This window comes from Engystomops pustulosus, chromosome 7, assembly GCF_040894005.1.
Source record: "Engystomops pustulosus chromosome 7, aEngPut4.maternal, whole genome shotgun sequence".
Classification (NCBI taxonomy): domain Eukaryota; kingdom Metazoa; phylum Chordata; class Amphibia; order Anura; family Leptodactylidae; genus Engystomops; species Engystomops pustulosus.
The window spans coordinates 16,974,217-17,035,164 of record NC_092417.1 but is presented as its reverse complement, the minus strand read 5'-3'; the positions used below and the strand labels follow the sequence as shown (position 1 = coordinate 17,035,164).

The following is a 60,948-nucleotide window of genomic DNA, read 5'->3' as shown; positions in this document are numbered from 1 at the left end:
GTCTCTCAGGTGTGAACAAGGGGTAACGCTCATACCGAACCCCGTCTCTATACACTGTAATGGGGTTGTTCATGCCTCATCGGTGAATCCTTGGCCACACAGGGGACTTCCGACCCCAATTCCCCTAATCATTGGGGGGTCCATCAGTCACTGCATTTCATACTTCTTCATAGGTCATTAAAAACACTGACTTTATATTATCTTTAAACTAAAGGGGTTGTAGACTTCATGTTTTGTATAATATGTGAGGGGGGAGACTATTAGATCACTTATGGTCAGGGATGTCCGGCTGATAAAGGGTAAAGGTCATGAGGCTTCACTTTATAGATAAAGAAAATAATAAGTAGATGTATATTGGTAAATTACCTAAAATCCTCCCCCCTCCCCCCCCAAAACATGAAGCACAGTGGCCCAACCCCTTCAAATGCCCCTCCCACATGACTGTTTAGCACTCTAATGTAATATTATAGTTGTATATGTCCCCTATGATTTATTAATCTTAGTAACAAATGACAAAGACACACTGTAGAGCCGGTTTTATTCAGTATCTTGTTGGTTACAGTCTTTAATACTATCGAGGCCTCCTCCTCTTTACAGTACATTCTCCTTCACTTACTTTGGATATTGCCTAAAGTTATCGTAACCGCATGGTACGGGCAACAAATAACAAAGTTATCACCAGTTACATAAGTGCAGAAAGCAGAAAGTTTGACAAAAATTTGTTATTCATACATTACAAATATTATATACCGTATTTTTCGGACTATAAGGAGCACCGGATTATAAGGCACACCATCAATAAATGCCTAAAACATCTAGCATCATCTACAAGGCGCACCTGATGATATGGCGCATAAGATTATAAGGCGCAGCGCAATAAATAACCAGCAGGTGGCAGACCTGTGCACAGTTCAAGGCAGTACATATTGGGGCAGATTTACTTACCCGGTCCATTCGCGATCCAGAGGCGCGTTCTCTGCGGTGGATTCGGGTCCGGCCGGGATTCACTAAGGCAGTTCCTCCGACGTCCACCAGGATGGGGCTGCTGCGCTGAATTTCCCTGAGGCCCGCCGTTATGCACTCAAGTTCACCGGCCTATTCCTAGTGAAGGCAAGTGCAAGTCTCGCGACACTTTTTTTTGTTTTTTTAAATGCAGCGTTTTTTCCGAATCCGTCGGGTTTTCGTTCGGCCACGCCCCCCGATTTCTGCCGCGTGCATGCCAGCGCCGATGCGCCACAATCCGATCGCGTGCGCCAAAATCCCGGGGCAATTCAGGGAAAATCAACGCAAATCGGAAATATTCGGGTAACACGTCGGGAAAACGCGAATCGGGCCCTTAGTAAATGACCCCCCATTGTCTGTACAGTGTGGTTCATATATATTAGGCGCACCGGGCTATAAGACTCACTTTTGATTTCTGAGATATGTATATATATACTGTATTACATTACAATAGTACAAATAGTATAAAGCAGAGTTAAAAAGTATCTCTTCATTCCTAGCAGTATAAATCATGATGTGGCTAGTGTTATATAGTCTGAATATAAGCCACAAGGGTCACAGGCATAGAAAGTGCTCAGTATACATTGCACATCTGAAGACATCAACTGAAACGTTGGAAACAAGTATTAAATGACACAAATACAATACATCTTTTTTCTAATAAATACCGTATTTTTCGGACCATAAGACGCTTCTTACTATAGGACGCACCCCAGATTTAGGCTTCCAAAAAAAGGAAAAATATATTTTACACCAATTAAAATATCCCTGTTGGTCGCACTAAAGTACAGCGCACACAGACATACATTTACACACTCAGCTCTGCATCATCCATCCACACACAGCTCACCCACACACAGCTCACCCACACACACACACACACAGCTCACCCACACACAGCTCACCCACACACACACACACACAGCTCACCCACACACAGCTCACCCACACACAGCTCACCCACACACAGCTCACCCACACACACACACACACAGCTCACCCACAGCTCACCCACACACACACACACACACACAGCTCACCCACACACACACAGCTCACCCACACACACACACACACAGCTCACCCACACACACACACACACACCTCACCCACACACACACACACCTCACCCACACACACACACACCTCACCCACACACACACACACCTCACCCACACACACACACACCTCACCTACACACACACACACACACCTCACCTACACACACACACAGCTCACCTACACACACACACAGCTCACCTACACACACACACAGCTCACCTACACACACACACAGCTCACCTACACACACACACAGCTCACCTACACACACACACAGCTCACCTACACACACACACAGCTCACCTACACACACACACAGCTCACCTACACACACACACAGCTCACCTACACACACACACAGCTCACCTACACACACACACAGCTCACCTACACACACACACAGCTCACCTACACACACACACAGCTCACCTACACACACACACAGCTCACCTACACACACACACACACACACACACACACACACACAGCTCACCCACACACACACAGCTCACCCACACACACACAGCTCACCCACACACACACACAGCTCACCCACACACACACACAGCTCACCCACACACACACACAGCTCACCCACACACACACACAGCTCACCCACACACACACACACACACAGCTCACCCACACACACACAGCTCACCCACACACACACAGCTCACCCACACACACACACAGCTCACCCACACACACACAGCTCACCCACACACACACACAGCTCACCCACACACACACACAGCTCACCCACAAAGCTCACCCACACACACACACAGCTCACCCACACACACACACAGCTCACCTACACATACACACACACACACAGCTCACCTACACACACACTCACCTACACACACACACACACACACACAGCTCACCTACACACACACACACACACACACAGCTCACCTACACACACACACACAGCTCACCTACCTACACACACACACAGCTCACCTACACACACACACAGCTCACCCACACACACAGCTCACCCACACACACACACAGCTCACCCACAAAGCTCACCCACACACACACACAGCTCACCCACACACACACACAGCTCACCTACACATACACACACACACACACAGCTCACCTACACACACACTCACCTACACACACACACACACACACAGCTCACCTACACACACACACACACACACACAGCTCACCTACACACACACACACACACACACAGCTCACCTACACACACACACACACACACACACACAGCTCACCTACCTACACACACACACAGCTCACCTACACACACACACAGCTCACCTACACACACACACAGCTCACCTACACACACACACACACACACACACACACACACACAGCTCACCTACACACACACACACACACACACACACACACACACACACACAGCTCACCTACACACACACACACACACACACACACAGCTCACCCACACACACAGCTCACCCACACACACAGCTCACCTACACACACACACACACACACACAGCTCACCCACACACACACAGCTCACCCACACACACACAGCTCACCCACACACACACAGCTCACCCACACACACACACAGCTCACCCACACACACACAGCTCACCCACACACACACACAGCTCACCCACACACACACACAGCTCACCCACAAAGCTCACCCACACACACACACAGCTCACCCACACACACACACAGCTCACCCACACACACACACAGCTCACCTACACATACACACACACACACACAGCTCACCTACACATACACACACACACACACAGCTCACCTACACACACACTCACCTACACACACACACACACACACACACAGCTCACCTACACACACACACACACACAGCTCACCTACACACACACACACAGCTCACCTACCTACACACACACACAGCTCACCTACCTACACACACACACAGCTCACCTACACACACACACAGCTCACCTACACACACACACAGCTCACCTACACACACACACACACACACACACACACACACACACAGCTCACCTACACACACACACACACACACACACACACACACACACACACACACACACACACACAGCTCACCTACACACACACACACACACACACACACACACACACACACACACACACACACAGCTCACCTACACACACACACACACAGCTCACCTACACACACACACACACAGCTCACCTACACACACACACACACAGCTCACCTACACACACACACACACACAGCTCACCTACACACACACACACACAGCTCACCTACACACAGCTCACCTACACACACACACACACAGCTCACCTACACACACACACACACAGCTCACCTACACACACACACACACACAGCTCACCTACACACACACACACACAGCTCACCTACACACACACACACAGCTCACCTACACACACACACACAGCTCACCTACACACACACACAGCTCACCTACACACACACACAGCTCACCTACACACACACACAGCTCACCTACACACACACACACAGCTCACCTACACACACACAGCTCACCTACACACACACACACATCACCTATACACACACACCTCACCTATACACACACACAGCTCACCTATACACACACACAGAACCACACACTTACACACAGCTCACCTATACACACACACACAGCTCACCTATACACACACACCTCACCTACACACACACAGCTCACCTACACACACACAGCTCACCTACACACACACACACACACATCACCTATACACACACACCTCACCTATACACACACACAGCTCACCTATACACACACACAGAACCACACACTTACACACAGCTCACCTATACACACACACACAGCTCACCTATACACACACACAGAACCACACACTTACACACAGCTCACCTATACACACACACACAGAACCACACACTTACACACAGCTCACCTATACACACACACACACAGCTCACCTATACACACACACACACAGCTCACCTATACACACACACACACACACACACAGCTCACCTATACACACACACACACACACACACACACACACACACAGCTCACCTATACACACACAAAGCTCACCTATACACACACACACAGAACCACACACTTACACACACACACACACAGCTCACCTATACACACACATACTTCCCCCATTCCTCTTCTTCTCACCCTGTCCCAGCGCAGCATGATAGTATGAGACCTGCGGTGATGTAAGAAGCATGTGATCAGTCACATGATTCTGACATCCACCGCAGGATCGGGGAGAGGTGAGAGCAGTAATCAGAGCATCACCCGATCTCCCCCTTACAGCGGTCAGGAGGGTCTGGCAGTGCTGGATCCTCCTGACTATAAGACGCAGCCACTTTTTAGCAAGATTTTTTCTTGCTAAAAAGTGCGTCTTATAGTCCAGAAAATACGGTATATAAAAAGGCATAAAAATCTACTTTGCACATTGATCAGATTGTGATCCCCATTGGGGACAGGGACTGATATGGGAAGCTCTGTGCAGCGCTGTGTAATCTGTGGGCGCTATATAAATAAATATTTATTAATAAATTAACTTCATAGTAATTACCATGTGACCGGTCCTGTCAGGGTCCTTCCCTTTTTTAAAAGACAAAAAAAAAACACACCCTCATTTGGTACAAATTTGTTGAGCTTTTGGTTATTAGTTTGGGTGATGGCCCTGATCAGCTGACACGGGGATGTCCCATATCGCGTCATTATGCTTGATGTTACGGGGGCTGCCGTACAAGGAAGCTAAGAGGCAATGTTTTCCTTGTTCCATCCTAGAACCTATGTGCACATTTCCCAGACTTCCCCCGGTGGCGGTAAGTCTCTCCACACACCTACAGAGGCGCTGCAGTCTTTTACTTTCTGATCTCAACTGCTATAACTGGTGCCGATGGAAGGCAGTGCAGGGTGTAGCTGTACATCTGGGTGTTGCAAGTGCTGGTGCAAAATTAAGAAAAGGTTAAGGTCACTTATGTGAAAGAGAGAAGGCAACAAACACAAGCCGCGTTGTGGGGAGCGCGCGCTGATAAAACAAGCAGAGTATCGTTTTTGAATATTTGCAGATAAAACAATATGAATATAAGCATTATGACAATGAATGAAAGACGACCATAATCCTAAGGCTATCGTAGCATGGCGGGCACACGTCGGCCCCCGGGGAGAGGAGGAGGGGGTGCTCACCCCTGCCCCTCTCCATAGCGATACATAGAGCACGGCACGTGTGCTGCACCGTACCGTATGTATATACATCCCCCATAAGTGTGAATGTAGTCCTATTGGAGATCTTCATGACTCCGGAACAGGTAGGGACACCTTCTCCTCATCCGATTGATTTGCACAATCATTTTTTCCATTGGCTTCTTTAGTTTCACCATCTTTTGCCGATTTGTATTTCTTGTACTGTAAAAAGAATAGAGAAAATAAATGAGTGTCTGATACGGTTAGAGGGAACCTGTCAGCAGCTATGAGGCAGGGGGGGGATAGGCATGTGTAAGTGGGGGAACTCACCGCCACAATTGCTGCGATCATAATGGGAATTATGAGTAGGCCAAGCCATCCAAAGCGTTGATGACTTCTGTACGGCAGCACTGGATCACCGGGCATCTCTGTAAAAGGGAATAATAATCATCTTTATTTCTATATCGCCATCAGATTCCGTAGCGTTACATATCACAGGGGACAGATACAAGTATAATATTACATTACACAGTACAAACAGTCATATGTAATACAGGCAGTGCCCGGGTTATGTACAAGATCGGGTCCGTAGGTTTGTTCTTAAGTTGAATTTGTACGCAAGTCGGAACTGTATATTTTATAATTGTAGCTCCAGACAAAAAAATTTTTTGTCCCAGTGACAATTGGATTTTCAACATTTTTTGCTGTAATGGGAATAAGGATTATCAATAAAGCTTCATAACAGACACTTTACAGCTGATCATTGCAGCCTGAGAGCTTCACCAGAGGTCACCCGGGGGGCAAAGGGGTTCGTCTGTAAGTCGGGTGTCATAAAGTAGGGGACTGCCTGAAATCGGAGTGAGCGCCCTGATCACAAAGGGAAAGAGAAGAAGTTCTGGAACATCTCATTGTATGGAAACAACAAGCAGCAACATGGTCGGGTGTAAGAGGGATACAGGACAGAGAGAGGACTAGAACACCTCTTTATCCCTCTGATTCCCTATCTGGCACTACTATTGTACCGGATTCCGGGAAGACGCAGCATACCCTACCCACGACTACTGGAGATCAGACAGAACAACAAGAATCTGCTCTAGACGCATAAGACACAAGGTGTCTTCAGGTGAGCAGATACCCTTAATACTTCACCTCACTTTCAAGTGACCTATTGCACTAGGGGCGCCGCCTGTGTCTCTTTCTATTTTTTAGAACACATTGGGGCAGATTTACTTACCCGATCCATTCGCGATCCAGCGGCGCGTTCTCTGCGGAGGATTCAGGTCCGCCCGGGATTCACTAAGGTAGTTCCTCCGACGTCCACCAGGTGTCGCTGCTGCGCTGAATGCACTGAAGTTCACCAAGCCGGGCCGAGTGAAGGTAAGCACGTGTCCAGCGCCGCTTTTTTTTTTTTAAATGCGGCGGTATTTCTGCATCTGTCGGGTTACTGTTCAGCCACACCCCCCAATTTCCGTCGCGTGCATGCCAGCGCCGATGCGCCACAATCCGATCGCTTGCGCCAAAATCCCGGGGCAATACAGGGAAAATCGCCACAAAACGGAAAAATTCGGGTAACACGTCGGGAAAATGCAAATCGGGCCCTTAGTAAATGACCCCCATTATGTCAGCAACTAGCCCAACTAACATTACACAAGCGTGGCCCCGCGCCATACTGGTAGAGTAACGTGGATGGCAGTAAATAAATTCTGCGCATCTTAAAGAAGGCGCCCAATTCAGGTGCGGGATATGCCCCTCTGCTCACAGTAGTGTCCCGGGATAATGTTACATGAATACAGGATTGCGACTGATTTATAAACAGCTTTTCCTAACATTCCGGAGGGGAGCATTAATGTGATTTATAATAGAGGTAAATGTTTTACGAAGGGTTAAAAAGGTGGGAGGTCAAAGGGAGGAGATTAGGTGGAGCCTAATTATGCATGTTAGGCGGGTATAAGTGTTTGAAGGGGAAACTATGGTTGTGAGAGGGTGTCCACTAGTAGTGGGGTCCCCATCTGATGGCGTTAGTGGTGGTTACAGATGACTATGCTCCCCTCCTGGAGATTACATCTTCATTCATTACACTGTCCCTGGAAATGTTAGTGTGTGAAGTCTACACCTGTTTCAAGATCTCAATGGAGGATGACCACTATTCAAGGGCCAAATCTGTTTTTCGAATGACGGAGAAACATGTAAACTGCAACATTGATTTACTGGAAAGTTCTATCCCTGAACTCATTGCTCTGGCTCAGGGGTTGTTGCAGGCCTGAGGAGCTTTGCCTGTATCTTTGGAAACCTTTGGATACTGCGTCCAAGACATTCCCTGCTTGTCCTCATCAGTATCATACTGACCATTCATGGGACCTTCATAGAGAGTGTCCCTCTCTGTATGGGGGATACAGATTGATATAGCAGCCAAAAACAATCCATATGATAAAAGTAGCAGCAGAACGTAATGTCCTGATCTAGGACACTACTGCACACTATTCACTGGCAGGAGCTGCTTTGCAATCAAGGTATTACTGAATGCTAATCATAGACAACGCTACTTTTCTGATGCCCAGATTTGTATGCGCCATTCTGTCATCACAAACCTGGTGAAGAGATCAACTCATGTCATCACTTCTATATCTGTGGATATACAATCTTTACTCCTTACCAAACCCTGGAGGAGGAAAGGGCGACACAGAGGAGCGGCACCATCACACACCTGAGCGGGTCAGGACACAGATATCACTGATGTTCCTCTGGAGGATGAGCGTCTGGTTGTCGGCCCGGTCTCTGCTCTCGCACCACATGACTTTGGTGATATTCGGGTACATGACGCGGCCCGAATAATCACCGATTCCATTGAGATCTACAGGGGATAGAGAAGGAGACATTTTATAGAGGCCCTAATAATAGGATATGTAAGAAGAGACTGGAAACAGGGTGCATCATGGGAAGTATGGGGCGTACTCCACGTCTTCAGGTTGTACTCCGGAGCTGTATTCATAATTCTGTTTGCTGACAGATTCTCTATAGCAGAAGGATTAGATGTCGCAGTGATGTAATGGTCTGGGGTCTCACCTTGTATAACACTGATAGACTTTCTCTCGGCGCTGACTCCATTATAGGTATTGACCGTGAACACGCCAGTGATGTTGCGCAGAACAGTGAGGGTGCGGTTATCCTGGCTCAGCCAATACCGGTCAGGCAGGACACCTCCATCAATGGTCCAGGAGATTGGGCCTTGGTCTCCTCCATTACAGACCACAGTGAGCGATATAGTTGTATCAGTGTCATTTCGGGAAAGTTCGTAGATCCAGACGGCGTCTACAGGGAGGAGAAGATTTCATTCCTTACACTGATCAATAGATTATCTACATCTATTACACACTTCTGTCCACATGATGCAGGGCACATACTGCAGCCTATACTGGGCAGGGGCGCCCTCCCCGAGTGATGGGCAGGGGCGCCCTCCCCGAGTGATGGGCAGGGGCGCCCTCCCCGAGTGATGGGCAGGGGCGCCCTCCCCGAGTGATGGGCAGGGGCGCCCTCCCCGAGTGATGGGCAGGGGCGCCCTCCCCGAGTGATGGGCAGGGGCGCCCTCCCCGAGTGATGGGCCGGGGCGCCCTCCCCGAGTGATGGGCCGGGGCGCCCTCCCCGAGTGATGGGCAGGGGCGCCCTCTCCGAGTGATGGGCAGGGGCGCCCTCCCCGAGTGATGGGCCGGGGCGCCCTCCCCGAGTGATGGGTCGGGGCGCCCTCCCCGAGTGATGGGCCGGGGCGCCCTCCCCGAGTGATGGGCCGGGGCGCCCTCCCCGAGTGATGGGCAGGGGCGCCCTCCCCGAGTGATGGGCAGGGGCGCCCTCCCCGAGTGATGGGCCGGGGCGCCCTCCCCGAGTGATGGGCCGGGGAGCCCTCCCCGAGTGATGGGCCGGGGAGCCCTCCCCGAGTGATGGGCCGGGGCGCCCTCCCCGAGTGATGGGCCGGGGCGCCGTCTCTCTCTCTCCGAGTGATGGGCAGAGGCGCCGGGGGCCCTCTCTGAGTGATGGGCAGGGGCGCCGTCCCTCTCTCCGAGCGACGGGCAGGGGCGCCGGGGGCCCTCTCCGAGCGACGGGCAGGGGCGCCGGGGGCCCTCTCCGAGCGACGGGCAGGGGCGCCGGGGGCCCTATCTGAGTGATGGGCAGGGGCGCCGGGGGCCCTCTTTGAGTGATGGGCAGGGGCGCCGGGGGCTGCTGTTCTATATGGCATGGGCTATTCATTATAGAGGAGCAGTGTAGCACCACACACTGGAGATCAGGAGAAGCATTTTATCTACACCCAGAAGGAAGATGTATCATACTAGTTACCACTTACCCAAAACCTTGACATCAGCATCGAACGGGAAATCTTTTATCCCTTCAGGGTCCACATGTTCAAGATCGTAATATCCGGCATCAGACTTCGTCACATTGTGTATGGTAAAGCGGCCCGCAGCTTTATCCACACTTGTCCTTCCTTGGAATATTTGAGGGATCAGACCCTTGTAATCACAGGGGAGGTGTATGGTCACCGGACGATGATGGATCTTGTACACATGCTCAGGTGCACACGGCCCAAACTGGAAGGTAACATTGGAGCCAACAGCTGTCAGGATTTCTTGTCTTCTGCTCACAGCAGTAGAGACGGTGAGTAGTAACAATGCTGCAAAATGTAAAGAAAATCTGTAAGTCACCAAACCACAATTTTTAAATCCAATTGTCACAGAGAACAAATATCCAAATGAATTTCAAATGAGAAGTATTGGGTAAGGAAGGTTTAACCCACTGTGAAATATACAAAAATACTACAAATCGTGGTTAAAACTTAGCTTTTACTGAAATCGTTTAAAAATGAACAAACAGTAATGCCCTCACCGGACATGTAGTGGACGTCTCTGGGGACAAGGTACCCGGTGGATGAGGTAAGTAAAACTAGGGTGCGCTAAAGACCCATATGTGAATATGGAAGTCTAGAAAGGAGAAGTGCTGTGTAATTACAACTGATCACTTGTCCCAATGGTTAGTAGATAGGGATTTCATGTGGGGCCAAGATACAAAAGTGGAATATAGGTACTAGTGAAATTTGGAATGATAGAATAAGTAGGTAAGAAATAAATAGGTAAGGTAAATACAGTCATAAAAAACACCAGGTTCGCCAAGTTCTTACCAAATTTTGGCATATACTCAAAATGGACCCGGACATCTCTGCCGTCTTACATGATCACCCCACGATAACTTTTAGAAAAGGACGTAATATAAGAGACAGGCTTGTCCACAGTCACTTTACTAGACCAGAACCCACTAGTACTTGGCTACATTCTGACATCAAGGGCTGTTACCGCTGTAGTGGTTGCATTGCATGTAAGGTAATACAGAGCTGTAAAACATTCTATTGCTCTGTTACCAACAGGAGTTACACCATCCAACATTATATTAACTGTAAAACCAAAGGTGTAATCTACCTAGCCACCTGTGAGTGTGGTCTACAATATGTAGGTAAGACATATCGTGAATTTCGACGCAGAGTAGGGGAACATCTAGGGGATATTAGACACAACCGGGACCAGAGGTCGCATTAACGCCTCACCACGCGTCTATGACGCGTGATGAGGCACGATTACCCCCCAAAATAATCGCCATGCGTAAAAGTACGCATGGCGATTATCATGTGTAGCGCGCGGGTCGACGCGCTCATTTGCAGGATCGCGATTCGCGATCATAATGAGAATCGCCGCGCACCGCTCCGCGCACAAGGCCAATAACCAAGCTCCTTTCACACTGCTGATATTAAGCAGCGTGTATGGGGCTTTGTTATTGGCTGCACGCCTGCCCCTCAACCTTGTATATTACTCAAGCCCCTCCTGACTGTGCACTTGCTGTGGGCGGAGCTTGGAGACGGCGGGAGCTGTGGGAGTCAGGACTAAGCAGTGTGGTTCCTGGGTCCCGGTGAGCGGTTTCAGAATGTGTAATTAAAATATGTACATTGCCTATTTCACAGCCGCAGTGAAGACGTTTCACCTATAGTGGTTGTGCACTTTTGCAAGGAATAAGTGATTGCATACACAGTAGTTACATAGAACAGTACAGACATGAGGCATTCACACTGCACATGCAGTGCAAGACAGGTGGATTACCAGGTGCAGGCAAACGTTTATATTTGTCCTCTGTCAGGTAAATGGAGGACCTTATATTTGGGCAGAAAAGCTCCCTGTATTGGCCCTGATGTTTATGGTACATGAGATCAATTTAACCCCTTAAGGACGCAGGGTTTTTCAGCTCATTTCTCGCTCTCCAACTTCAAAAATCCATAACTTTTTCATTTTTCCGTGTACAGACCTGTGTGAGGGCTTATTTTGTGCGTAACAAATTTTACTTTCCTGTAATGTTATTTATTTTAACATGCCGTGTACTGCGAAGCTGAAGAAAAATTCCAAATGTGGAAAAATTGAAAAAAACCCGCACGTGCGTCACGTTCTTGTGGGCTCAGTTTTTACGACTTTCACTCTTCGCTCCAAATAACACGCCTACTTTATTCTTTGGTTCGGTGCGATCGCGGTGATACCAAATTTATATAGGTTTTATTGTGTTTTAATACATTTTCAAAAATTAAACGAATGTGTACAAAAAAGAAAAAAAATTTTTTGCCATCTTCTGAGGCTAATAACTTTTTCATACTTTGGCGCACGGAGATGTGCGAGGGGTCATTTTTTGCGAAATGAGGCGACGTTTTCATTGCTACCATTTTGAGGTCTGTGTGACATTTTGATCATTTTTTATTTAATTTTTTATGTTATGTAAAAAGGTGTAAAAGTCGCATTTCGGACATTTGGGCGCCATTTCCCGCCTCGAAGGTCACCGCCAGCCGTAACCGTTTTTATATTTTGATAGATCGGGCATAATATGTTTGATTTTTACTGTTTATTATGTTTGACATCCGTTCTAGGGAAAGGGGGGTGATTTGAACTTTTAATATTTTATTAATTTTTTTTTATTTTTTAAACTTTTTTTTTCACTATTTTTTAGACCATCTAGGGTACATTAACCCTAGATGGTCAGATCGCTCCTACCATATACTGCAATACTACAGTATTGCAATATATGGCATTTTTGCAGGTCATACGTTACAATGAGCCACTGGCGCCGCCGTCTTTTAAACGCCTCCGGCGACTTTGCCGGCGGCGTTGAGAGGGTTAATAGCCGCAAGCACCGACCGCGGTTATTAGCGGTGGGGGTTTTCTGCAAAATGCAAAAACCCCCACCTTTGTATGAAGAGGACTCAGCCCGTGAGCCCTCTTCATACATCCCTTATACCTCTGCGCCGTACAGCTACAGCGCAGAGCATTAAGGGGTTAAGGGCCTCATTTTTTTATCAGATCATGTGTAACCAAAGTCTTCACGTGCTGCCCATTGAAGAAGGTGAAAGGCTGCAAACTGCTGGATTATATGTATATATTATATGTTCCCACCCATTCTCATCCACACCAGTTTTTGGCCCCAAAAACTGCATCTGAAAAACATAACATTTGAACCACACAATGCGGTGTCACATTTTTTGATATGTTTTTGGCTACAGGCTTGATCACATGCTGAGGTTACATTTAGTTTTAGAATGCAGTGGAAATGCAATGTAACCCAAGTATGTGATGAAGGCTGAAGCCTTTGCAATGCGTCAAAAACGCAACGCATCGTGTGAAAGCGCCCTCAGGCTTCTAGAGTGTAACCCTTTGCTGCCTGTTTGTGACTTTGATGCATCTCCTTCCAGCTTCCAGAGTGCCATCCGCTGCTACCACACTCATTTTCATCTTCCAGGGCCCCTCCACTGCTTCCCTGCTGTGACCCTGCCTTCATTTTTAGTCAGAGACTTAGATCTGTGAAGCTACCTCAGCTGGTAAGGGTTGATTATTCGCTCAGTCACCCCTGACATTATTTGCTGTCGGTCATTGAGGGCGGTTTTCCTCGTGGCATTTGTGTAGCGTTTTTAAACTGATCCCAAACGCAAGTGGGAGGAGGTTTGGCCAAAGTGCATATACGCATGCATTTAAAAACGTGACACAATCGTCATGTGGGAAACCACCCTGAGGATGCTGCTTTGACTTTCGAAAGTGTAACCCTTTGCTGCCTGTGACTTTGAAACCTCTCCTTCCAGCCTCCAGAGTGCCATCTACTGCCACCCACTGCTGCTACCACACTCATTTTCATCTTCCAGGGCCCCTCCACTGCTTCCTGGCTGTGACCCTGCCTTCATTTCATTTGTAGTCAGAGACTTAGATCTGTGAAGTCACCTCAGTTGGTAAGGGTTTATTTTTTCGCTCACTCCTGACATTTATTTGTTGTGGGTCTTGGAGAGCACTCCAGCACCAATTTTGCTTTGGCTTCTAGAGTGTAAGGCAGCGGTTACATGTGCCACTAGCATTGCCGTTTCATAGCGCACGGGGGATGGGCCTTGTTCCCATTGCATATGCATTTCCAGGGAAAAGCATGCAATTGGAAACCAAACCCCAGTGCTTTGTATTGCTTAAAGGAAGTCTACCAGTTAAAAATAGTAAAAAAAAAAAAGAAAAAAAGCAAATACTCACTTATTCTCCTCTTCATCCTGATCCAGGCTGTGTTCTTCTTTAACCTTGATCACCTAAAAAAGGAATTTACAATTAGCAGCCCGGAGTGCAGGTACATGAGGTCACAAAAATTGATGTCCCTGCACTCCGGGCTGCTAATTATAAGTTTCTTTTTTGGGTGATCCCGGGCTGTCAAGGTTAAAGAAGAACACAGCCCGGATCAGGATATGCTTTTCCATTGCATATGCATTTCCAGGGAAACAAAGCCCATGAAAAGCAACATTTGTGGCACGTGTGAACATGGCGTAACCTTTTGCTGTATGCCAGCCTGTGACTTTGATGCATCTCCTTCCAGCTTCCTGCCATCCGCTGCTACCACACTCATTTTCTTCTTCCAGAGCACCTCCACTGCTTCCCTGCTGTGACCCTGCCTTCATTTTTAGTCAGAGACTCAGATCTGTGAAGCTACCTCAGCTGGTAAGGGTTGATTTTCTCCCACCCCTGGCTGAAACTATTTGTTGGTCATTGAGGGTGTGTTCACTCACAGCGTTTGTGTACAGTTTTGAAACTCAAAAGCTGTGGGCTAAAGGCTTGCCCGATTGCATATGTGTTCCCGCTGAAACACTTGCAATCGGAAATGAGGACAATATTGTCTATAAGGAGTAACTTTGTCCTGGTAAAGCACTAGGCTTGAATATTTAAATGCATTCAAGCATAGCCTGTGTGAACACAACCTCAGTTACGTTAGCTAGAAGCCATGTTTGAAAGCAATTTTTGTGTTTTCTTTTTTTTTCCAGATTAGTAATGGAGTCAGTTAAAAAACAAGTGAGCTTGTTAAAATATTTCAATAAGAACACCAACACCAGCAGATCTGACCTTCGTGAAAATACTGAAAAGGCCCTAGAACAGGACACAGATAATTCTACTAATGCCTCACATTTAGCGGCAAATATTGCAATGGATGAATCCGTTCCTATTGCAATGGATGAATCCGTTCCTATTGCAGTGGATGAATCCGTTCCTATTGCAATGGATGAATCCGTTCCTATTGCAATGGATGAATCCGTTCCTATTGCCTGCAGTAGTAATAGTGACTGCTGTGATATAGTAAGTCCTCCAGAGCCTTCAAGTGATAACATCGCTGACTCTGAGCAACCCTTGTCTAAAAAAAGTAAGACACACAACAAATTCTTATCTAAGTGGCTACGTGAATTCGCATGGCTGGAATTCAATGAAAAAAGTGGGCGGGCTTTTTGTTGCGAATGCCGGCGAGCAAAAATGAAAGTGGTAATGGCGACAAGTGGTGCCGTTAACTTGCAGCGATCTACATTTTTACGTCACGAAGAGACAGTGGAGCATAAGGCATCTTTATTATCTGTAGCACATCAAAATACTGTGCCCAAAACATTCATGGTAGCATCCTTGGAAGCAACTCCTGGAGAAATGGCCATATTTAGGACATTGTATACTATGGGAAAAGAAGAAATGCCCCAGTCTAAATTTAAGCCCATTATGACCTTAATAAAATCATTAGGAAATAATGCTATTAAAGAAAAGCACATTAACCTTCATCACTGTACGCTTACAGAGATAGAGTCTGCATTGTCTGAAACAATAGCATCAGACATAGAGAATGAAATAAAAAGAAGTCCATGTATTTCTTTATTAATTGATGAATCCACTGACATTGCTGTGCATCATAAAATGATACTTTATGTCAGAACAGTTAATGGCAGTGTGCCACAGACACACTTTTGGGCAAATTTAGAGCTGCATGGAGAGTGTTCTGCAGATGCCATTGTTAATGTTTTAAAAATATTTTTGGAGAAAAGGGGTGTCTCCTTTACTAAAATTTTAGGCCTTGCTACCGATGGTGCAGCAGTAATGATAGGCAGACACAATGGAGTAGGAAAAAAACTGCAGGCAAGGTTTCCTTTAATGTTGCATTTTCATTGCATTGCTCATCGTATGGCACTTGCCATATCGCAAGCATCTGAAGGAATCTCCCAGTTGGGAAATGAGCAAAATCTCATTGGTATGCTCTATAGCTATTTTAACAGCTCTACTATAAGGCATGAAAAACTAGTGAAAATGCAGGAAGTCTTGGAGCAGAGTCAAATTTCGCTTAAAGAAATTCATTCTGTTAGATGGCTTTCACTCGGAAGGGCTGTGGATGCTTTACATGATAGCTTTGATGCCGTTATTTTAGTGCTCACAGACTTGGTGGCTACAAAAAAACGTAGTTTATGTGACCGAGCTCCTGGATTACTTAAAGGATGCTCAGAATACATTTTCATTGCAACTCTTTGCTTACTAAGAGACGTGCTTGAAGTAATCAATAGAGTTAGTAGGGTGTTCCAAACAGAAGATATAAACTTTTCTGTTCTACTAAGTGAATTGAGAGCAGTAACATTAGTGTTAGAAACAATGAGAGAGGCACCAGGAAAGTATCTTGCAGCATTCCTGTCCCAAATGTCTGCAAGTGGAGGGTACTTTAGAGATATTAAAATAAGTTATCGCAGTACATCAGAAGCTGAGTTTAAAAATGTGAAGGAAAAATTTCTTAATAATCTGTTAAACAATTTAAGTGAACGCTTCAGTTTAACAGATTTATCTATTCTTTGTGACCTTGATCAGGTATTAAATCCAATGTCTCTCCCCCACAATATCTCAAAAGATGATTCTTTGAACAATGTTATTCAAAAGTTTTGTGTACCAGAAGCTATAGCCTCCACCTATCAGTGCAAACTTCCAAGTGAGGAGGGTTTACGAAAGGAATGGCTGGAAGTGTCCGACCTTCTCATGAAGGCATGAAAATGACACAGTCTGTGGCACACTGCCATTAACTGTTCTGACATAAAGTATCATTTTATGATACTTCTTTTTTCTTACAAGATTGGTGATGTGCTTATTTATCCAGACTTCTGTGCTCTGGCATCTGTAGCCTTAATTCTACCATTATCTACAGCCTGCTGTGAACGTGGATTTTCTACGCAAAATAGGATAAAGTCCAGCAAACGCAGTAGGTTAGGAGACAAACATCTAGAAGCACTGTCTAGAATTTCCGAGGAGGGACCTTCAGTTTCCTTAACAAATGATACAGTTGAATGCAACTTTGATTTTCAGGCAGCAGTGGCACTCTGGAAGCAAAAAACACGCAGGTCACACCTGTAATTTTTGGCTAAAGCTAAGACTTTACCGAGTTCAAACTTGAGTTCCAGTTTCACCTTTTCAAGTTTATTTCAAATTCAGCGGTTATTGAAAAGTTTGTTTTCGCATGCTCTACTGTTCTGGATTGACAGATTTTCGGCTTCAGTAAAGGTAGGGATTCCATCTTCATGCTTATGTTTAGTGTATGATGCAGAAAAATGTGTTATTTCCAGCTTATGCATGGAGAACTTCTTTAGTTATGATTTTCCTGCATAAATAGCTCCTTTTTAACAATGTATATGCCTACATATTATTTATTTGCAGTATTACAATTTTTGTACTCCTTGTCGGCTAAAATTACTCCTCCAAAATGCTAAGAGGAGTATTTTTACTCTGCCTTGAAAAAGTTAGTGCGACCTCTGACCGGGACAAACCCCTGGCCAGGCACATTCAAGAAAGACATAGAGGCAGTACCAAAGGACTCACTTTTGTGGGTATTGACCTTGTGAAACCCCCAGACAGAGGAGGTGATTGGGACCGTATTTTGAGGCAAAAAGAGTCACATTGGATCTTTAGACTTAAGACAGAATCTCCATTAGGGCTCAATGAACAACAGAGCTTTGCCTGTTTTTTATGACTGTATTTACCTTACCTATTTATTTATTACCTACTTATTCTATCATTCCAAATTTCACTAGTACCTATATTCCACTTTTGTATCTTGGCCCCACATGAAATCCCTATCTACTAACCATTGGGACAAGTGATCAGTTGTAATTACACAATGCACTTCTCCTTTTTAGACTTCCATATTCACATATTCACATATGGGTCACCCTAGTTTTACTTACCTCATCCGCCGGGTACCTTGTCCCCAGAGACGTCCACTACATGTCCGGTGAGGGCATTCCTTGCCCTTCCCGTCTGACCTCAGTGGACGCCTCTGCGCATGCGCGCTCCGCTTGCCTTGGAGGTCCTGCGGGCAATGTCTTCTGACATGCGCGCTGGAGCCTCCGGGCGGGCATCAGCATGAGGGCGCTTTCCCTGCCCTCATGGCTTTTTAGGCGCATGCGCACGCCGCACCCGCTGCCGGCCGCACTCCCATAACACAGAGTGTGACGCACAGGTAGGGGCGGGGCGTTGGGGGCGGTATTTTTGACACGCGGTGCGCTTAAATACTAGTCGCACGCCGGATCTGACAGTACCCACTGGTCACTCACTGCGAACGGGGCTGTGTGCATTTGCACCCCCGCAGCACTGCATCGTGTTATTAGCCTTTATCTTTCAGGTAAGACTGCTACCCATTTGGGTCATTATACTCACACTCCAGTCCTCCGGATGGATGTTATTCTTGAGTCTTACCTACTTACCTTTTTTCCACCACTAGGGAAATCTGCACTATTCCTACACACTATGTCTATAGTGTAAGGGAGATCTTCACTACCTCAGCACTATTTATCATTGTAGTGTAAGGTAAGAACACATTTCTATGTTACAGGATATCAGGATATATTTTATTGTTTAATACCTGAACATACATAAGTTACATTGTTTGTCACATTTTCTCCATTAGGGTTTTTCCCAACGCGGACCTAACTATCCCCTGATGAGCCCAAAAGGGTGAAACAGGCCCTGTCGGGATTTGGTTGCGCAATTACCCTTAGGACATACTCTTTGCTTTTTGTCTATAAAGACCATTTAACATACCTCTTGTACATACGTACATTTGACTGGGACGATACCTCTAGACTAGGTCCATTAACAGGGATAGGTATCTAGGGTAAGGTTCCGGTCGGGGTTCGTGGTCAATTAGGGCCACAACCCCGAGGTTAGGTCGTTAGGGTGTTCTAGAACCTTGATCTAGGGCATTAACAGGGAGAGTGTTAGTCATGTCTGACGCTTGCCTCCTATGCCTCTAGTCACAGCACCCTATTTCTTCCTCCTTTTTCTTCCTACACTCTCTATGGACATAGGGTGCCCGTATTTACCTTATTGACCATTTGTTTGTGGCACCTCCACGGAGTTACATCCGGAAACCTGAGTGTAGATACGAACCTTCCACATATCAAGATGTGTAGCCCACAGAGGTGAGCTTTCCTTTTTTTCACTACAAGTTGTATCAATACCCCTGAAATGTACAAGGAGACCACCAGGCTCACACTTGCTTTGTTTCCTCAAATTTTTTCAGATGGGTACCGTGCGTCCATACATTTCCTTTGAAGCCAATTGTCACAGAGACCAAAAAAAATTTTTTGTCTGGGATTACAATTATAAAATATACAGTTCCGTCTTACATACAAATTCAACTTAAGAACAAACCTACAGACCCTATCCTGTACATAACCCGGGGACTGCCTGTACTAAATATTGTCTAAGGAATGAATAAGTCTATAAAACAGAAAACAAGCCCCATACGTCTCTGTACACCGAAAAATAAAAAAGTATTTTTAAAAGAAAGAAAATGAACAATGTAAAAAAAACAGAAATGACCTGATCTTTAACCGGTTAAGGACCGGGCCCTTTCCTGTTTTTTCATGTCCATTTTTCATTCCCCACCTTCAAAAATCTATAACTTTTTTATTTTTACACGTAAAGAGCTGTGTGACGGCTTGTTTTCTGCGTAACAAATTGCACTTCATAGAGATGGTATTGAATATTCCATGCCGTGTACTCGGAAGCGGGAAAAAAATTCCAAATGCAATGAAAATGGTGAAAAAACGCATTTGCGCCATTTTCTTGTGGGCTTGGATATTACGTCTTTCACTGAGCGCCCCAAATGACAGGTCTACTTTATTCTTTGGGTCGGTACGATTAAGGGGATACCAAATTTGTATAGGTTTTATAATGTTTTCATACATTTACAAAAATTAAAACCTCCTGTACAAAAATTATTTTTTTGATTTTGCCATCTTCTGGCGCTAATAACTTTTTTATACTTTGGTGTACGGAGCTGTGGGTGGTGTCATTTTTTGCGAAATTTGATAATATTTTCAATGATATCATTTTTAGGACATTTTTTTAGATTTTTCAAAATGGCAAAAAAGTGCCATTTTCGACTTTGGGCGCTATTTTCCGTTACGGGGTTAAACGCATTGAAAAATCGTTATCATATTTTGATAGATCGGGCATTTTCGGACGCGTTGATACCTGATGTGTTTATGATTTTTACTGTTTATTTATATTTATGTCAGTTCTAGGGAAAGGGGGGTGATTTGAAATTTTAGGTTTTTTTATTATAATTTTTTTTTTTTAAACTTTTTTTATTTTTATTTATACTATTTTTCAGACTCCCTAGGGTACTTTAACCCTAGGTTGTCTGTACGATCCTATCATATACTGCCATACTACAGTATGGCAGTATATGGGGATTTTCCTCCTCATTCATTACAATGTGCTATCAGCACATTGTAATGAAGGGGTTAAAACAAAATAGCCTCGGGTCTTCGGAAGAGGCTACCATGGAGACGGATAGCCGTCATCGCTACCATCGCCGCTCCCCGTGACGTCATCGGGGGGCGGCGATCCCAGGTAAGATGGCGGCGCCCATGCGCCGCTATCTATTGGAGGCTGCCGGCAAAGCTGCAAAAACACCCGCGATCGGTCCTCGCACCGATCGCGGATGTTACCGGTAAGCCTTTGCTGCAATATGCAGCAAAGACTTACCGGCTATGGAGAGGGCTCAGCCCGTGAGCCCTCTCCATGCAGCGCGACGCGACCGCCGCTGTGAATACACGGCGGGCGGTCGCGAACCGGTTAAATGTTGTAAAGGAAATTCACCATCAAAAATCCATCCTGATCCCGCAGGGACACTGACCCATAGCTCCGGACACCTTGTCATCTACAATCATAGAGTTGGACCGGATCAGTGCCCCCATAAACACCAGTGTGTCCCTGATTTATCAGGAGGGATTTAGGAGGCAGAAAAGAGAGAAAAATGCATAGAATGAAGGAGACAGAGGAAGAGGAGAAGCTCCATACTTATCACCAGGGACATCCCTGCACAGGGGTCTCCTCGTGTCTGCACAGGACCAGAGCCGGACGTGTCCCCCTGTCTGGATGTGCGGGTAATCCTCATTTTCTGCAAGGAGGGAGAAGCCGCCGCTCTGCAGAGTGTAATGTTCTGAGAATTCTCTGATGTAATCATGTGGGTGGTGTGCCCGCAGCTCTAGAGACTCCTCCCCTGGTGCTCACGTAACCCGAGCAGCAGCACTAGGCGCGTCCCCCCTCCAGTGCTGTGCACAGAATTACTTCCCCCGCAGCTCTACTGGTGCAGCTCCTCCCCCTCTACAGAATGACTCACATCACATTGTCAGGCGGAGCTCCAGCGTATAATCACCTGCTGCTCTACACAAAGCTCTGACATGCCAGAGATAAAGAGGCAAATGTCTGTGTAACAGGGGAAGTTTACACCTCAGCTACTGCAGAACCTCATTATACACACCTCAGCTGCTGCAGAACCTCATAATACACACCTCAGCTTCTGCAGAACCTCATAATACACACCTCAGCTTCTGCAGAACCTCATAATACACACCTCAGCTTCTGCAGAACCTCATAATACACACCTCAGCTGCTGCAGAACCTCATAATACACACCTCAGCTTCTGCAGAACCTCATAATTACACACCTCACCTGCTGCAGAACCTCATAATACACACCTCAGCTGCTGCAGAACCTCATAATTACACACCTCACCTGCTGCAGAACCTCATAATACACACCTCACCTGCTGCAGAACCTCATAATACACACCTCAGCTTCTGCAGAACCTCATAATACACACCTCAGCTTCTGCAGAACCTCATAATACACACCTCAGCTTCTGCAGAACCTCATAATACACACCTCAGCTGCTGCAGAACCTCATAATACACACCTCAGCTTCTGCAGAACCTCATAATTACACACCTCACCTGCTGCAGAACCTCATAATACACACCTCAGCTGCTGCAGAACCTCATAATTACACACCTCACCTGCTGCAGAACCTCATAATACACACCTCACCTGCTGCAGAACCTCATAATACACACCTCACCTGCTGCAGAACCTCATAATACACACCTCACCTGCTGCAGAACCTCATAATACACACCTCAGCTACTGCAGAACCTCATAATACACACCTCAGCTTCTGCAGAACCTCATAATACACACCTCAGCTGCTGCAGAACCTCATAATACACACCTCAGCTGCTGCAGAACCTCATAATTACACACCTCACCTGCTGCAGAACCTCATAATACACACCTCACCTGCTGCAGAACCTCATAATACACACCTCACCTGCTGCAGAACCTCATAATACACACCTCACCTGCTGCAGAACCTCATAATACACACCTCAGCTAGTGCAGAACCTCGTAATACACACCTCAGCTGCTGCAGAACCTCATAATACACACCTCACCTGCTGCAGAACCTCATAATTACACACCTCACCTGCTGCAGAACCTCATAATTACACACTTCAGCTGCAGAACCTCATTATTACACACCTCTGCTGCTGCAGAACATCATAATATATACCTCAGCTGCTGCAAAACCTCATAATATATACCTCAGCTGCTGCAGAACATCATAATATATACCTCAGCTGCTGCAGGCACTAGGAATTTTAGGGCCCCTGACTGGAAGATTTTTGTGCCCACTTACAGACGACCCCCTAGATCAGTGGTGGCGAACCTATGGCACGCGTACCACAGAGGGCACGCAGAGCTCTCTCTGTCGGCACACGCGTCGGCTCCGAGGCACAGGTTCAGTTTATAATCAGAGCTCCGGCCAGCCAGGAGATGCTACAGCACGGCTGGAGCTGCAGAGAATCCCCGGAGCCTCTTAATGCTATGAACTGTACTGTTGTCCTGTGACACCAATGAACTTAAAGGAAACCTACCACTTGTAGTGGCAGGTTTCCGATGGCAATACCGCGCAGCAGCTCAGGGTGAGCTGGTGCCGGAGCTTATTTTAGTTAGTGTTTTAAACCGCGGTATCGCGGTATAAAACACTTTTTAAACTTTATAGCCGGTGCAGGGAGGTACGCGCTCGGCGCTTACGTGCGCGCGGCTACATATGAAGTGAATGAGAGCCGCGTGCACGGTAAGCGCCGAGCGCGTACCTGCCTGCGCCGGCTATAACGTTTAAAAAGTGTTTTAAACCGCGATACCGCGGTTTAAAACACTAACTAAAATAAGCTCCGGCACCAGCTCAGCCTGAGCTGGTGCCCGGTATTGCCATCGGAAACCTGACACTACAAGTGGTAGGTTTCCATTAAAACAAGTGACAGCACATAGTGTAATATACTCTCTCCTCTGCTACTACACACAGCAGCCTATGACACAATTAGAGAGAGGGGAGAGGACTTACAGCACCTCTTCATCATTTCCTCCAGGACCTTCCTTCCCTGCTCAGCATGCCTTCCCATCAAAGCATTACTACAGGTGTCAGTGCTGCTCCTGTGACACTGAATATCTGCTCCCAGAGCAGCACTGACAGTAATTACCTCCAGCAGCAGTGGGGTAAGTGCACGCTCTGCCTCAGTGCTGTGCCCTGCCCCCTCATCCTACTAGCAGCAGCCTCCCGGGCTATACACACAGCAGTCCCTGGCATCCACCCTCCTCCATAGACTACAGAGAGTGGCAGGGGATTATAAAGGTGAGGACTGACACTCCATAGCTAGTTACTATTCCTCTTTTCCTGTGTGTATCTACAACTCCCAACATGCCCTTAGGGACCTATGGATCTGCTGGGAATTGTAGTTTCCACTACTGCAGACCACCATGTGAGTACAGCAGTTATGCCCACAACAGCACTGGCTGGTGGAAGCTTATTCATACTTGTATTAGAATTTCATATAAAATAATTACAAAAAAAACTATAGTCACTCCACCACTTTCCTGGGCAATCCTGCAGAGATCACCCATTAGACCAGTGGTGGCGAGCCTTTTAGAGACTGAGTGCTCAAATTGCAAACCAAAGTCAACATATCTATCACAAAGTGCCAACACAGGAATTTAGCCCAATATTACCAGCAATACCCACTACACAAGGGCCAAATAATACTGCTACATGATGACCAGTACGAATGTTTTTAACGCACATGAATTTGGTGTAGTACTACACACCCTCCACATTCGTTTATTTTTTAAATTCCGAATTAAAAGTTATATTTTAGTCAACATTGATTAGTCGATACTCTCTTACTACCCTTCCAGTGATGTACATGATGACCATCACCATTACAACAATATAAATACCACAATACTGATACTACTATACAAATAATAATATCACTAACCTAGAGAAAACAGCGATAAATAATACCACTGATGAATACTGATAAATATTACAGCCATACATACAGGGGTAAATATTACAGCCATACATACAGGGATAAATATTACAGCCATACATACAGGGGTAAATATTACAGCCATACATACAGGGATAAATATTACAGCCATACATACAGGGGTAAATATTACAGCCATACATACAGGGATAAATATTACAGCCATACATACAGGGATAAATATTACAGCCATACATACAGGGGTAAATATTACAGCCATACATACAGGGATAAATATTACAGCCATACATATAGGGATAAATATTACAGCCATACATATAGGGATAAATATTACAGCCATACATACAGGGGTAAATATTACAGCCATACATACAGGGATAAATATTACAGCCATACATACAGGGGTAAATATTACAGCCATACATACAGGGGTAAATATTACAGCCATACATACACAGGGGTAAATATTACAGCCATACATACAGGGGTAAATATTACAGCCATACATACAGGGGTAAATATTACAGCCATACATACACAGGGGTAAATATTACAGCCATACATACAGGGGTAAATATTACAGCCATACATACACAGGGGTAAATATTACAGCCATACATACAGGGATAAATATTACAGCCATACATACACAGGGATAAATATTACAGCCATACATACACAGGGGTAAATATTACAGCCATACATACAGGGGTAAATATTACAGCCATACATACACAGGGGTAAATATTACAGCCATACATACAGGGATAAATATTACAGCCATACATACACAGGGGTAAATATTACAGCCATACATACAGGGGTAAATATTACAGCCATACATACAGGGGTAAATATTACAGCCATACATACAGGGGTAAATATTACAGCCATACATACAGGGATAAATATTACAGCCATACATACACAGGGGTAAATATTACAGCCATACATACAGGGATAAATATTACAGCCATACATACAGGGATAAATATTACAGCCATACATACAGGGGTAAATATTACAGCTATACATACAGGGGTAAATATTACAGCCATACATACAGGGGTAAATATTACAGCCATACATACAGGGGTAAATATTACAGCTATACATACAGGGGTAAATATTACAGCCATACATACAGGGGTAAATATTACAGCCATACATACAGGGGTAAATATTACAGCCATACATACACAGGGGTAAATATTACAGCCATACATACAGGGATAAATATTACAGCCATACATACAGGGGTAAATATTACAGCCATACATATAGGGGTAAATATTACAGCCATACATACAGGGATAAATATTACAGCCATACATACAGGGGTAAATATTACAGCCATACATACAGGGGTAAATATTACAGCCATACATACACAGGGGTAAATATTACAGCCATACATACAGGGGTAAATATTACAGCCATACATACACAGGGGTAAATATTACAGCCATACATACAGGGATAAATATTACAGCCATACATACACAGGGATAAATATTACAGCCATACATATAGGGGTAAATATTACAGCCATACATACAGGGATAAATATTACAGCCATACATACAGGGGTAAATATTACAGCCATACATACAGGGATAAATATTACAGCCATACATACAGGGATAAATATTACAGCCATACATACAAGGATTAAAATTACAGCCATACATACACAGGGATAAATATTACAATCATACGCACAGGGATAAATATTGCTGTCATATATACTGTATATACACATATAAAAAAAAAAAACAGCTCAGGGAAATAGTGTCAAAGTCACGTATCAGAACCACACTTACTGTCATTGTTTACTTTTAGCCACAATCACTGCCAGGTATAAAAGGGTCACTCTCTAATGCAGTGGTGGCGAACCTATGGCATAGGTGCCAGAGGCAGCACTCTGAGCCCTTTCTGTGGGCACCCAGGCCATCGCCCCATAATGAAGTTCACCAGACAGAACTCAAATAATCTGCCTGCAGAATCTCCCTACAATGATAGGCGAATTTGCCCTCCTCTTTTCAACTCTGTTGATGTCCTTAGGAGGCTGAATGGGAACCTACCACCACGAATCTACCTATAAAGGTAGATCGGGGGGTAGGTGGATGTAAGGGACATGAGGAGAGCTCTTTTTAGAGCTAATCCTCACGTCCCCGCTAACTTTTGGGAAACTTTATTAACCTAATATATAAATTTAGTTATGCGGCTACTGGGGCGTGGAGTAGGTGGGCACGAGGCTACACAGCGCGGCTACTCCACGCCCCAGTAGCCACATTACTTCTCCTACCCTGTTGTGTGCGGCGCGCAGCTCCTCGTAGCTGCGCGCCCTCGTCTGACAAGCCGGCTACTGCGCATGCGCAGTAGCTCCGGCCTCAGGGCTGGGACTGCTCAGCCGGCGTTCTGCGCATGCGCAGAACGCTATCATGCCGGACGAGGGCACACAGCTACGAGGAGCTGTACGCTGGACACAACAGGGTAGGAGGAGTAATGTGGCTACTGGGGCGTGGAGTAGCCACGCTGTGTAGCCTCGTGCCGGCTACTCCACGCCCCAGTAGCCGCATAACTAAATTTACATATTAGGTTAATAAAGTTTCCCAAAAGTTAGCGGGGACGTGAGGATTAGCTCTAAAAAGAGCTCTCCTCACGTCCCTTACATCCACCTACCACCCGATCTACCTTTATAGGTAGATTCGTGGTGGTAGGTTCTCTTGAACGATTGAAAGTTGTCAATGAACAAAGAGAAATACATTACTGCTAAAATTGTTGCGCTGACACTTTGCAATAAATAAGTGGCTTTTGGTTGAAGTTTCGTCACTCAGGCTCTAAAAGGTTCGCCATCACTAGTATAAAATGAAGGAGACAGAGGAAGAGGAGAAGCTTCATACTTATCACCAGGGACATCCCTGCACAGGGGTCTCCTCGTGTCTGCACAGGACCGGAGCCGGAGCACTGTCTGGATGTGGTGCTAATGACAACTGGATGTGACAATCCATCAGTCTCCAGCATGAAATGCACCTCCCCCTCCTCCCCCCACCCCACTGTGTCAGGAGGGCGTGGAGAAGAAAGTAGAGGAGCTCTGGTAACACCCCCATAGATCATAAATATTATATGATTACCTCAGTCCCGGTGCCTGGATCTATCAGCCATGTCCCTCGTTCATCCCTCCTTCCCTCTCCATTTTGTGTCACTAGTTTGCAATGATTGCACATGTGTGTTTTGCTTGGTGGAGCTTGTATGTTAGAGGAGCATTTCTGGCATAGAGTTAGGAGGTCATAGTCTTTGCTTTGTGTCTGTAAACGCAAGGAGCGGATCTTCATTTATTGCGCGTTCATGTACAAAGCCCGTGCTGCGTCATGGCGCACGCTGTACGGAGGTTTTCTGTGCCAATCTTGAATAAAGCTTCTTTTCAATCATAAAAATCAGGAAGGATTGAAGAGAAAGAAAAGATCTCGGAGAGAAAAAATGGCGTAGAATGAAGGAGATAGAGAAGAGGAGGAAGAGAAGAAGCTTCAGACTGATCACCAGGGGTCTCTTACCTGTGCGCAGGACTGGAGCCGGACGTGTCCCTCTGTCTGGATATGCAAATAATCCTAATTCTCTGCTAGGAGGGAGAAGTCGCCGCTCTGTGTAATGTTCCGAGAATCCTCTGATGCAATCATCTCCGGTGCTGTGTCCGCAGCTCTAGAGACTCTTCCCCAGTGCTCACATAACCTGAGCAGCAGCACTAGGCGTGCCCCCCCCTCCAGTGCTGTGCACAGCATTACCTCCCCCGCAGCTCTACTGCTGCAGCTCCTCCCCATCTACAGAATGACTCATCACATTGTCAGGCGGAGCTCCAGCGTATAATCACCTCCTGCTCTACACAAAGCTCTGACATGCCAGAGATAAAGGCTATATTCACACTGCCGTTGCCCGCCCGTACCGTACCGTAGCAGGCAACGGCAGTGCACGGGGAGAGGAGGAGGAGGTGGAGGTGAGCGCAGCTCACCCCCGCCCCTCTCCATAGGGATACATGGGGCACAGCGCCGTATTACGGGTAAAGATAGGACAGGTCCTATCTTTTTCCTGGGTATGGAGCCGCACGTGTGCTGCACCGTACCGCTCCTGTAGGGCACCATGTACCCATTGCCGTCTATGGGGACGTATATCAGCCGTATATATGTCGGCCGTATATACGTCCCCCATACGGCAGTGTGAATGTAGCCAAAGAGGGAAATGTGTAACAGGGGAAGCTTACACCTCAGCTGCTGCAAAACCTCATAATACACACCTCAGCTGCTGCAGAACCTCATAATACACACCTCAGCTGCTGCAAAACCTCATAATTACACACCTCAGCTGCTGCAGAACCTCATAATACACACCTCAGCTGCTGCAGAACCTCATAATACACACCTCAGCTGCTGCGGAACCTCATAATACACACCTCAGCTGCTGCAGAACCTCATAATACACACCTCAGCTGCTGCGGAACCTCATAATACACACATCAGCTGCTGCGGAACCTCATAATACACACCTCAGCTGCTTCAGAACATCATAATATATACCTCAGCTAGTGCAGAACATCATAATACACACCTCAGCTCCTGCAGAACCTCATAATACACACCTCAGCTACTGCAGAACCTCATAATACACACCTCAGCTGCTGCAGAACCTCATAATATATACCTCAGCTGCTGCAGGCAGGGCCACCACAAGGAATTTTTGGGCTCCTGACTGGAATATTTTTGTGCCCACTCAGTATATAGATAACCCTGCACATGAACAAAAAAAGGGGCAAAATATCAGCAAAATATTTAGAGGAAAAAAATAGCACTCCACATATCTTGTCCCTCTCTCTCTGTGTAAGTTGGGAGGTTTAGTTTCAGAGACTTGTTACTCTTTGTTTCTGGTCAAGTCATATGCACAGGGAACCACAGAGGAAACTTGTGTTTCAAGGGAAGAACTGCACATGACCGATATATCAGAAGAATATTAGTTTATGAATGTTGTTTCTTTCTTTCTTTCCTTCTAATTATATATCTCCTGCCAGGTGTGCACCACCAAAGTTACGTATGTTTAATCTTAGGGGAGAGGGAAAGTGTAGGAGAAGTGGCAGTAAAATGTAACTTTTATTAATTATAATTAAAATTAAAAGTAGAAAATAGTTGTGAACGAATTGTAACAAATAGGGAAAGTTCAAGGGATGTTTTCCCCCTTCCATGCAGAGACTGACCCCTATAAATTGACTTGCATGGATTCCCTTAAATTGAGGGATTTATTTGAGGGTATCGTGATCCAACTTCGAGGATATTATTAATGGTGAGATATCCAGTGTTGATTGTGTTTATACTTTGTTCCTCATTCACAGTGTAACAATGTTGCGACTTGTTAGTTTCACAGCCTCTAAGGCCTCATTCACACGACCGTGAGGGGGGCAGTGATCTGGTCGCATGATTTGCGACCAGATCACAGCCCCCCATAGACTTACATTACTTCTGGTAGTGATGCGGTGAGCAAACGTTGTCTCACCGCATCGTGACGAGATCAGATGGCCGCATCGCAAAATATAGAACATGTCCTATTTTTGGACAGATTTGCGATGCGGCCATTCCAATAGAAGTGCATGGGAGTGTAAAATATCGGGGCAGCTTACGGTGACAGAAGGGATCCACCGCATGCGGCCGTTCACTATGCTGTGGGTTGCCGTGGAGACGCGATCACGTGACCGCTGCAGAACGTGACCTCAGCACTGCTCCCAGCTGTCAGCTGAGTGTCTGAAGAGTGTGCAGAGCAGGAGCCTGTGAAATGTAAGTTCAAAGGGTGTCCAAGTGTGTGAAAGGGTGTGAAAGTGTGTGCAAGTGTGTGCAAGGGGTGTGAAAGGGTGTGCAAGTGTATGAATGGGTGTGAAAGGGTGTGAAAGTGTGTGCAAGTGTGTGCAAGGGGTGTGAAAGGGTGTGCAAGTGTATGAATGGGTGTGAAAGGGTGTGAAAGTGTGTGCAAGTGTGTGCAAGGGGTGTGAAAGGGTGTGCAAGTGTATGAATGGGTGTGAAAGGGTGTGAAAGTGTGTGCAAGTGTGTGCAAGGGGTGTGAAAGGGTGTGCAAGTGTATGAATGGGTGTGAAAGGGTGTGAAAGTGTGTGCAAATGTGTGCAAGGGGTGTGAAAGGGTGTGCAAGTGTATGAATGGGTGTGAAAGGGTGTGAAACAGTGTACAAAGATCCATAAAGGGTGTGAAAGGGTGTGCAAGTGTTTGAAAGGGTGTGGAAAGATGTGGAAAGATGTGTAAAGAGTGTGCAAGCCATTTAGTATTCCATGCAATTTACAGTTTATAAAAATGCAGAGTAATTGAGGAAAAAATGCATGCCCCACATTCTCTATTGGACTCTGTTTCAGATTTCATTATTCTCTCAAGCTGGCACCTCCCCTTTATTCTTTGGGTTGGTACGTGCGCTGGGATCCAAAATTTATATAGGTTTTAGAAGATTTTAACCCCTTAATGATTTTGCCCTTTTTCATTTTTTATGTTTTAATTTTTCACTTCCCTCCTTCAAAAATCCATAACTTTTTAATTTTTCCATGTACAGAGCTGTGTGACGGCTTGTTTTCTGTGTAACAAACTGCACTTCGTAGTGACGGTATTTAATATTCCATGCCCTGAACTGGGAAGCGGGAAAAAAATTCCAAATGCAGTGAAATTGGTGAAAAAACCCATTTGCGCCATTTTCTTGTGGGCTTGGATTTTACGGCTTTTACTGTGCGCCCCAAATGACATGTCTACTTTATTCTTTGGGTTGCTACAATCACAGGGATAGTAAAGGTTTTATTTTGTTTTAATACATGTGGAAAAATGTCCAAAAAAAAAAATTCTTCATTTTTCCATATTCAGGCGCTAATAACTTTTTGGCCATCCAGCGCAATTAGGTGCCGCAGTCGTTTTTGTCCCCTGCACTGGTAAATGCCACGATCTGTGCCAGCACCAACTGATGTGCATCAAAGGTGTCTGCTATGAAGATTTATTATTAATCCTGTTTCTTATGACAACCCAACATTTTTAAAATTCTATTGTCACAGAGACCAAAAAAATTTTGACTGGGGTTACAAGTCTACAGTTCCGACTTACATACAAATTCAATTTAAGGACAAACCTACAGAACAATCTTGTATGTAACCCAGGGACTGACTCTATTGGTCCTCCCTGGCAACGAGCATATCCCCCTTGGCAACGAGCATGTTCCCTACCCCCGAGCATGTCCATCTCCCTCTAGATAACAAGCATGCCCCCCTTGGCAATGAGCATGTCCCCCTTGGAAACAAGCATGTTCCCCTACCCCCGAGCAAGTCAGTCTCCCCCTCGACAACGAGCATGCCCCCCTTGGCAACGAGCATGTCCCCCTTGGCAACAAGCATGTTCCCTACCCCCGAGCATGTCCGTCTCCCCCTAGACAACGAGCATGTCCCCCTCCACCTTGGCAACATGCCCCTTTTTTGTGTGTATGTTTGTTTTTTTTGTCTTCCAGGACCGTGTATGCTGTGGACTACTTCGGATTCGTAGGATTGCGTCGATGACTGCCATTATTTTTACAAATAAAATGGTCAACGAGGGTGTGTCCGCATTTTCTTTTCAATAAAACTTTCTTTTTGTTATTAAAAGTGTGGTGGGTTTTCTTCGCAAGACTCTATAATTTGCCATAGTAGTGGTGCTGTCTAGGTGACGGTGCTCATTACTAAGGGCTGGCCTTAGTGTTTGCCATCTTTTTTTTAGCAAATTTTCACTAATGCCGATACCATTACCCCGGTACCCACCGCCACCAGGGGTGCCGGGAAGAGCCAGGTACAAACCAGTACCTGACCGTCTATAGATGGTCAGGTGCTGGGGCGGCTGCAGGCTGTTATTGTTGCGCTGGAATAGCCCCCCAACAGTGGGCTATCCCAGCTCAGTAATGGCAGGCTTCTGCTGCTTTTTTGTATCTGGCTGATTTGGACAATAGGGGGGAACTCACGTCAATTTTTTTTCATTTTTTTGGCCAAAAATTGGATAAAAAAAGGCGACGTGGGGTCCACTCTATTAATAGGGGGAACCCTACATCATTTTTTTGGTCAGAATTGTTTTATTTTAATTATGTGGGGTCCACCCTATCATTTATTTTCATTTTTTTGGGCCAAAAAAAAAAGCAATTCTGACCAAAAAAATGATGTAGGGTTCCCCCTATTAATGGAGTGGACCCCACGTCTTCTTTTTTTATCCAATTTTTGGCCAAAAAATGAAAAAAAAAAATTGACGTGAGTTCCCCCCTATTGTCCAAATCAGCCAGATACAAAAAAGCAGCAGCAGCCTGCTATTACTGAGCTGGGATAGCCCACTGTTGGGGGGCTATTCCAGCGCAACAATAACAGCCTGCAGCCGCCCCAGCACCTGACCATCTATAGACGGTCAGGTACTGGTTTGTACCCGGCTCTTCCCGGCACCCCTGGTGGCGGTGGGTACCGGGGTAATGGTATGGCCGTTTGCCAAAAAAAAAAGGCAAACACTAAGGCCAGCCCTTAATAATGAACACCGTCAACTAGACAGCACCACTATTATGGCTGATTATAGAGTCTCGCGAAGAAATAAAAAACACTTTTAATTACAAAAATAAAGTTTTATTGAAAGAAAATGCGGACACACCCTCGTTGACCAATTTATTTGTAAAAAAAAAATGCCAGTCATCGACGGAATCCTACGAATCCGAAGTAGTCCACAGCATGCACGGTCCTGGAAGACAAAAAATACAAACAAACACACAAAAAAGGGATTGTTGCCAAGGGGGAGGCGGGCATGCTCGTTGCCAAGGGGGGATATGCTCTTCGTCTAGGGGGGACCATGCTCTTCGTCTAGGGGGGACCATGCTCGTTGTCTAGGGGGGACCATGCTCGTTGTCTAGGGGGGACATGCTCGGGGACATGCTTGTTGTCTAGGGGGGGACCATGCTCGTTGTCTAGGGGGGACATGCTCGTTGTCTAGGGGGGGCATGCTCGTTGTCTAGGGGGGGGCATGCTCGTTGCCAAGGGGAGTGGGGACCATGTTCGTTGCCAAGGGGGGACATGCTCATTGACAAGGGGGGACATGCTCGTTGTCTAGAGGGGGATGGGGACATGCCCGTTGCCAAGTGGGAGGGGGACACAGTACTACTACTCCTATCCTGTATATATGGGGACACAGTACTACCACTCCAATCCTGTATATATGGGGACACAGTACTACTACTCCTATGCTGTATACCTGCAAATATGCATGTATAGATGATACAAGCATGTACATCTATATATCCAGTTATATATTCCACAATGGAATCTAGCCTCACTCTCAGTAAAGATAAAATGGAGTCTGGCCTTGTCAGCTAATCAAATTTGGGCTTGGCCAAGTAAGTGACATCATTTGCAAGCCCACTGTATTTTTTACAGAATACTGTGAAAATACGGGTTACATACAGGCTACATACAGATGTCATACAGCCTGTATTTGCGACCAGAATACAGCTGTAAATACAGGACAGAAAATGCATACTGCCGTGTGAATGTACCCTTATTGTGGATACTTAGTCCACACTATCGATGCCACACTAATATAGCACCAGACGCTGCAACTGTCATACTTGGTGTGTGCAGGACAATAGTCTGTGCATGCCTGGTTTATAACAAACACTGTTGCAAAATAACAGACTAAGGGCTCCACCTCCTGACCACTTTACCACCCCGTTTGTATGCTGCTATTTTACTGGCTTATTGCCAGGTTATCTGTATTTTGCACTAGGGTTTGCCTCCATTACCTGTATTGAATGTATACTATGATTGCATTGTAGGCATCCATTTACCTCGCATTTACCTCTATGGCAGCTTGATATATGCATTTGCACTTTATACCTGTTTTTTCAATACTTAGGGGTGGCTTGGGTATATTTTGCCCATTCAGGAGGTGTCTTGTTTCTGCACCAACTACAGTGCACAACATGGTAGAGAATTGTATGTACTTCGGTACAATTTTAATTGATTTTAGATATGTGTTTGTGTTCAGTGTTTGATACAAATAAAATTTGTTATGTTTTTCTGAACCCATTGGGGGTCATTTATTAAGGGCCCGATTCGCGTTTTCCCGACGTGTTACCCGAATATTTCCGTTTTGCGCCGCTTGTACTTAAATTGCCCCGGGATTTTGGCGCACGCGATCGGATTGTGGCGCATCGGCGCTGGCATGCGCGCGACGGAAATCGGGGGGCGTGGCCGAACGAAAACCCGACGTATTCGGAAAAACCGCCGCATTTAAAAACCGAAAATGTGTCGCATAAGGACCGCTTACCTTCACCTGGTCCAGCTCGGTGCATTCCGGCGCGATGAGTTTACTTTCAGCGCAGCAGCGCCACCTGGTGGACGACGGAAGAACTACCTTATTAAATCCCGGCCGGACCCGAATCCAGAGCGGAGAAGCCGCCGCTGGAACGCGAATGGACCGGGTAAGTAAATTTGCCCCATTATGTCAGTGACACACTGCTTTTTCTGGCTTTTTGATTACTTGTTTTGAGTGTGTCGACCATTACTTTTACCTGGCGTTACACTTTGCTGTGCAAGGTTCATTTTTCTTTGATTGTGCATAGTGACTGGAAGGTCATCATCAGCTTGAACTCCCAGGTTTTCCTTTCTCTGCTGTCCTTAAAGTCACCTTTCAGTATTAGGACCTTTCTGTGGCCTGGTCCAGAGAAGTGTTTTCCCACAGGTGTGTCCATCCCCTCACTTCTGGTGTGTCTGTGAGAATTCATCCTGCTCTGAAGTTTTTGTTGGGTCTCCCCAATGTATATATTATTTGTGTGACACCTCATGCACAGTATCATGTACACAACATTGGAGGATCTACAGGAGAACGTGCCCGGGATGTTATACTCCTGTTGTGTGTTGGGGATGTTATACTCCTGTTGTGTGTTGGGGATGTTATACTCCTGCTGTGTGTTGGGGATGTTATACTCCTGCTGTGTGTTGGGGATGTTATACTCCTGTTGTGTGCCCGGGATGTTATACTCCTGTTGTGTGTTGGGGATGTTATACTCCTGTTGTGTGTTGGGGATGTTATACTCCTGTTGTGTGTTGGGGATGTTATACTCCTGCTGTGTGTTGGGGATGTTATACTCCTGCTGTGTGTTGGGGATGTTATACTCCTGTTGTGTGTTGGGGATGTTATACTCCTGTTGTGTGTTGGGGATGTTATACTCCTGCTGTGTGTTGGGGATGTTATACTCCTGTTGTGTGTTGGGGATTTTATACTCCTGCTGTGTGTTGGGGATGTTATACTCCTGTTGTGTGTTGGGGATGTTATACTCCTGCTGTGTGTTGGGGATGTTATACTCCTGTTGTGTGTTGGGGATGTTATACTCCTGTTGTGTGCCCGGGATGTTATACTCCTGTTGTGTGCCCGGGATGTTATACTCCTGTTGTGTGTTGGGGATTTTATACTCCTGCTGTGTGTTGGGGATGTTATACTCCTGTTGTGTGTTGGGGATGTTATACTCCTGCTGTGTGTTGGGGATTTTATACTCCTGCTGTGTGTTGGGGATGTTATACTCTTGTTGTGTGTTGGGGATGTTATACTCCTGTTGTGTGTTGGGGATGTTATACTCCTGCTGTGTGTTGGGGATGTTATACTCCTGTTGTGTGTTGGGGATGTTATACTCCTGTTGTATGTTGGGGATGTTATACTCCTGTTGTGTGTTGGGGATGTTATACTCCTGTTGTGTGTTGGGGATGTTATATTCCTGTTGTGTGTTGGGGATGTTATACTCCTGTTGTGTGTTGGGGATGTTATACTCCTGTTGTGTGTTGGGGATGTTATATTCCTGTTGTGTGTTGGGGATGTTATACTCCTGTTGTGTGTTGGGGATGTTATACTCCTGTTGTGTGTTGGGGATGTTATACTCCTGCTGTGTGCCCGGGATGTTATACTCCTGTTGTGTGTTGGGGATGTTATACTCCTGTTGTGTGTTGGGGATGTTATACTCCTGCTGTGTGTTGGGGATGTTATACTCCTGTTGTGTGTTGGGGATGTTATACTCCTGTTGTGTGTTGGGGATGTTATATTCCTGTTGTGTGTTGGGGATGTTATACTCCTGTTGTGTGTTGGGGATGTTATACTCCTGCTGTGTGTTGGGGATGTTATACTCCTGCTGTGTGTTGGGGATGTTATACTCCTGTTGTATGTTGGGGATGTTATACTCCTGTTGTGTGTTGGGGATGTTATACTCCTGTTGTGTGTTGGGGATGTTATACTCCTGTTGTGTGCCCGGGATGTTATACTCCTGTTGTGTGCCCGGGATGTTATACTCCTGTTGTGTGTTGGGGATGTTATACTCCTGTTGTGTGTTGGGGATGTTATACTCCTGTTGTGTGTTGGGGATGTTATACTCCTGCTGTGTGTTGGGGATGTTATACTCCTGTTGTGTGTTGGGGATGTTATACTCCTGTTGTATGTTGGGGATGTTATACTCCTGTTGTGTGTTGGGGATGTTATACTCCTGTTGTGTGTTGGGGATGTTATACTCCTGTTGTGTGTTGGGGATGTTATACTCCTGCTGTGTGTTGGGGATGTTATACTCCTGTTGTGTGTTGGGGATGTTATACTCCTGCTGTGTGTTGGGGATGTTATACTCCTGTTGTGTGTTGGGGATGTTATACTCCTGTTGTGTGTTGGGGATGTTATACTCCTGTTGTGTGTTGGGGATGTTATACTCCTGTTGTGTGTTGGGGATGTTATACTCCTGTTGTGTGTTGGGGATGTTATACTCCTGCTGTGTGTTGGGGATGTTATACTCCTGTTGTGTGTTGGGGATGTTATACTCCTGCTGTGTGTTGGGGATGTTATACTCCTGTTGTGTGTTGGGGATGTTATACTCCTGCTGTGTGTTGGGGATGTTATACTCCTGCTGTGTGTTGGGGATGTTATACTCTTGTTGTGTGTTGGGGATGTTATACTCCTGTTGTGTGTTGGGGATGTTATACTCCTGCTGTGTGTTGGGGATGTTATACTCCTGTTGTGTGTTGGGGATGTTATACTCCTGCTGTGTGTTGGGGATGTTATACTCCTGTTGTGTGTTGGGGATGTTATACTCCTGTTGTGTGTTGGGGATGTTATACTCCTGCTGTGTGTTGGGGATGTTATACTCCTGCTGTGTGTTGGGGATGTTATACTCCTGCTGTGTGTTGGGGATGTTATACTCCTGTTGTGTGTTGGGGATGTTATATTCCTGCTGTGTGTTGGGGATGTTATACTCTTGTTGTGTGTTGGGGATGTTATACTCCTGCTGTGTGTTGGGGATGTTATACTCCTGCTGTGTGTTGGGGATGTTATACTCCTGCTGTGTGTTGGGGATGTTATACTCCTGTTGTGTGTTGGGGATGTTATATTCCTGCTGTGTGTTGGGGATGTTATACTCCTGTTGTGTGTTGGGGATGTTATACTCCTGTTGTGTGTTGGGGATGTTATACTCCTGTTGTGTGTTGGGGATGTGGACTGTGCTTGATGATAGAACATGGGCACACGTCTTGTTATCTTCTTTTATGGCAGGGAAGAGTGCCAGTCTGTGTTGGTGGTGAGAGGGCACTTCTTACCAGGAGATTCCTTATGTTTGGTGGCTGTTTGTAAGCAAGGTCCCCAGGAATATGTCCTTTAGCCTGTTGTCCTTATGAAGAATGCACTTGTCCTCTTTCTGTTGTACATGACCACCAGGGGCGCTCTGCACTTGTCCTCTTTATGTTGTAATTGACCACCAGGGGCGCTCTGCACTTGTCCTCTTCCTGTTGTACATGACCACCAGGGGCGCTCTGCACTTGCCCTCTTTCTGTTGTACATGACCACCAGGGGCTCTCTGCACTTGTCCTCTTTCTGTTGGACATGACCACCAGGGGCACTCTGCACTTGTCCTCTTTCTGTTGTACATGACCACCAGGGGCGCTCTGCACTTGCCCTCTTTCTGTTGTACATGACCACCAGGGGCACTCTGCACTTGCCCTCTTTCTGTTGTACATGACCACCAGGGGCGCTCTGCACTTGCCCTCTTTCTGTTGTACATGACCACCAGGGGCGCTCTGCACTTGTCCTCTTTATGTTGTACATGACCACCAGGGGCACTGTGCACTTGTCCTCTTTCTGTTGTACATGACCACCAGGGGCGCTCTGCACTTGTCCTCTTCCTGTTGTACATGACCACCAGGGGCGCTCTGCACTTGTCCTCTTTCTGTTGTACATGACCACCAGGGGCACTGTGCACTTGCCCTCTTTCTGTTGTACATGACCACTAGGGGCGCTCTGCACTTGTCCTCTTTCTGTTGGTATTCCAGCAGGCTGCTTCTTGGAACACTTCTAGCTCTGTGGGTCTGTGTATCTATAACCAGCGGGTGATACCCCTGTTTGTTGTAAGAATGTTCTTCTTAGTGATAGAAGGTGTTGTTCTCTATCCTCACTCTCTGAGCAGATCCGGATGTATCTCAGAGCTTGGCTGTAGACAATAGATTTCTTTATGTTTTGGATGAAAACTGTTCCACTTTAGGTCCGCTGGACAACCTGTAGGTTTTTGGTAAATTGTAGTTTGTATGCTGTTGTCCTTAAAGGGGTTAGCCGGGTTTTAAAATTTACTGAGGGCCGGGGTCGGATGGGACGGATGATGATGACCTTCCAGTCACTGACACAAGGCCTCAATATTGCACCTGGGTTTAGGGCTCATTACATGGACTAAGAGACTAACTCCAGACCCTGACATCCTAGGCCACCCCCTGACTCCAGACCCCTGACATCCTAGGCCACCCCCTGACTCCAGACCCTGCCATCCTAGGCCACCCCCTGACTCCAGACCCTGACATCCTAGGCCACCCCCTGACTCCAGACCCTGACATCCTAGGCCACCCCCTGACTCCAGACCCTGACATCCTAGGCCACCCCCTGACTCCAGACCCCTGCCATCCTAGGCCACCCCCTGACTCCAGACCCCTGCCATCCTAGGCCACCCCCTGACTCCAGACCCCTGCCATCCTAGGCCACCCCCTGACTCCAGACCCCTGCCATCCTAGGCCACCCCCTGACTCCAGACCCCTGCCATCCTAGGCCACCCCCTGACTCCAGACCCCTGCCATCCTAGGCCACCCCCTGACTCCAGACCCCTGCCATCCTAGGCCACCCCCTGACTCCAGACCCCTGCCATCCTAGGCCACCCCCTGACTCCAGACCCCTGCCATCCTAGGCCACCCCCTGACTCCAGACCCCTGCCATCCTAGGCCACCCCCTGACTCCAGACCCCTTACATCCTAGGCCACCCCCTGACTCCAGACCCCTTACATCCTAGGCCACCCCATGACTCCAGACCCTGACATCCTAGGCCACCCCTTGACTCCAGACCCTGACATCCAAGGCCACCCCCTGACTCCAGACCCTGACATCCTAGGCCACCCCCTGACTCCAGACCCCTTAATTTAATTCATATTTGAGCATTTCTACGATTGGATGTTATTTAAAATAATAATTTTCCATAATTGTAGTCATGGTGTCCCTTTCAAATAAGATAGCTGTCTTTGGATACAACCACATCCACTCTCTGGCAGCTGTGGCTTTTTTGAGGTGCCCGAACACCAGGATTCAGCGATCATTACCACAGAACGGTTATGGAACATACAGTATGTACCGAAGATTTCATATGCAAAAACTGTTTGTTTCTTTATGCTATCACTCTTGCAGAGGTGGTTGTATTCAAGCGACAACATGGGAATTATCTATTAAGGAGTTCCGCTCAGCCTCCAGGCCGTAAGGTGTAGCTGATGCACTTGTGGATGAAGAAAGGTCTTCTGATAAAGAAGATCCGGTTCTGGAGGGAGTTTCCAGTATCTGCCTTTTGAAAGATGTCAAGCTAGAGAGAACCAGGCTCTCCAAGGCCAGTATGGAATTATGGCAATAGCTTCTGCTTTCTCTTCCAAGATTTTCTTCAGACCCCTCGGAATGAGAGGAAGAGGAGGGAAAACATAAACTAATTCCTTTGACCAGTCTATTGACAGACCGTCTATGGCCAGTGGGTGACCTCTGGGGGACAGAGAGAAGAATTTCTGAACCTTTCTGTTGTCTTGGGATGCCATAACATCTATAGTTGGAATTCCCATCTTCATAGTGACTTCTTTGAATATTCTCTGGTTCAGACTCCATTCCCCTGCATGAAGACAATTGCGACTTAGATAGTCTGCTCTTGAATTCAGAGTACCTTTTATGTGAACTGCTGAAATGTTCAACAAATTGGTTTCTGCCCATAGCATGATCCTTCTGCACTCTCTGGCAAGTTGAACACTGCGGGTTCCACCCTGTTTGTTGATGTAGAATGCAGAGACCAGGTTGTCTGTTTGCACCAAGACATTTTGTTCGAAGAGAATGGGCTGAAAATGATGGAGAGCCAGCCTGATAGCCCTCAGTTCCCTGTGGTTGGAAGATAGCCTCTTTTCCTCTAAGGACCACTTTTGTTGAGTCCAAATCTCTCCCACATGAGCACCCCAGCCCCAGGGGGAGGCATCCGTCGTGAGAGTCGTCTGACGAAGATGGATCAGTGTTTTCCCTAAACTCAACCTCTGGGGCTGGGTCCACCACTGGAGGTCTATTCTGGTGAGTGGGGAAGGGGTCATTAACTTGTCCAGGTACAAGGGGTTCCTGTTCCAGGCAGAAAGGATATCTGCTTGTAGACCTCTCATGTGTGCCTTCGCCCAAGGATCAGCGTCTATCGAGGAGGTCATCAGCCCCAAGACTTTCATCGCTCGACGAATGGAAATCCTGTGAGTTGAAGTTAGGAACAATGCTTGATGCATGAGTCTTTGCCTTCTTTCCTCTGTTAGCTTCAGGGTCATAGTACATGAGTTTATAATAAACCCCAGGAACTTTATCTCCTGGACTGGAATCAGATGGGATTTTGCCATATTTATTAAGAACCCATGAGTTTTCAAAGTATTCAGAGTTATCTGTAAATGGAGAGTCAGAATTTCTCTGGATGGAGCCATAACTAGCCAATCGTCCAAGTACGGGACTACTGTTACCCCTTGAAGATGGAGATGAGCTGTCAGCACAATTATAATTTTTGTAAATGTTCTTGGTGCTGATGTTATCCCAAAGGGTAGGCATGTGAATTGAAAATGAAGGGTTCCTGATGGAGTCTGGAGGGCTATCCTCAGAAATCTGCGATGGGATAGTAGTATTGGAACATGCAGATATGCATCCTGCAGGTCGATTAGGGCCATAAAACAATTTCTTTGTAGCAGGGTAAGAGCTGACTGAATAGTCTCCATCCTGAACTTCTTTTTGGCAAGAAAATTGTTTAGAAAAGTCAAGTCTATTATTAAACGCCACTTTTTGTGAGGCTTTGGCACCAAAAAAAGTCTTGAATAAACCCCTTGACCTTGAAGGGGAAATGGGCCTTCTTGTTTAGGAATTCTTGAACCAGATTGAGAACCCTTGGATCGTTTTTGTTGACAAAGTATCTGTCTGGAGGGAAGTTCTGAAACTCTAGAGAGTATCCTCTTCCTATTGTGGACACAACCCAGGCATCGGAGGAAGTCTCTGACCATCTTGCTGAAAAATGGGATAATCTTCCTCCTATTGGCAGGTCTTTTGGCCTGGCATCAGAATTCCCCAGTTTTGGGTTTTGATTTCCTTTTTCCCAGGGCAGGGAAATCTGGGCGGGGTCTGAATCTTCTATTCTGGAATTTGGGGTTCTTTCTAAATTTCGGGGACCTTTTCCCCTGGAAACGAAAGGACCTGCCCCCATATTGCTTCTTTGGTTGTGGGAAGGAGTGCCTGTTGTCTGAAAGGGACTCAAGAATACGTTTCAATTGAGGACCAAAGAGACTGTTATCTTGGTATGGTAGTCCACAGAAATTTACTTTGGCTGGAACATCCCCCTTCCACAACTTAATCCATAGGGCACGCCTGGCTGAGTTAGAGGCTACCATGGCCCTGGAGGAATACTTCATGACATCCAAGGGAGCATCACATAGAAATTCAGATGCATTCTTCAGAAGTGGCAGTGATTTCAGGATCTCCTGCCTTGGGGCACCATCTTTAATATCTTGGGTTAACTGACTTAACCAAATTCTCAGAGCTCTTGCCACTGGAACTGAGGCTAAAGCTACTTTACATGATGAAGAGGCTGAAAGGTAGGTTTTTTTCAGGAAGCCATCTGCTTTCCTATCCACTGGATCAGGCAAGATAGCAGTGTCTTCAGATGGAAAAACTGATCGTTTTGAAAGCTTGGCTACTGGCAAGTCAATCTTTGGGACTGAGCCCCAGCCAGTAGTGGTCTGTGGCTCCATTCTGTAAAAAGTGTTAAATCTGGGGCGAGGATAGTAGCGCTTAGCTGGACTTACCCATTCTCGCTTCAGATGATCCAAGAGAACTGGGTGACATGGAAGCCCTTTGTCTCTAGAAATAGGGAAATAAAACCGCTTGTCCCTTAAAGATTTATTTTTAGTGTCTTTACTAGACTCTACTGTAGATTTTACATTTTTAAAAAGTTGAGACACATTTCCCCTTTTTAAAAAGATTTCATCTGGATCATCTGATTCCTCATCTACAGAGATGTATTCACCCTCTGTTAATGAGTCCCCAGAGGAGGAGGACTGCACCTGGAGTGAGGGCTTCTTAGAGCAATGCTTTTTACTTTTATAAGAAGATTTCATTTCATTAAAGGTGCTGGCAAGTTGCTCCTTGAACCAAGACATGAAGCTCCCAGCTTCAATCCTCTGTGACTCCTGCTGTGGAGGGTTACAAGCTGCTCACAGGATTGACATAACCTATGTCTGGTTTTCCCCTTCCTCTTTTCACCTCTTACTGGAAACTGCAGCTCAAAATGAGATGAGGACATCTAGAGGGAAACACAGCAAACATCAGATGCATAGTAAAACAGCCATAGTTACCAGACTGAGCAAAGAACCCGAGCATGTAGAATAGCAGCTAACCTCAGACAACCAAGGAGTTCTGCTGCCTGGCATGTGGGCGGGGAGCAAGAGGGCACCAGAACTTTTAAAGCCACCTCCCCAGGTGAAAAAACACAAATTTGCCCATGCACAGTGCAAACCATTGACTGAAGCAAGATCCCGCGATACCCACGCCATCTTGTGACAGCATGGAGAGGTAGTAGAGACCAAACATATGATCAGAAAGTATGACAGGACACCAGAGGCGCCATTACTCACCACTAGTAAGCACCGCATGTGAAGTATATGCCCACAGACAGATCCTCAATGTTCAGCAATGAATCCTTCTGGGGGCTGAGATTTAATAAGGATCTGTCTACTGTGAGATGCATGAGAGCGATCTCAGGCCAGGAGCACCTTCTTCTCAGCACTGCAGGACATGGCTGCACAGGTGCAGGTGCTGCTTATTAGTAGATGCATGGAAGCAATCTAATCCAGACAGAGGTGTTATACCCAGTACACCTAGCCCCACTATATATGTCTGGGTAAAAACCCAGACTAGTGACACCGGGCTCATCGGGACGAGGGACCAGCCGGAGCCTTGGTATACAGCCCGGTGTATACAGGTCAGTACAAGAGTGTAAAAACACAGAAAGACCTGACTCTTCTGAAAGACCTAGAGAAAAAAGAAATACAAAGCTTGGGTGCGCGTTCATGCCTCTTATAGGCGGTGCTACCAAATGATTGGTTGAAACGTTTCATTGCTTGTCTCTTCTGATTTGTACCCTAGGGATAAAATCCCATATGTGTTCTGCCGACGGACGATAAGGAAAGTAGTTATATTCTTGTACATAGGAGGCAGTATTATAGTAGTTATATTCTTGTACATAGGGGGCAGTATTATAGTAGTTATATTCTTGTACATAGGGGCAGTATTATAGTAGTTATATTCTTGTACATAGGGGCAGTATTATAGTAGTTATATTCTTGTACATAGGAGGCAGTATTATAGTAGTTATATTCTTGTACATAGGGGGCAGTATTATAGTAGTTATATTCTTGTACATAGGGGCAGTATTATAGTAGTTATATTCTTGTACATAGGGGCAGTATTATAGTAGTTATATTCCTGTATATAGGGGGCAGTATTATAGTAGTTATATTCCTGTACACAGGGGCAGTATTATAGTAGTTATATTCCTGTACATAGGGGGCAGTATTATAGTAGTTATATTCCTGTACATAGGGGGCAGTATTATAGTAGTTATATTCCTGTACACAGGGGCAGTATTATAGTAGTTATATTCTTGTACATAGGGGCAGTATTATAGTAGTTATATTCCTGTACACAGGGGCAGTATTATAGTAGTTATATTCTTGTACATAGGGGGCAGTATTATAGTAGTTATATTCCTGTACATAGGGGGCAGTATTATAGTAGTTATATTCCTGTACATAGGGGGCAGTATTATAGTAGTTATATTCTTGTACATAGGGGGCAGTATTATAGTAGTTATATTCCTGTACATAGGGGGCAGTATTATAGTAGTTATATTCTTGTACATGGAGGCAGTATTATAGTAGTTATATTCCTGTACACAGGGGCAGTATTATAGTAGTTATATTCTTGTACATAGGGGCAGTATTATAGTAGTTATATTCCTGTACACAGGGGCAGTATTATAGTAGTTATATTCCTGTACATAGGAGGCAGTATTATAGTAGTTATATTCTTGTACATAGGGGGCAGTATTATAGTAGTTATATTCCTGTACATAGGGGGCAGTATTATAGTAGTTATATTCCTGTACATAGGGGGCAGTATTATAGTAGTTATATTCCTGTACATAGGGGGCAGTATTATAGTAGTTATATTCTTGTACATAGGGGGCAGTATTATAGTAGTTATATTCCTGTACATAGGGGGCAGTATTATAGTAGTTATGTGCAAAGATAAAGACAAGGTGTGGACTCCAGCAGGCAGGATGAGGAAGACTTTGTTTTTTTGGATAAAAATAATCAAAAATTTATTGAATCTTCATATTAAAAAAACTTGCGAGTATGCAAGAAAACAGCATGGATATGCACAAACATGACCTAAAAAGGGAGCTTGCGGTAACGCGTTTCGGACTTAAGCTGTATAGTCCTTATTCATACCTAACTCGTGCAACCTGCATGGCGGGTTAAATAGCCCCAAGTGGGGATTCTGGGCAGGTGTCCGGTGAGGTCATAGGGCACGCCCCTTCCACGGGCGTGGATACATGGGTGTATAGAGATTGAGCAGGAAGGAAAAAGGGAGGAGAGAGAGGAGGGGGGAAAAGGGAAGGAGGGGAGAAAGGTGGAAGAGGAAAAAGAAGAAATGAAGTAACAATATGGAATCAGTAGAAATACATCAAATGCTGTTTAAAATTAAGTCCCTTTGGAGATCGAGTTTCGAGGTTAAGGATCCAGAACGCTTCTCGAGAGAAAAGTGCTTTTTTCCAGTCTCCTCCTCTCTCGGGTTTGGGGACCTGTTCGATAGCTGTGACACGCATTCCGTTGGTGGACCCGGAGTGGACTTCTTTGTAGTGTTTGGAAATTCCAGACAGATTGCGGGTACTGGCTATGGTGCGGGGATTTGCCCCGGTGATATGCTCACTAATTCGGTCCTTAAGTTTTCGGGCAGTACAGCCCACATACTGGAGAGAACAGAGAGAACACTGGACCAGATAAATTACGTGAGTGGATTCACAATTCATATATGTAGAAATGTTATAACTGATACCAGTGTTGTTGGATGTGAAAGATGTGGTCTTGTGTATATATTTGCATAGGTTGCATCGGCTACCTCCGCAACAGTAGCTGCCTTTGACTTGTAGCCAATGTTTTCTGGGAGATTTCTCAGAGAAAGTGTTGGGAGATAATAAGTGTCCTAGGGTGCGTGCCCTAGTGGAAGTAAAAGATACACCATTCTGAAGTATTTTTCTGAGTGTGGGTTCATGTTTTAGAATTGGTAAGTGTTTCTGAATGATGTTGACAACTTGGTGATATTGTTGGCTGTATTGTGTGGTGAAAGAAACTCTGGAGTGGGATGGTGTGTTGTTTTTATGTTTTGTTTCCAAGTAAGATGAACGAGTTTTACTGTCGACTATTTTTTTGGCTCTGTTGCATAATCTAGAGGTGTAACCTCTGTGCATGAGTCTCCTCTGGATAATGTTGCCTTCAATAGTGTAGTCAGTGGAGGAGGTACAGGCACGTTTGGCTCTCAGAAATTCGCCTATGGGAAGATTTTTGGTAGTGTGTACAGGATGGCAGCTTTTGGCATGCAGTAAAGTATTGCCAGCCGTGGGTTTGCGGAAGAGTTTGGTGGCTACAGTATTTGTATGGCAATCGCCTGTCAAAAGGATGTCCAAAAAAGGCATATGTCTAGGATGATGAGAAAAGGTAAATTGTAGATTTAGAGAATTGTGGTTAAGGTAGGTAACAAAGCTGTTGACTGTCTCCTGGTCCGAGTTCCAGACCAGGAGACAGTCATCTATGTAACGGCCATACCAGGTAATGTGTGAGAGGAAGGGATTGTCAAAAGTAAAAAGGTAAAGTTCCTCCCAGTATGCCATATAAAGATTGGCTAAAGATGGAGAGAAAGCCGCTCCCATAGGGCAGCCGAGCCTTTGGAGGTAAAACGTGTCATTGAATGTGAAATAATTGTTGGACAGAAGAAACATGAGCACTGTAACAATATACTGCTGTAATGTGTAATGGTAATTACTGTATTTCCTTAGGTGATATTGTATGGCAGTTTGTGCTGCATTGTGTGGAATGGACGTATACAGTGCGGTGACGTCGCATGTGAGCCAGCTGTATGTACTTTGCCACGGAAAATGGTTCATGGTATTGAGGACCGATTTGGAGTCCTGCAAAAACCCGGGGAGGCGGGACACAAGAGGTTGAAGTAGTTTGTCTAGCCATGTGCTGAGGCGTTCAGTGAGAGAGTGGGTGCTAGATACAATGGGTCTAAACGGTGGTGGGAACGTTTGCTTATGTGTCTTGGGTAGGGCATAGAAGGATGGAGTAACGGGGTTGGATGGAGAAAGGAATTCCGACATGTGTGTGTCAAAGATGCCTAGGTAGACACCCTCCTGTAATAAAGATTTGAGGTTGGAAGCAATCTCTTCAGTGGGATCTGTGGTGAGTTTAATGTATACATTAGGATCGTTGAGCATGCTTTCAACTTCTTTTTTATACAGTCCTTTATCCAAAACTACCACGGAACCACCCTTGTCAGACGGTCGAATATAAATGTTGGGGTTATTCCGTAGTTCCGTGATGGCTTTGCGTTCTCGATTGTTGAGATTGCTGTTGCACGGAGTCTGGATGGAAGAATCCCGTAGCATTTTGAGTTCGAGCTCTACTGCTTCCTGGAACATATCCATTTCTGTGGATCTTGCATTCACCGGATAGAAGGTAGGATTTTTAGTATTTATAATTTTGGAAGTGTCCAGGAGAGGGGTATGTGGTTCCTCTCTAGTGTCCTCAGATATTAGATTGAGTAGCAGCACTTGTTCCTCAAAATGGGATTTTTGGTTAAAGGTTTCCTGCCCAATGCTGTTGATCATGGTGTGAGGGGTGCCGGTAGATGAATTTTGTTTGTCCTTCTGGTCAAAAAAATGTTTCTTGACAGTTAGAAGTCTGACGAATTTGTTGACGTCCTTAATTGTTTGGTAAAGGTCTATATTGCAAGTGGGAGCAAAGCTAAGACCCTTTTTTAAAACATTGTATTGATCATTGGAAAGGATGTTGGCAGACAAATTTACAACACTCAAAGTAGCGGTGTCCTCAGAATGAGTGATGGATGGCAAGGGGTGTATAGCTGGAGTCTGGTCTATTTCTTTGTTTGACGAGTCGTATACGTGCGTTACTTCTCTCGAGAAGCGTTCTGGATCCTTAACCTCGAAACTCGATCTCCAAAGGGACTTAATTTTAAACAGGATTTGATGTATTTCTACTGATTCCATATTGTTATTTCATTTCTTCTTTTTCCTCTTCCACCTTTCTCCCCTCCTTCCCTTTTCCCCCCTCCTCTCTCTCCTCCCTTTTTCCTTCCTGCTCAATCTCTATACACCCATGTATCCACGCCCGTGGAAGGGGCGTGCCCTATGACCTCACCGGACACCTGCCCAGAATCCCCACTTGGGGCTATTTAACCCGCCATGCAGGTTGCACGAGTTAGGTATGAATAAGGACTATACAGCTTAAGTCCGAAACGCGTTACCGCAAGCTCCCTTTTTAGGTCATGTTTGTGCATATCCATGCTGTTTTCTTGCATACACGCAAGTTTTTTTAATATGAAGATTCAATAAATTTTTGATTATTTTTATCCAAAAAAACAAAGTCTTCCTCATCCTGCCTGCTGGAGTCCACACCTTGTCTTTATCTTTGCACATTAGCCGTTTGGCGGTTCCGAAACCGGATCGGACCTTGGACTCCTTACCATCTGTCGTTCAACAAGCCACAAGGATAGTATTTGGGTGAGCTGATTTTCAATACTTTTTTGTACATTTGCATTATAGTAGTTATATTCTTGTACATAGGGGGCAGTATTACAGTAGTTATATTCCTGTACATAGGGGGCAGTATTATAGTAGTTATATTCCTGTACATAGGGGCAGTATTATAGTAGTTATATTCTTGTACATAGGGGGCAGTATTATAGTAGTTATATTCTTGTACATAGGGGGCAGTATTATAGTAGTTATATTCTTGTACATAGGGGGCAGTATTATAGTAGTTATATTCTTGTACATAGGGGGCAGTATTATAGTAGTTATATTCTTGTACATAGGGGGCAGTATTATAGTAGTTATATTCCTGTACATAGGGGGCAGTATTATAGTAGTTATATTCCTGTACATAGGGGCAGTATTATAGTAGTTATATTCTTGTACATAGGGGGCAGTATTATAGTAGTTATATTCTTGTACATAGGGGGCAGTATTATAGTAGTTATATTCTTGTACATAGGGGGAAGTATTATAGTAGTTATATTCTTGTACATAGGGGGCAGTATTATAGTACTTATATTCCTGTACATAGTGGGCAGTAATATAGTAGTTATATTCCTGTACATAGGGGGCAGTATTATAGTAGTTATATTCTTGTACATAGGGGGCAGTATTATAGTAGTTATATTCCTGTACATAGGGGGCAGTATTATAGTAGTTATATTCTTGTACATAGGGGGCAGTATAATAGTAGTTATATTCTTGTACATAGGGGCAGTATTATAGTAGTTATATTCTTGTACATAGGGGGCAGTATTATAGTAGTTATATTCTTGTACATAGGGGGCAGTATTATAGTAGTTATATTCCTGTACATAGGGGGCAGTATTATAGTAGTTATATTCTTGTACATAGGGGGCAGTATAATAGTAGTTATATTCTTGTACATAGGGGCAGTATTATAGTAGTTATATTCTTGTACATAGGGGGCAGTATTATAGTAGTTATATTCTTGTACATAGGGGGCAGTATTATAGTAGTTATATTCTTGTACATAGGGGGCAGTATTATAGTAGTTATATTCTTGTACATAGGGGGCAGTATTATAGTAGTTATATTTCTGTACATAGGGGGCAGTATTATAGTAGTTATATTCCTGTACACAGGGGCAGTATTATAGTAGTTATATTCTTGTACATAGGGGCAGTATTATAGTAGTTATATTCCTGTACACAGGGGCAGTATTATAGTACTTATATTCCTGTACATAGGGAGCAGTATTATAGTAGTTATATTCTTGTACATAGGGGGCAGTATTATAGTAGTTATATTCCTGTACATAGGGGGCAGTATTATAGTAGTTATATTCCTGTACATAGGGGCAGTATTATAGTAGTTATATTCTTGTACATAGGGGGCAGTATTATAGTAGTTATATTCTTGTACATAGGGGGCAGTATTATAGTAGTTATATTCTTGTACATAGGGGGCAGTATTATAGTACTTATATTCCTGTACATAGTGGGCAGTATTATAGTAGTTATATTCCTGTACATAGGGGGCAGTATTATAGTAGTTATATTCTTGTACATAGGGGGCAGTATTATAGTAGTTATATTCTTGTACATAGGGGGCAGTATTATAGTAGTTATATTCCTGTACATAGGGGGCAGTATTATAGTAGTTATATTCTTGTACATAGGGGGCAGTATTATAGTAGTTATATTCTTGTACATAGGGAGCAGTATTATAGTAGTTATATTCTTGTACATAGCGAGCAGTATTATAGTAGTTATATTCTTGTACATAGGGGGCAGTATTATAGTAGTTATATTCTTGTACATAGGGGGGGGGGCAGTATTATAGTAGTTATATTCTTGTACATAGGGGGCAGTATTATAGTAGTTATATTCCTGTACATAGGGGGCAGTATTATAGTAGTTATATTCCTGTACATAGGGGGCAGTATTATAGTAGTTATATTCCTGTACATAGGGGGCAGTATTATAGTAGTTATATTCTTGTACATAGGGGGCAGTATTATAGTAGTTATAGTCTTGTACATAGGGGGCTGTATTATAGTAGTTACATTCTTGTACATAGAGGGCAGTATTATAGTAGTTATATTCTTGTACATAGGGGGCAGTATTATAGTAGTTATATTCTTGTACATAGGGGGCAGTATTATAGTAGTTATATTCATGTACATAGGGGGCAGTATTATAGTAGTTATATTCTTGTACATAGGGGGCAGTATTATAGTAGTTATATTCCTTTACATAGGGGGCAGTATTATAGTAGTTATATTCTTGTACATAGGGGGCAGTATTATAGTAGTTATATTCTTGTACATAGGGGGCAGTATTATAGTAGTTATATTCTTGTACATAGGGGGGCAGTATTATAGTAGTTATATTCTTGTACATAGGGGGCAGTATTATAGTAGTTATATTCTTGTACATATGCGGCAGTATTATAGTAGTTATATCCTTGTACATAGGGGGCAGTATTATAGTAGTTATATTCTTGTACATAGGGGGCAGTATTATAGTAGTTATATTCTTGTATATAGGGGGCAGTATTATAGTTATATTCCTGTACATAAGGGGCAGTATTATAGTAGTTATATTCCTGTATATAGGGGGCAGTATTATAGTAGTTATATTCTTGTACATAGGGGGCAGTATTATAGTAGTTATATTCTTGTACATAGGGGGCATTATTATATTAGTTATATTCTTGTACATAGGGGGCAGTATTATAGTAGTTATATTCTTGTAAGTAGGGGGCAGTATTATAGTAATTATATTCCTGTACATAGGGGACAGTATTATAGTAGTTATATTCTTGTATATAGGGAGAGTATTATAGTAGTTATATTCTTGTACATAGGGGGCAGTATTATAGTAGTTATATTCTTGTACATAGGGGGCAGTATTATAGTAATTATATTCCTGTACATAGGGGGCAGTATTATAGTAGTAATAGTCTTGTACATAGGGGGCAGTATTATAGTAATTATATTCCTGTACATAGGGGGCAGTATTATAGTAGTTATATTCCTGTACATAGGGGGCAGTATTATAGTAGTTATATTCTTGTACATAGGGGGCAGTATTATAGTAGTTATATTCTTGTACATAGGGGGCAGTATTATAGTAGTTATATTCTTGTACATAGGGGGCAGTATTATAGTACTTATATTCCTGTACATAGTGGGCAGTATTATAGTAGTTATATTCCTGTACATAGGGGGCAGTATTATAGTAGTTATATTCTTGTACATAGGGGGCAATATTATAGTAGTTATATTCTTGTACATAGGGGACAGTATTATAGTAGTTATATTCTTGTACATAGGGGGCAGTATTATAGTAGTTATATCCCTGTACATAGGGGCATATTATAGTAGTTATATTCCTGTACATAGGGGGCAGTATTATAGTAGTTATATTCTTGTACATAGGGGGCAATTTTTATTGTAAAAAACCAACAAAAATACAATTAAGCAAAATACAAAATCATAAATACATTCTTCTGTACAATTTGTATTCAAACAAATATAAACTTAAAGTAAATGTAACTTAGAGTCTATAGCTGCTGCTGCTGGAAAGGAAAAAGAAAAATGTAAAATCACTATATACAAATTAAACACCAGATATATTCCTCCATAACTTTCTATTTCTCTGGTCTTTTCTGACTTCCAGTGATTTTATCCACCTTAGCTCAGACAATATTTGGGATACCACAGCCGTGTAGTTATAGTCCTCACTATGCAGGGACACCCGGGTTCTGGCATGCCATTGGTAATACTTTATCACTGTTATTATGAGATACATGGTTCCCGGATCTATAATACCATCTGGAGATGGGACGCCATAGATGATGTCCGGGTACTGGAGGAATTGCAGCCTCGGGATGTTCAGCAGGTCAGACACTTCCTTCCAGATTTTCCTCCCTCCCCAGCACTCAGAGATGAAATGCTCCATCGTCTCCTCCTGCTGACACCCCAGGGGACACTTCCTATCTGCCACACTCACAAACTTTAGGTTCCCTCTCACAAATAACTTCCCATGTAGTGACAACCAAGAAATATCAAACAACTTGGGGGGAAGTCGCTTCGCATTGAGGAACCTGAGACTCTTCTGTAAGGTGGTGGTCACACAGTCTCTGAGAGCAAGTGGTGAGTGGTAGAAAGCCCGACATATCCTAGTATAGAGATCCCTCCTGGTGTTACTGACAATGTAGGACTTCTCCAGCTTCCACATCCTGACACACTTCAGACCATAAACCAGATACTGGGGGAGGAAGCCAGGAGTCCATCGGCCCCTCTTGAGACTGCCGCCTCGCACCCAAGACTCTGCAAAAGGCAATATCCAGTCCCTGACACTACTTACCCACAGGAGACCATCATTTGAGTCCAGGCAACCGAAATTGACTTTCAGAAACATGGAGTCAAAGAAAACCCTTGGATTTAACATATCCAGCCCACCCTCTCTCCTCTGCAGGTAGGTGATCCCTCTTTTTACTGGGTTCAACCTGTTCCCCCATAAAAGCTGGAAGAACAGGCTAAAGAGCCTAGCGGAGAAAGATTCTGGCAAAGGAAAGACGACAGAGACGTAGAGGAAGACAGGGACCAGGTAAGTCTTCAGCAGAGTAACCCTTTCTCTATAGGTCAGCCTCCAGTTCTTCCATCGCTGAACCTTTACATTTCCGGTTTCCAACTTATCCTCCCAATTTAGCTTAGAATTATCTTCCCTCCCGAATTTAACCCCAAGGATTTTAATATGGGTGGAGGCCTTGGCGAACTGTGGCAGATCAAAGCCAGGAGCAGCATCCAATGTCCAGAAAGCTTGACTCTTCTCAAGGTTGACCAGAGACCCGGAGGCCTCTGAGTAACTTCTGATGGCTGCAGATAACATCTCCACCTCACGAGGTTCAGATATCACCACAGTCACATCATCCGCGTAGGCAACAACATCCAGGGGCAAGCAATGGGGGACCGGCACCCCCTGAAAATCACACCGCTGCAGTGATCGCAGAAACAAGTCTATTGCAAACACATACAGCAGTGGACTCAGGGGGCAGCCCTGTCTCACCCCCGCCTCTACCCTGAAAGTGTCCCCCTGCCAACCATTGATCAGAGGAAAGCTCTTCGCCTCTCTATACAAAGTTCTCAGCCAATCTATAAATTGTCCCGGAATACCGTACTTTGACAAAGTGGCCCATAGATAATCGTGATCAACCCTGTCAAAGGCTTTAGCCTGGTCCAGACCTACAACATATCTCCCACACCTCAGAGCTTTACATATCTCAAACATCTCTCTTATCGAGATGACTGCTCCAGAGATGTTCCGCCCTTTTACCGTGCCGTACTGAGAGCCTGCCAACGGTGCCGGGGACAAACAGACTAATCTAGAGAATAGAATTTTTGCCAGAATCTTCCTGTCGACATTCAAGAGGGCGATCGGCCTCCAGTTCTTGATGTCACTAGGCTCCTTACCTTTGGACAGCAGAATAAGGGAGGACACTCTCATGGATGGAGGCATCAGGTGATTTTCTAGACAGTTAGTAAACACATCCACAAGGATTGGAGCCAAGAGGTCTCTAAATTTCTTATAGAATTCAGCTGTTATCCCATCTGGTCCTGGTGCCTTCTTCAGATGTAACTTATCAATGGCCTCTTTAACCTCCTCCTCTGTTATTCCTGCTGTCAAAGGAGAAAAATCCAAATCTCTAGTGTCAGGACCTGGAGTTGCCTCCAAGAATTGAGCCATTTTTCCTCTATCCAAAACCTTCTTCTGAAATAACTCAGCATAGTAGGATCTCACCTCCCCCAGGATACCCTCCCGAGATTCCTGTAAAACTCCCTGGGAGTCAGTGAGACCTGTGATCGATTTCTTGGCCACACGTTCCCGGCAACTCTCATATGGATCTGGCGTGACTAAGTTTCCATAGTCGCGCAGACGTGTAGCGGCTGTACTGATACTGCTTTATTTCAGATTTCAGTCGGTCGATTTTTTGTTTTTCATCCCCACCCGCCGAATAGAGTGACTCCAATTCTTTCCGCAGCTTGAGATACTGGCTGTACTTACTCTTCCCCTTCTTCACTGACAGTCTCTTTAAAAGGGACCGGATCTCCTCCTTGACGTCCTCCCACCAGTCAGATATGTGGTTATAGAAATCCACTCTCTCCATTTCACCCTATAGAAGAGAATGGACATGTTCCTGGACAAAACCTTCTTCCAAGAGACTAGAGTTAAGTCTCCATAACCCTCTTCCCATATCAGGCCACTCACTAGCACCTAAGCAAAAAAATAAGGCAAGGTGATCTGAATAGGGAACACACTTTTCGCTCCTCTCTCCTATGACCTCCATAGGACTCACCAGCGCCAAGTCTATCCGGCTAGTTCTTCCAGCACAGGAGTAGGTAAATTTGGGTTTCCTACCACCCTGCACAAACACATCAGATAAACCTGACTGCGAGATTATAGCATTCAAGACCTTGGAGTCCCTGGTGAGAGGTCTACCACTGGATCGATCAGTAGATGCTCTGGTGGCATTAAAGTCACCCGTCATGATTACGGGCACAGATGTAAAGAGATAGGGTTTTACCTCATTAAACAGATTTACCCTTTCAGTCACTGTCTGCGGACCATAGATATTAGTAAGTCGGAGCTTCCTACCTCGGATGGTAACCTCCAGCACCAGACACCTTTCCATCAATACCTCGGTAAGTCTATGTATGGTGACATCATGTGTATTAAAGAGTATGGAGACCCCGGCACAAGGCTCTACAGACAGTGACCAGAAGGATGGACCTGAGCGCCATTCCCTCTCTGCTTCTCGTAAGTGACTAAGACTGTTGAGATGTGTCTCCTGTAAGAAAAAGACATCAGCGTCCAGATATTGGAGATGTTCATACACCGCGTGTCTTTAAGGTGAAAATCCGCCATTAGAGCAATAAGAAGAAGCAGAGAGAGTAACCCCATCATCATAAGTCTGAGTCTGAGCCCTCCTGCTGACCACCTGTCTCCATATCGGATTCAGATTCTGGCCCTACTGCCTGAGGTCTCCATTTGGAAGGGGGATCTGGCTCATCCTCATATTCTGCCACCATTTTCTCAAGTTCCCTCTCTAGTTCTTCCTCTACATCTGACTCTGACAACACACTAAACCTGTTTACAGTCATTGTCACATCTGCCGTTCTGTCCACCTTCATCCTGGATGATTTTTGGACAGTGGTCCACTCACCCTCTGGCTTACGAGTGGATGTATCTTTCTTCCTTCTCTTTGTAGAAGTTGGTGCTGGAGAAGGAATGGGCACTGAGGGTGGTACAACCTGAGGGACAACCTGTTTGTTCCCCTCAATGCTTTGTGGTCGGGAATGGTCTTGTACTGGTATGGTTTTAATCTGAGGCTGGTCTGGTACTGGCGTTGTGTTTATTTGAGGCTGCTCTAGTACTAGTATGGTGTCACTTTCCATCCGCTGAGGTTCTGGCCCAGCTTGAGCTGACCCTGACAACAAAGCCTCCTCCTCCCCCTGGTCATCTGCCCCTGCCAATAGGTCTTCATCAGGGAAGGTCTTACATATGTTGTGCCATGCATTAGGACAACCCCTGTGGGCATGCCCCATCTCTCCACACAGATTACAACGGATGTTCTGGCAGTCCGCACTCACATGGCCGATGTCCCCACACAGGCTGCACTTTATCATGGTGCAATTACTGGCCACGTGACCGACTCTACCACACTTGAAACATCTGCGGGGCTGACCTGGATAGAAACATACCCCCTTCTCACGGCCTATGAAGAAAGAATTGGGCAGATGTTGGGTTATGTTATGAAACTGGTGTAACCTCACCAGGACCTTCCACCCTCCTGTCCAGATCCCGTCTTCATCCCGGGTCTTAGTGAGCTCTCCTGAGCCTCCTGAGCCAGAGCACAATATCCTGCGGGGGCACAGCTTCATTCTAGAAGATAATGGTGACAGTAACCTGGCCAAGCTTAGAGATGGGGATGAAGCTGAATTTATTCCACCCCTCAGCATCCCTATACCTGGGGAAATTTGCCCAAAACCGGTCCAGGTTGCACATCAACTTAAAACTGACATCATATCCCTGGCGATCGGGGAGGTTTATCACTGCCAGGATGTCACTTGGCGAGAAACCCATCTGGTCACATAGCAGAGATCTCACAACAAATCTCCGGTCAGGTAGGTCTTCCTTGGCCCCTCTGTGATTAAATCTTACCACATTCCTCCTCTTAAATGCCTGACCGGTGTAATGTGAGCCAGACGTAAAGGATGGTGCACCCCGCCTCCAGGCATTGCCAGAGGAGGTCTGGTCAGAACCTGTACCACGGTGTGACTGGGGGCGCTGTGGAGGCTGCTGAGCACCTGAATTAGGAGGGTCCACACTAACATCAGGGTTTAAAGGGGGGAAGTCCTGAGCATTGGACTGCGCTACCTCCTCCTCACCATTAGCCTCTATGACTCCAGGCTCCATACACTGCTCTGACTGCTCTACAACAGCATCCCAGACAGATGGTGAAGCCCCTTCTAATGGAAAATTATTACACACTGAAATATCAACATTAGAATCAGCAATAACCACAGACATAGCAGTATCAGAGACAGATATATCAGCAGTATCAGTCACAGAGAGACTGGGAGGTAGTAAACTTGAACACATTAAATTTCCCCATAAGGCACTTTAAAACCGACCCGTAATATAAAACAGAGTTATAAACTCTAACAAACATCCCCACCAGAATAAAAGGCAATGAGGCTTCCTGTTGGGTGTAAAAAGGTCACAGCTATTTATTTTAACAATTTAACAAAACTTAAACGGCAATGTTATGATGTTCATTCTGGTGCCAAAACCGCAGCTGCCCGAAGCGGTTTGCTCGGCCGGACTCCCGGCCAACACTGCGTCTTCTGGGCACATCTCGTTCCATATCTCAAATCTCCACCAATCTCTTCCTTTTTTACCGCCACCAGGAGCTCCGTGTAACCCTACACGGAGCTCCGACCGCCACCCAACAGGAAAAGCGCCTGCTCAATGCCGTCCTGCAGGCCCGACAAGCCCAGCGTCCGTCAGATGGACCCCATCATCCAGCATCAAAGTCGAATTATCCCCCTCCAGTTCTCTGTGTCTAACCACCACACCAAACTTTGACCTCACAAAGCGCGCCATCCTGGCATTTATAGTCCGCCTAGCACGGTCAATAGCCCCAACATCCCTTGCACCCTGCCAAGCAACCCTAGGGACCATCTCCGACCATACTATAACAACCTCTGCAAAGAATGCAGACAACTTGTCCACATCCGATCGCATAACCGTGAGCAGCTCTGCGACCCTAAGGGAACCAAGGTCGTTACCGCCAGCATGTATCACCAGCACTACCGGGGAATTGCAAACCCGACTGATGTCCACCACCTCAGTCAAGACCTGGTACCATAACAAACCCCTTATGCCGCGCCAGAATACATCTACACCATGGAAGCCCAGGGTCCTCCCGCCCGGCTGACTCTCCGCCCTTTGGGACGCCCAATAGACATATGAATGCCCCAGTATCCACACAGCCGGGCGCGAACGCAGCGCAGAAGAACCTGTAACAGAAAACAAAGAAATTATTGGCAAAAACACTTACTGAAGAAGATCAGGACGGACATAGCGAGCAAAACAACCAGAGCGCCAGCGCCCAATACGCATGACATCAGAATCAGGTAAACCCACCCTGGCCGCTTCAGTGGCAGCGCCAATCCTAAATGAATGAGTACCGTACTCAGACGGGACAAGTCCCAAAGTTGACAAACATGCACGAAAAACAGACAAGAATTGAAAACGGGTAAGAGGTGTACCATCAGCATGCACCAAAAAACGATCCCCTTGAGGAGAAAGGGATAAGAAACTACGGGACAGCTTGAGAGGGCAACACGGACCAGGTACAGCGCACAAACAAATCCATGAACCCCTCCCATAAATGTCCGTCTTGGACCTGCGGACCTTAATCCGCAAAACATCTTGGCCAAAAACCACGTCCTGCTTAAGCAAACCCCCAGATGAAGAGGCGGACGCCGGCAATAATTCCCCGATACAGAAAGCCCCCAAAAATGCGAGACTAAAAGCCAAGGAAAACAGCAAGGCCTCGAGCTCAGATGAACAAACCGTCCCGCAGGCTGCCACCACAGACCTCAAAAGCGAGAAGGAGACCGGGCGCCGCGACTCCGTAGGCACAGCCTCTCTTTTCCAACCTTTAAGGATCTGTCTAATGAGAAAACCTTTTGTAATATCTGGCCAGCCTCGCAACTGAAAATGGAATGCCAAGCCAGAAAGGCATTTTTGCGCAACAGCCCCGGAAGCTCCGCGGGAGCGGAGAGAGGATAAAAAACCCAAAGTTACTTCAACCCTGTCCGGCGAGCTAGAAAAAACGGGCCTGTCCCCGGCGAAGGCCAACTACGACTCCCACGCCTTACCATATTGACGCCAAGTCGAAGGAGCAAGAGAGGACTGGACCAGCGACATCAATTGAGGATCAGGTCCCACAGGAATGATGGGCATTCCCGCCCCTCCTGGGCGGCTGAAGGAAGAAACTCCCGAAACTCCTGCCAATGAAAACAGGAAAGAGCATCAGCAACAATGTTAACACAACCAGGAACGTGTTGGGCCCTGAAAACAATGTTAAACTCCAAGCACCGAAGGACAAGATGACGTAACAGTGACAGCACAGGGAGAGATGAGGACGTCAATCTATTGATGCAAAAAACAACCGCAAGGTTGTCGGTATGAAAACAGATCTTACGGTTTGTCAAAGAAGGCCCCCAGAGTTCCACTGCAACCACGATCGGGAATAACTCCAAAAGGGTCAGGTTCCTGCACAAACCTGCATCTCGCCAAGCCAGAGGCCACTCGGCGGCGCACCAATCAGACCCAAAAATGGCCCCAAAACCTATGGACCCTGACGCATCAGTAAAAAGGGACAGCTCATGGCTGGGAACTTCCGGAAGGGGCCAACATGTCTGCCCATTGAAAGAGGACAGAAAAACACGCCACACCTGGAGATCAGCCCTAAGCTGGGAGGTGACCCGGATGTGATGCTCCGGCTTAGTGGCGCCCCGCGTGGCCAAGGCGCCTGGAAAAAACCCTCCCCATGGGCATTATTCTGCAAGCAAAAACCAACATGCCCAGCAAAGATTGCACCTGCCGCAACGTAACCTTCTTCGC

At 45.5% G+C, this 60,948-nt stretch overlaps 1 protein-coding gene across 1 annotated transcript; it reads right to left on the bottom strand.

Annotated features, from left to right (window-relative positions):
- Nucleotides 1-521: 521 nt before the first annotated feature.
- LOC140069993 (uncharacterized) lies at nucleotides 522-29,106 on the bottom strand. Its single transcript, XM_072116327.1, has 7 exons — nucleotides 29,071-29,106; nucleotides 28,843-28,987; nucleotides 10,606-10,932; nucleotides 9,336-9,581; nucleotides 8,977-9,123; nucleotides 6,603-6,700; nucleotides 522-6,494 (listed from the first exon to the last, which is right to left on the bottom strand). The coding sequence occupies exons 1-7, from the start codon at nucleotides 29,104-29,106 to the stop codon at nucleotides 6,381-6,383; spliced, it is 1,113 nt and encodes a 370-aa protein (XP_071972428.1). The 3' UTR covers nucleotides 522-6,380.
- Between the last annotated feature and the right edge of the window lie 31,842 nt (nucleotides 29,107-60,948).

Bases quoted from the DNA above. Each gene is read 5' to 3' on its own strand.
- LOC140069993 (XM_072116327.1), bottom strand. From the start codon at position 29,106: ATGGGGAGGAGCTGCAGCAGTAGAGCTGCGGGGGAG. The intron at 28,988-29,070 runs GTAATGCTGTGC...AAGAGTCTCTAG, and splicing joins GCAGTAGAGCTGCGGGGGAG to AGCTGCGGACACAGCACCGG. The intron at 6,495-6,602 runs GTGAGTTCCCCC...TTCTTTTTACAG, and splicing joins TGATCGCAGCAATTGTGGCG to TACAAGAAATACAAATCGGC.